The sequence below is a fragment of the Mandrillus leucophaeus genome, unplaced genomic scaffold (genome assembly GCF_000951045.1).
Source record: "Mandrillus leucophaeus isolate KB7577 unplaced genomic scaffold, Mleu.le_1.0 Scaffold855, whole genome shotgun sequence".
NCBI classification, from domain to species: Eukaryota; Metazoa; Chordata; class Mammalia; order Primates; family Cercopithecidae; genus Mandrillus; species Mandrillus leucophaeus.
Window position 1 is genome coordinate 1,313,165 of NW_012109308.1, and position 65,264 is coordinate 1,378,428.

The following is a 65,264-nucleotide window of genomic DNA, read 5'->3' on the forward strand; positions in this document are numbered from 1 at the left end:
GACTCCCTAACATCACAATTAAAAGAACTAGAGAAGCAAGAGCAAATAAATCCAAAAGCTAGCAAAAGACAAGAAATAACTAAGATCAGAGCAGAACTGAAGGAGAGAGAGACACAAAAACCCTTCAAAAACTCAATGAATCCAAGACCCGGTTTTTTGAAAAAAATTAACAAAATAGACCACTAGCTAGACTAACAAAGAAGAAAAAAGAATTAAATAGAGGCAATAAAATATTATAAAGGGGATATCACCACTGACCCCACAGAAATACAAACCACCATCAGAGAATAATATAAACACCTCGACACAAATAAACTAGAAAATTTAGAAGAAATGGATAAGTTCCTGGACATACACCCTCCCAAGACTAAACCAGGAAGACGTCAAATCCCTGAACAGACCAATAACAAGTTCTGAAACTGAGGCAGTAATTAATAGCCTGCCAATGAAAAAAAAGCCCAGGACCAGATGGATTCACAGCTGAATTCTACTGGAGGTACAAAGAGGAGCTGGTACCATTCCTTCTGAAACTATTCCAAACAACTGAAAAGGAGGGATTCCTTCCTAGCTCATTTTATGAGGTAAGCATAATCCTCACACCAAAACCTGGAACAGACACAATAAAAAAAGAAAACTTCAGGCGAATATGAACATCAATGCTAAAATCCTCAGTAAAACACTGGCAAACCAAATCCAGCAGCACATCAAAAAGCTTATCCACCATGATCACGTCGGCTTCATCTCTGGGATGCAAGGCTGGTTCAATATGTGCAAATCAATAAATGTGATCCATCACATAAGCAGAACCAATGACAAAAATCACATGATTTTCTCAATAGATGCTGAAAAGGCCTTTGATAAAATTCAACATCCCTTCCTGTTAAAAACTCTCAATAAACTAAATATTGATGGAACATATCTCAAAATAATAAGAGTTATTTATGAAAAATCCATGGCCAATATCATATTGAATGGGCAAAAGCTGGAAGCATTCCCTTTGAAAACTGGCACAAAACAAGGATGCCCTCTCTCACCACTCCTATTCAACATAGTATTGGAAGTTCTGGCCAGGGCAATCAGGCAAGAGAAAGAAATAAAGGTTTTCAAACAGGAAGAGAGGAAGTCAAATTGTCTCTGTTTGCAGACGACATGATTCTACATTTAGAAAACCCCATTATCTGAGCCCCAAAACTCCTTAACCTGATAAGCAACTACAGCAAAGTCTCTGGATACAAAATCAGTGTGCAAAAATCACAAGCACTTCTAGACACCAACAACAGACAAGCAGAGAGCCAAATCATGAATGAACTCCCATTCACAATTGCTACAAAGAGAATAAAATACCTAGGATTACAGTTAACAAGGGATGTGAAGGACCTCTTCAAGGAGAAATACAAGCCACTGCTCAAGGAAATAAGAGAGGACACAAACAAATGAAAAAATATTCCATCCTCATAGACAGGAAGAATCAATATCATGAAAATGGCCATACTGCCCAAAGTAATTTATAGATTCAATGCTATTCCCATCAAACTACCATTGACATTCTTCACAGAATTAGAAAAAAAAAAAACTACTTTAAATTTCATATGGAACCAAAACAGAGCCCTTATAGCAAAGACAATTCTAAGCAAAAAGAACAAAGCTGGGGAGACATCATGCTACTTGACTCCAAACTATACTACAAGGCTACAGTAACCAAAACAGCATGGTACTGGTACCAAAACAGACATATAGATCAATGGAACAGAACACAGACCTCAGAAATAACACCACACATCTCCTACCAACTGATCTCCGACAAACCTGACAAAAACAAACAACGGGGAAAGGATTCCCTACTTAATAAATGTTGTTGGGAAAACTGGCTAGCCATATGTAGAAAACTGAAACTGGACTGCTTCCTTACACCTTATACAAAAATTAACTCAAGATGGATTAAAGATTAAAGACCTCAGACCATAAAAACCCTAGAAGAAAACCTAGGCAATACCTTTCAGGACATAGGTATGGGCAAAGACTTCATGACAAAAATGCCAAAAGCAATTGCAACAAAAGCTAACTAAGGAGCTTCTGCACTGCAAGAGAACCTGTCATCAGAGTGAAAAAGCAAGCTACATAATGGGAGATAATTTTTGCAATCTACCCATGAGAAAAATGTCTAATATCCAGAATCTACAAGAAAACAAATTTATAGGGAAAAAATAAAACAACCCCACCATAAAGTGGACAAAGGATATGAACAGACACTTATCAAAAGAAGACATTTATGTGACCAAGAAACATACACGGAAAAAAGCTCAACATCACTGATTATTAGAGAAATGCAAATCAAAATCATAATGAGATACCATCTCATGCAGTCAGAATAGCAATTATTAAAAAGCCAAGAAACAATAGAGGCTGGAGAGGCAGTGGAGAAACAGGAATGATTTTACACTGTTGGTGGGAATGTAAACTAGTTCAACTATTGTAGAAGACAGTGTGACAACTCCTCAAGAATCTTGAACCAGAAATACCATTTGACCCAGCAATCCCATTACTGGGTATATATCCAAAGGAATAGAAATCATTCTACTATAAAGACACATGCACACATTCAATGATAGACTGGATAAAGAAAATGTGGCACGTATACACCACGGAATACTATGCAGGCATAAAAAGGAATGAAATCATGTCCTTTGCAGGAACAGGGATGAAACTGGAAGCCATCATTCTCAGCAAACTAACACAGGAACAGAAAACCAAACACTGTATGTTCTCACTCATAAGTAGGAGTTGAACAACGAGAACACATGGACACAGGAAGGGGAACAACACACACTGGGGCCTGTCAGGTGGAAGAGGTAAGGGGAGGGAGAGCTTTAGGACAAATGGCTAATGCATACGGGGCTTAAAACCTAGATGATGGGTTGATAGGTGCAGGAAGCCACCAAAGGTCATGTATACCTATGTAATAAACCTGCACGTTATGCACGTGTATCCTGGAACTTAAAGTAAAATTAAAAAAAAAAAAATGGTGCTGAATCTTTTCCAGAAGGTTTTCAATTGGCTTTGCCCAGATCCATCAGAGGAATCTACAATCTACAGCAGCTATAGCCTTATGAAATATATTTCTTAAACAATAAGACTTGAAAGTCCTAATCACTCCTTGATCCATGGGCTGCAGAATGGATTTCCTGTTAGCAGACATGAAAACAACATCAATCTTCTTGTACATCTCCACCAGAGCTCTTGGGTGACAAGGTGCACTGTCAATGAGCAATAACATTTTGAAAAGAATCTTTTTTTTCTGAGCAGTAGACCTCAACAATGGGCTTAAAATAATGGAGAGGTGATTTTGCCTCCTCAGGCCCCTGAGTAGCTGGGATTACAAGTGCATGCCACCACATTCAGCTAATTTTTCTATTTTTTGTAGACACAAGGTCTTGCCATGTTTCTCAGGCTCATCTTGAACTCCTGGGCTCAAGCGATCCACATGCCTCAGCCTCCCGAAGTGCTGAGGTTACAGGTGTGAGTCTCCTTGCCTGCCCTGTGCTTTTGTTCTAAAAGGATGACTATGCTGGGAGTTCACTTACAGAGAACAGAATCTACTCTCACTAATTTAAGTAGGAAGCAGAGTACTAAGTGGATCACAGAATTGATGAGTGGGCTGAAACAACAGATACGGGATTTCCAGGAATAACTGCCAAAGCTATGCTATAGAACTGAAATGGGAGAGTTCCCTGATTCCCCTTGCAGGACATGCAACAGGAGTGTGGCTCGCCTGTCCAGTTGCCCCACAGCTCAGACCCCTGGGGGAGCATGCAGACAGGCAGGTGCAGAGGCCGGGGCTTGTGCTTTGGGCTTTCAACCCCACAGTAGTGTGTAGTGGTGAGTGCCGGCAACCCCAGTGTTACATAGCTCTTTCAGCTTTGCCACCTGCAGATGGCTTGAGTGTTAATCAGCTCAATGGACCCTCTGCCTTACTGCAAGGGCAGAGGGCCAGTATGACAGCTTTCTGTATCCCAAGCTCTTGCTCAGTGTCCAGGAAGAATCGAATCACATGTGGGCTCAAAGGTTGAGCGCAAGGTTTTATTGAGTGGTGGAGATGACTCTCAGTGAGATGGATGGGCAGCGGGAAGGTGGAGGGTTGGGAGAGATAATCTACCTCTGGAGTTCAGCCATCCACTGCTGAACTCCTCTTGATGTTCAGACACCTCTTCCCTCCTTCTCTGCTGTGCCGCCCCGCTGCTCTCTGCCACTCTTCACTGCTCTGTGCTGCTCTGTTCCTCTGCTCCTCTCAATATTCAGATGCTTGTGTACATGCCTGCCAAGGTCTCAGGTTTATACGGGCACAGGATGGAGGGGGACATGGTGGGCCAGAGTGGTCTTAGAAAATACAACATCCAGCCATGAAAACAGGAACGTCTGTTCTCAGTCAGGTCCATAGGCACAGGCCCAAGGGTGGGACCCACCCTTCTTTACGCAGTGCTTCCCTGCCCCACTGGCATATCAGAACTGGGCTTAACAATTTTTGTGACCTCCATTGTTTTGTCCTCCTTGGTAAATCAGCAAGACAGAGCAAAGAGAACCATCACGTAAGAGAGGTGCTAAACATGCACCAATGTAACCGTGTCATCTTATGTTTCTGATTAGGTGAGATAGAAAAGTGCTAATAAGTGTTAGACACTATGTTTTATTGTACAAGGTGTCCATAAAGTTGAGAAACATGGAACAAATTTAATTTTAAAGAGTTATTGGTTTCTGTGTCAAGTAATATTGCTCAATATACTATTCTTCATCATCCTGATGAAGAATTTTCAGGTCGAATACCTCTAAATTAAAGAAAATGGTTCAATTGTTAATCTAAAAACAGTTCAATAAATACTATTTTCCCAATTATACTCGCCCCCCTATTCCAGGTTAGCAATTAGACCTAATGCTGAAACTTTGTGGAACATATTTTTTTAATGTAAAATGTGACTAATATATTGTCTGAACAATTTATCCTATGTTTTCCAACTTTGTGGATAGTTTATATAGTAAAAACAGTTCAAAAATAGCTCAGGTAAACTCTCTTCTCTTTTGATGCACAAGCACCAATTGAAACTATTAGAGGGTGGTGGGGGGGTGGAGATATTCAGTAACGAAATCTAGAGGAAATGTGAATAATAGATTATTCATGGTAAAGAATTCATTGTAACCAGATAAGAAAAATATTGTTTCAAATGGCCATCTGCTCAGCTGAGGGAAATCACTCTTTTAGGTTTTAAATTACACTATCCTATTCTCTTTTTAATTATTCTTTATGTGTGCTTCTTTTATATTTCCTTTGCTGACTTTTCTTTGTCCTCTTTTTCCATATAAGGTATTCCTCAAGGCTTATAAGAAACACTATTATATATTAAAAAGAACACTCCATGAGGTCAGAGATTTTGGATTTAAAACTGAGCTCTGAAGGAAAGTTACTCTGCCTTACATTTATATCTGCAGTATATTTAGACTTGATAGTTGCATTCGGTTGAGATAGGGATCAAGAGTAACTTTTTTCTGCATACATTATACAAATTGACCCAGCATTATTTTCAAAAGACTATCCTTTCCCTCTTGCATTTGCAGTGTCATTTTTTGGTCAAAAATCAGATGAGCATACATGTTTGACTCTGTTTATGGATTGTCTGTTTTCTTCCTTTGGTCTATTTCTCTATGTTTGCTTTTATACCACACTGAATTAATTATCATTTCATAACAGAGCTTTAGTTCTGTTAGTGTAAGTGCCCCACCTGTGGTCTTCAAGATTTCATTGGATATTCCTGGCCTTTTGCATTTCCATGTACACTTTTTTTTTTTTTTTTGAGACAGTCTCACTCTGTCACCCAGGCTGGAGTACAGTGGCACGATCTCAGCTCACTGCAATCTCTGCCTCTCAGGTTCAAGCGATTCTCCTGCATCAGCCTCCCAAGTAGCTGGGATTACAGGTGCCTGCCACCACACCTGACTAATTTTTGTATTTCTACTGGAGATGGGGTTTTGCCATGCTGGCCAGGCTGGTCTCAAACTCCTGACCTCAGGTGATCTGCCCGCCTTGGCCTCCCAAAGTCCATATACACTTCAGAATCAACTTACATGATCCAGAAAAAAAAAAGTATCATAAATTTTATTGCAGTTGTTTCACATCTTTAGCTCAATCTAGAGACTAATGATATCTTTAATATGGTATTTTCTACTACTTATGTACATGTTCTTCATCTCTGTGATGTTTTGTAGTTTTCAGTGTAGAGATTTTATAGATCTATTTGTTGACTTTATCTCTAGGCATATGATGTATGTACAATAACTTAATTTTTTAAAAATCTTCTCTATTTGTTTGCAGCTGATATAATTGATTTCTAAAAATCGACCCTATCTGTGATAGGTGCCTTTAGTAAATTCAGTTATCAATTTTAATAGTTTACCAACAAAGTATTTTAGATTTTCTACACAGACATAGAACCTGCAAATAATGACATTAAAAACTTCTAATTTTAACATAATTCTGTTAGTGGTAGCAGAGAGCTGACTTACTGGAGGCAAATTCGTAGGCGTCCACAAGCAACTTTTCAGTCCTTACCTCCTCCTCAGAAGAAATTTGTCTGAGGGGCAAAAAGCAGAAAAAGAGACCCAGGCAACTTTCAGAGCAGGAGTGGAAGTTTATTAAAAAGGCTTTAGAACAGGAAGGAACCCTTGGGAGAGACAAGTGGGTACCTCCATGTCGAAGACAGAAAAGAAGCAAAAAAGAGCCCTTTAACCTTGATCCTGGGACTTTATAGGCTCGCCTCTTTCCCCGTGATTCTTTCCGCATGCGCAGTGCTTTCCTTACGCTTTGGAATTGAGCGCGCGCAGTGTGTTTAGAGAGTTACATACCTGTCTGAGGCTCTGTTCCTTTTTCTGGTGGTGTGTGTCCCCAGAATGTCATACTTCGCCATTTTCTTTCTTAACACACATGCCCAAGAAGCTGCTTCTCCCTGGGGTCTGCATTCAATTAGCACTTTTAATGTTATCATGTGTGGACCATCAGGAGATTTTTCTCTCCCCGGCTGCCAAATTATCATTTTTAGAGAGGCAACGCGAGAATTGCTGAAACACCATCATTTTTAGTGCATTGGGGGAGAGCCCTCTCCTGTGCTGCTCATGCATAACTACCTGTAACAATTTCAGGCTTAAAAAAGTCACATGAATAAAAAAAATAATTTATGTAGATTCTTCACCCAGATTCCTCAAATGTTAACATTTCACTACATTTGCTTAATTATGCCCTTTTCAATATATAAACTACCTTTTTCTGAACCATTTGAAATAAGGTGCAGAAATAATACACTTTTACTCCACAGTAAACTATTTACTTCATTGTGCATTTCTTTGAAAACAAGGACAGTCCAACAACCAAATTCAGAAAATTAACATTGGGACAATACTATCAGTTAAGGTCCTCCTTCAGATTAACAAAAGAAAATTCCATATCACAAGCTGCATTCACTTGTGATATGTCTCTTTCATCTCCTTTAGTCAGAATCGGTTCCTCCACCTTTATTTACCTTTCATGATCTTTGTTTCTTTGTTTTAGAGACAGGGTCTTGCTCTGTCACCCAGGCCAGAGCTCAGTGGCATGATCCTAGCTCGCCATAACCTTGAACTCCTGGGCTTAAGTGATCCTCTGACCTCAGTCTCCCAAGTAGCTAGAACTACAGGCATGTGGCACCACCATACCTGGCTAATTTTTAAAATATTATGTAGATATGAGGTCTTGCTATGTTGCCCAGGCTGATCTCAAACTCACAGTCTAAAGCAATTCTCCTACCCCAGCCTCCCAAAGCGCTGGGATTAAGTGTGAACCACTGCTCCTAGCAATCTTAGCATTTTGAAGAGTACAACCCAGATATTGAATAGAATGCAACTCAGGATTTTACAATGTTTCCTTATTGTTAGATTCAATCTGTGCAATTTAAGGCAGGAATACTCTGTAAGTAATGCTCTGTTTTTCCTCACGGTTTTATATTTGGAGATACATTATAACAATTATGTTAACTTTTATTATGAATTGAGGTGACATCTGTCAGATTTCTCCATGGGAGGATTACTAGTTTTCCCTTTGTGATTGATATATATTTGTGAAAAGATGCTATAAGACTATGTAAATATTCCATAACTTATCAAACATTACTCCACTCATTTTGTATCTACTGATGATTCTTGCCTGAATCATGTGTTAATATAATTACCAAATAGATTTTTAAATTCTATTTTTTTAATTCATTAACTGAGATTCTACTGTAAGAAAAAGTTTTTCCTTCCTTCCTTCCTTCCTTCCTTCCTTCCTTTGTAATAGTATGAACTTCTGGTTTTTTATTTTACTCAATAGGTTATAGCCCATTACCATCTGTGATGTAAATGCTCAAATTATCCCCGATTTGGCCAGTGGAAGAGACTTTAAGCTGGTTCTCAAGTCATTTTGACATGCTCCCATCATTCTTTGGGCACTTTCTTACATTCTGGCACAAGGTGTTCAAGGCTCATCTCATACATCCCCAGGCATAGTCCTGGAATGAGCCATTTCCTAGAGTCCTGGCTCATTATGGTGGAGAATGGTGTTATGAAACCAAGACCTGGGTGCTATGTGTTCTCATGGCTGCTGGGATGCTATTGCTCCTGGGGCCATTCAGTAGATAGAGCTAGGAGTTCATACTCCGATTCCAATCCAACACCACAAGGTTCATTTTAGCGTTCCTCCTTTTCATATTTTAAGTCCCCTCTCCAACAGTGAGAAACCTTGTTCCAGTTATGCACAATGTATTTAGCTATTTGTTCATTCTTTAAATCCCTTTGCAAGAGTTTCCCTAGTCATCTTGTGTTGAAATGATTCCTCTCCAGGAGATTCTTCAAGGAGGATCTGTGGGTACAAAATTTCCTAAGTTCTCAAGTGTTTAAAACTGTTTTATTGTAGCCTTGATGAGTAAAGAATAGCTTTGATGCATATAAAATCCTTGGTTACATGGAGGAAGCTTAATTGCAGTTTCTTTATTTTTAAAAAGTTGTCTCATTAATATCTTCCTCTGCATGTTGTTTTGGGAAAGTTTGATATCAGATTATTTCTCTTGTCTTTGCAAGTGACTTGATCTTTTCGCTTAAGTTATTGAGGAATTTTTGTGGTTGTTGTTTTTTCAGACAAAGTCTGGCTCTATTGCCCAGGCCGCAGTGCAGTGACCCCATCACAGCTCATTGCAACCTCCGCTTCCCAGGCTCAAGTGATCCTCTTGCCTCAGCCTCCTGAGTCGCTGGGACTACAGATGCCCACCACCACACGCAGCCAATTTTTGTATTTTTAGTAGAGACAGGGTTTGCCCGCATTGCCCAGGCCTGATCTCAAACTCCTGGACTCAAGTGATCTGCCTGTGTCAGCCTCTCAAAGTTCTGGGATTACAGGTGTAAGCTACTGTGCCCACCCAAATTATTCATGGGTTTAAACATCTAATAAGGTGTTCCCATTCAATTTTCTCTATTTACAGTGTTGTGCCATGGTCTACTTCTTCTTCATTTTGGCTTTTGTGGGGGTGATGGGAGGAGGAGCTCATCAGCTGAGTTAGTCTTGTTTTCTGTTTCTTTCATATAATAGTTTTGTATAGCTTTGGTTTGGTTTTGCCTATTTATGTCATAGAAATTTGGCCTACAGCAATCCCCCCAGTAGTCTGTAGTGGACACATTCCAAAACCCCCAAAGCCATAGATAGTATCGAACAGGGTTGCTGTCAATCAAAACACGATTCTGTTCATGTCTTCCACCCACAGATTTAATGCCTTTTCCATGTTAACTAAGCACTTATCCCGTGCTATGGCTCTAACGTTTGCAGTTTGACGTGTGACAGCAAAACTAGTATGAATTTCTTTTTCCTTCATGACAAATAATTTCACAAATAGAAGATTTGTTCCTAATGTAGATCTAGAAACTTCAGCATGTGACTTTTTTTCCCCTTGAGAACTTTCACCTTTTCACTTAAAGGAAGCACTTTATGGCTTCTCTTTGACATATCTGAATTGCCATCATCACTACTCTTGTACTTTGGGACCATTATTAAGTAAAATAAGGGTTACTTGAATAAAAACGCCAAGATACTGCAACAATTAATCTGGTAACCTAGATGGCTACTAAGTCACCAGTGGCCAGATAGCGCCTACAGCGTGGATATCAGGGACAAAGGGGCCCAGGGCAGGACAAAACAGGATGACAAGAGATTTTATCATGCTACTTTGAGCAATGTGCAACTTAAAATTTACGAATTGTTTATTTCTGGAATGTTCCAGTTAATATTTTCAGACCATTGTTAAACCTGGGTGAATGAAACCACGGAAAGCAAAACCCAGATAAGGGAGACGGGGCTACTGTATTTTACAAGGTTCCAGGTTAAAGTGCTCCCCCTTCTGTCAGTACAGCAAAGCACAGTCTTTAATAAATAATTTTTGTTGTCTGTGGGTGGGGACATGGGAGAGGAGTTGTGAGTCCTCTGATATTTTGGTTCTGTTTCGTCTTACAAGATCCTAACATAATACACTATAGGAGACATTTTATGTCTATAAGATTAACGATGGCCATCAGTCCACTATAGTATCTTCTAGAAATTTTATAGCTGTGCGTTTGATATTTAGGTCTAAGATCCAGTTTATTTTTCCATGAAACATATGAGGTCTATGTCTAGATTCATTTTGTTTTGTTTTGTTTTATTTCACATGTGGATATGCAGTTGATCCAGCACCACTTGTTGAAAAGACTATCTTACCACCGCTGAATTGCCTTTGCTCCTTCATCAAAGATCAGTTGACTTTGTGTGGGTCTACTTCTGGGCTTTCTAATCTGTTCATTCATCGACTTGTCTATTCTTTCACCAACACCACACTGTACTGATTACTGCAGCTTTATGTTAAACCTTGAAGTTGGGTAGTATCAATCCTCTGACTTTGTCCTCCTTCTCCCATATCGTGTTGGCTATTCTTTGTCGTCTACATTGCCGTATAAACCTTAAAACCAGTTTATTGACATCCATCAAACAGCCTGCTAGAATCTTGATTTGGATTGCATTGAATCTAAAGCTCAAGTTGGGAAGAACTGATATCTTAACAATATTGAGTCTTCCTAACCATAATTATGGAATGTTTCTTCATTTATTTAGATCTTCTTTGATTTCCTTCTTCAGAGTTTTGTAGTTTGTCTCACATAGATATTGTACATATTTTGTTATAACAATTTCATTTTGGGGAGTTAATAGTGTAAATGGTATCATGTTTTAAATTTTAATGTACACTTTTTTATTGTTATAATCGTAGATAGGAAAGCAGTGGACTTTTGCACATTAACCTTGTATCCTACAAACTTGTTATAATTGCTTATTAGTTCTAGCAGGGTGCTTTTTGTTGTTGATTATTGAAAAAAAGAGTTTTATTTACTTCTTTCAAGACTGCAAGGCTCTTTATCTTTATTTCCCTTTTTGTCTTATTGCATGAGCTAGAACTTCCAGTGCAATGTTCAATAGGAGTAGTGAGAGGGGGTATCTTGCCAAGTTTCTAATCATGAGGAATTCACTAAGTTTCTTACCATTAAGCATGGTGTTAGCAATAGGTATTTTGTTGATGTCCTTTTGCAAGTTCAGAAAGTCCCTCTCTATTCCTGGTTTGCATGAGAGTTTTTGTCATAAATTGGTGTTAGATTTTGTCAAATGCTTTTTCTGCATCTATTGATATTATTATGTAATTGTTTTGTCTTTAGTCTGTTGATGCGATGGATTAACTGATCTTTTGAATGTTGGACCAGCCTTGCATACCTAGAGTAAATCACATTTGGTTATGACATATTGTTCTTTTTGTACATTATTGGGTTCATTTTGCTCATACTTTGTTGAGAAGTTTTGCATCTTTGTTCATGAGAGAGATTGGTCTGTAGTTTTTTTTTGTTTGTTTTTGTTTTTTTGGTTTTTTTTTTGGATAAGATTTTTGTCTGGTTTTGGTACTGAGGTAATGCTGACCATGTAGAATGAGTTAGGAAGTATTCTGTCTGCTTCTATTCTCTGTTCAACTGTTTGTTCAACTGAATTCAACCGTTTGAATTCTACCAAAAGTTTGGTGCTTTCTGTTTTGGAAGGTGATTAATTACTGATCATTTTATTTAACAGGTATAGGCCTTCTCAGATCATACATTTTTCCTCATGTGAATTTTGGTAGGTTGTGTCTTTCAAGGAATTGGTCATTTTATCTAAGTTTTCAGATTTGTAGGCATAGAGTTGTTTGCAATATTCCTTTATTATCCTTTCAATGGCCATGGGATCAGTGGTGATAACCCTTCTTTTATTTCTAGTACTAATAATTTTTATCTTCTCTCTTTTCTTTTCTCAGTTAGCCTGGCTAGAAGTTTCTTAATTTATTGATCCTGTCAAATAACCTGCTTTTTGTTTCATTGGTTTTCTCTACTTATTTCCTGTTCTTAACTTCACTGATTTCTGCTCTATTTATTATTGATTTTCCTCTGCTTAGTTTGGATATAATTTGCTATTTTTTTTCTAGTTTCCTAAGGTGGAAACTTAGAGCATTGACTTTTAGATCTCCTGAATGTTCTAATATATGCTTTTAATGTGAGAAATTTCCCTTGAAGCACTTCTTGCATTGCATCCCTCGATTTAAATCAACTGTGTTTTCATTTCCTTTTAGCTTAAACAATTTTTAAATGTATCTTAAGACTTCTTAAACTCATGTTATTTAAAAGTATGTTGTTTAATTTTGAGAAATTTCCAGCTGTCTTTCTGTTATTGATTTCTAGCTTAATTTCATCATGATCTGAGGGCATACTTTATATGATTTTTATTCATTTAGATTTGTTACTGTGTGTTTATGACTTCAAAAATGGTCTATTAAGGTGACAGTTCCATGTGAACTTGAAAAGATTGTTGTATTAGTCCATTTTCACACTCCTATGCAGCTATTACCCAAGGCTTGGTAATTTATAAAGGAAAGAGATTTAATTGACGCACAGTTCCGCATGGCTGGGGAGACCTCAGGAAACTTGTAATCACGGTAGAAAGGGAAGCAGGCACCTTCTTTACAAGGCAGCAGGAGAGGGAGAAGAGTGAAGGAGGAACTTCCAAACACTTGTAAAACCATAGCATCTCATGAGGACTCATTCATTATCATGAGAACAGCATATGAGAAATCACCCCCATGATCCAGTCACCACCCACCTTGTCCCTCCCTTGATACATGGGGATTACAGATCAAGATGAGATTTGGGTGTGGACACAGGGACAAGCCATATCAAATGTGTATTCTGCTGTTGTTCTATAAATGTCAGTTAGATCCAGTTGATTGATGATGCTGTTCAGTTCAACCATATCCTTACTGATTTTTTTCACTACTGGAGCATCTATCAATTAATGGTGGAGGGGTGTTGAAGTCTCCATCTATAAAAATGGATTTGTGTATTTCTCCTTGACATTCACTTAGTTTTTACCTCACATATTTCGACAATTTTAATTTATCTGGGTCTTTAAACTGGGATTCTTGCAGACAACAAATAATTGGGTTTCAGCTTTTTATCTACTCCAATAGGCTGTCTTTGAATTGTATTTTAACCATTCAGATTTAAAGTTATTTTGATATTGTTGGATGAATAGTTACCATATTTGTAGTTGTTTTTTATTCATCACCCTTGTTCTTTGTTTCCTTTTTGTCTTCCATTCTTTTTCTGCCTTCTTTTGTTTTAACTGAACATTTTGTATGATTTTAATTTCTCTCCTGTCATCTTAGATTATCAAATTAAACTTTAAAAAATACTAGTGGTTACCCTAGAGTTTGCAATATATATTTACAACTAATCTAAGTCCACTTTCAAATAACACTATAGCACTTAACAGGTAAGGCAGGTACTTTATAACAGAATATTGTCAGTTCCTCTCTCTCATCCTTTATTACATCGCTTTCATTAATTTTACTTATCCATAGGCTATAATCACCCAATACATTTTGTTGCTCTTATTATTATGAGCAAACTGTTATCTGTTAGATCAATTAAAATAAGAAAAAAGGTTTTATTTTATCTTCATTCCTTCCTTGTCTAAAGTTCTTTCTTTCTTTATGTAAATTCAAGTTTCTGACCTATATCATTTTTCTTCTCTCTGAAGAATTTCTATGAATATTTCTTGTAAAGCATTTGTACTGTGATACATTCCTTCATTTTTTGTTTTTCTGAGAAAGTATTTCTCCTTCACTTTTAAAGGATAATTTCACAGGGTGCAGAATTCTAGATTTTTTTTCAAGACTTTATTTTATGCCACTCTTCTTTTTCTTTGCATAGTTTTTTTTTTTTTTAATTTTATTTCCATAGGTTATTGGGGAACAGGTGGTTTTTGGTTACATGAGTAGGTTCTTTAGTGGTGATTTGTGAGATTTTGGTGCACCCATCACCTGAGCACTATACACTGCACTCTATTTATAGTCTTTTAGCCCTCACTCCCTTCCCACCCCTTTCCCCTGGTCCCCAAAGTCCATTGTGTCATTCTTATGTCTTTGTATGCTCATAGTTTAGCTCCCACTTATGAGTGGGAACATGTGATGCTTGGTTTTCCATTCCTGAGTTACTTCACTTGGAATAATAGTCTCCAATCTTGTCAAGGTCGCTGCAAATGCCATTAATTCATTCCTTTTTATAGATTACTAGTGTTCTATCATATGTGTGTGTGTGTGTGTGTGTGTATAGTGTATATATATATATGTATTATGGGAGAGATAAGGATCCAGTTTCATTCTCCTCCATGTGGCTAGCCAATTATCCCAGCACCATTTGTTGAAAAGGGTGTCTTTCCTCTCTTTATGTTTTTATTTGCTTTGTCAAAGATCAGTTGGTTGTAAGTATTTGGGTTTATTTCTGGGTTCTCTATTCTGTTCCATTGGTCTACATGCCTATTTGTATACCAGTATCATGCTGTTTTGGTGATTATGGCATTATAGTGTAGTTTGAAATCAGGTAATGTGATGCCTCCAGGGGAAACTGAAATTATATTAAGCACTCCCTCAGACCACAGTGGAATAAAACTGGAAATCAACTCCAAAAGGAACCTTCAAAACCATGCAAATACATAGAAATTAAATAACCTGATCCTGAATGATCATTGGGTCAAAAATAAAATCAAGATGGAAATTTAAAAATTCTTCAAACTGAACGACAATAATAACACAACCTATCAAAACCTCTGGGATACAGCAAATGCAGTGCCAAGAGGAATGTTCATAGCCCTAAACACCTACATCTCTTTCTCTTGTCTGATTGCTTTAGCTAGGATTTCCAGTACTATGTTGAATAACAGTGGTAACAGTGGACATCCTTGTCATGTTCCAGATCTTAGAGGAAAGACTTTCAGTGTTTACCCATTCAGTACCATACCAGCTGTGGAGTCTGCCATATATGGCTATCATTATGTTGAGGTATATTCCCTCTATGCCCAGTTTTTTGAGGGTTTTTATCATGAAGATATGTTGACTTTTATCAAATGTTTTTACAGCATTAATTGAAATTGAATTTTTGTTATTTATTCTGCTGCTAAGATGTATCACATTGATTGATTTGTGTATGTTGAACCATCCTTGCATCCCAGGGATAAATGCACTTGGTCATGATGAATGATCTTTTTAATGTGTTGTCGAGTTTGTTTTGCTAGTGTTTCCTTGAGAATTTTTGCATCAATATGCACCAGTGATTTTGGCCTGTAGTTTTCTTTTTGTGATGTGTCTTTGTCTGGTTTTGGTATCAGGGTAATACTGGCCTCACAGAATGAGTTTGGAAGTCTTTCCTCCTCCTCTATTTTTCCAAATGGTTTGAGTAGAATTGGTATTGGTTCTTTAAATGTTTGGTGGAATTCAGCAGTGAAGTCATCAGGCTGTTCTTTGGTGGAAGACTATTTTTTTTACAGCTTCAATCTTGTTTCTTGTTATTGGTCTGTTCAGGCTTTGGATTTCCTCATTGTTCATTCTTGGCAGGTTTTACATATCTAGAAATTTACCAATTTCTTCTAGATTTCCCAATTTATCGGCATATAGTTACTCATAGCCCCATCAGTGATCTTTTTAATTTCTGTAATATGGATTGTGATATCTGTCTTTTCATCTCTAATTTTATTTATTTGGGTGTTCTCTCTTTTGTTCTTAGTCTAGTTAAAGGTTTCTTAATTTTATTCAGCTTTTCAAAAACTTTTTGTTTCATTGATCATTTCTATTGTTTTCTTCATTTCAAGGTCATTCATTTCTGCTCTGATCCTTATTATTTCCTTTCTTCTACTGATTTTGGGATTGGTTTACTCTTGCTTTTCTAGTTATTTAAGATGAATCATTAGGTTATTTGAAATTTTTTCTTCTTTTCTGATGTAGGTTCTCATAGTTATAAAGTTTTCTATTAGTACTGCTTTTGTTGTATCCCATAGGTTTTGGTATGTTGTGTTTCTGCTATCATTTGTTTCCAGAATTTTTTTTTTTTTTTTTTTTTTTTTTTTTGGACACGGAGTCTCACTCTGTCACCCAGGCTGGAGAGTGGTGGCATGATCTTGGCTCCTGCAACCTCCACCTCCTGGGTTCAAGCAATTCTCCTGCCTCAGCCTCCCGAATAGCTGGGACTACAGGCATGTGCTGCCATGCCTGGCTAATTTTTGCATTTTTAATAGGGACAGGGTTTCCCCATATTGGCCAGGCTTCTATCAAACTCCTGACCTCATGATCCACCTGCCTCAGCCTCCCAAAGTGCTGGGATTATAGGTGTGAGCCACTGGCGCCCAGCCCAGAAATTTCTTAATTTCCTTCTTAATTTATTCAGTGACCCACCGGTCGTTTAGGAGCATATTATTTGATTTCCATATGTTTGTATAGTTTCCAAAATATCTCTTGTTATTGCTTTCTAGGTTTTTTTTGTTTTGTTTTTTGTTTTTGTTTTTTTGCATTGTGGTCAGAGAAGATGCTTGATATTTCAATTTTTGCAACATTTTAAGACTTCTTTTATGACCTAACATATGGTCTATCTTTTAGAATAATCCACGTGCTGAGGGAAAAAATGTTTATTCTGCAAATCCCAAAGTGCTGGGATTACAGGAGTGAGCCAAATAAGCTGTCTTCATGCTCACTCATTGTTTTCTTTGGCTTGATCAATTCTGCTATTAAAAGACTCAGATGCATTGTTCAGTATGTCAATTGCATTGTTCAAGCCCAAGATTTCTGCTTGATTTTTTAAAGTTATTTTGATCTCTTTGTTAAAATTATCTGATAGAATTCTGAATTCCTTCTCTGTGTTACCTTGAATTTCTTTGTGTTTTCTCAAAACAGCTATTTTGAATTCTATGTCTGAAAGATCACATATCTCTGTTTCTCCAGGATTGGTCCCTGGTGCCTCATTTAGATTATTTGGTGAGGTTTTCCTGAATGATGTTGATGCTTGTAGATGTTTGTCAGTGTCTGGGCATTAAGGAATTAGGTATTTATTGTAGTCTTCACGGTCTTGACTTATTTGTACCTGTTCTTCTTGGGAAGGCTTCCCAGGCATTCAAAAGGACATGGGTGTTGTGATCTAAGCCATGTCTTCATTAGGAGGCACTCCATGTCCAGTAATGCTGTGGTTCTTGCAAACTCATAGAGGTGTCATCTTGGTGCTCTTGGGTAAGATCTGGAAGAATTATCTGGATTACCAGGCAGAAACTCTTGTCCTCTTCCTGTACTTTCTCCCAAACATAAAGAGTTTCTTTGTGCTGAGCTACTTGGAGCTGGGGATGGGGGTGACAAAAGCACCCCTGTGGCTACCACTACTGGGACTGCACTGGGTCAGACCTCAAGCCAGCACATCACTGATTCTTACCCAAGGCCTGCTATAACCACTACCTGACTACCACCTACATTCACTCAAGGTCCTAGGGCTTGATAATCAGCAGAGCTTTACAATCAGCAAGTGGCAAAGCCAGACAGGCGTATGTCCTTCTCTTCAGGGTGGTAAGTTTTCTTAGGCCCTGGGTAGGTCCAGAGATGCCATCCAGGAGCCAGGAACTGAAATCAAAAACCTTAGACATCTATCCGGTGTTCTATTATACTGCTGCCGAGTTGACACTCAAAGCATAAGGTGCAGTTCTTCCCACTCCTCCCTCCCCTTTTCATAGGCAGTGGAGCTGGGTGGTCACCCCATGGGCATCACCTCCACAGGCCCACAGGCAGTACTGCCAGGCTACTTCCAGTGTTCACTTAAGGCTGAAGGGCTCTTCAGTCAGTTTGTGGTGAATGCTGGCAGGCCTGGGGCTTACCCTTCAGGGCAGTGGGCTTCCCTCCAGACCCAGGACAGGTCCAGAAATGTCATTTAAGAGTTAAGGCCTAGAATTGGGGATTGCAAAAGCCTGCTTGGTGCTCTATCCCCCTGTGGCTGAGCTGGTACCTAAGGTGCAAGACAAAGTCCCTTTTAATTTTCTCTCTTCTTTTCTCAAGCAGAAGGAGTCTGTCACTGTAGCTACTACAGCTGAGAATGTGCTGAGTCTTGTCTGAAGGCAGAGTCTCACCCAAGGCCCACAGTATACTATCTGGGTATCACTAGCAGTTAGTCAGGGCCCAAGGGCTCTTTAGTGAGCAGATGATGGGTCCTGCCATAACTGGGTCCTTCCCTTCAAGGCAGTGGGTTCCCTCTGGCTCAGGATGTGTCTAGAAATGTTGTCCAAGAGCTAGGGCCTGGAATGGTGGCCTCATGACTCTGCCTGATGCCCTATCTTACTTTGTAGTTGACCCAGTATCCAAGATGTACAATGAAGACCTCTTTGCTCTTCCCTCCTCTCTCCTCAGGTACAAAGAATCTGTTTTGGAGCCATGAGTTCTATAGCCTGTGGCTGGGGGAGGGGTCATGCAAGCACTCCCTTAACTGCTTTGGCTGGTATCCCAGTAGGTCATGTGCCCCTCAGTCCACTGGCTCTGAGTCCTGGTTAGCAGTAGGACTCACCTAGGAGTTGCAGTCCTTGTGACTTAGTCTGAGTTTCAAGTTGACTTAGGATGCCAGAATACTTTAGCCTGGTGGTAAGGCTTGTCGGAACTCAAGTTCTGGCTGCTTGGATATGTAATTCCCCTCTGGCTAGAGCTGGTCTATGTGCTCCCTCTGTGGGTGGGCATCAGCTGAGTTAAGCCAGTTTTGCTTTCTACTGTGACAGAGCAGCACTGAGTTTAATGCAAAGCCTAATAATTGCTGTGCTTTTCTTCCCCAAGCACACAGATTCTTTCTCTGTGCCATGCTGCCACTGTGGAGGATGGCAGAGAGGAGGCATCAGCAATTCAAGATTGTCTTTCCTACCCTCTTCAGTGCCTCTTTCAGTAATATGAAGTTAAAATCAGGTCCTCTGAGTGCTCACCTGATTTTTAGTTGTTATGAAGGTTCTTTTTTTGTGTGTAGATAGTTGTTAAATTTGGTGTTCCAGTGGAAACTTCTATTTGCCATCTTGCTCCCCACCCTTCTGTGGGATATGTTTTTACCCACTTAATTGTGTCATTTGATGCACAAAAGTTTTTAATTTTGATGAAGACCATTTTACCTATTTTTTCCTTTGTTGCTTATGCTTTTCATGTTATATCTAAGAAATCACTGTGAAATCCAAGGTAATAAAGATTTAGCCCTATGTTTTCTATTAAGGGTGTTATAGTTTACTTCTTACATTTGGGTCTTTGATTCATTTTTGAACTTATACTTCCATATGAGGTGATGTAAGGGTCTAACTTCATTCTTTTGCATGTGGCTATCAAGTAGTTCCAGCATCATTTGTTGGAGAAACCATTTCCTCCCCATTAAATGGTCTTGCTACCATTGTTAAAAATCAATTGATCATACATGTACAGGTTTATTTCTGATTTACTTATAGTCTCATTTATTTCTCAATTATATTCCATTATCTATGTCTATCTTTATGCCAGTTCCACAATACTTTGTTTCCTGTCTCTTTAGTAAGTTTTAAAATAGGACTGTGTAAGTCCCCTAACTCTGTTTTTGTGTGTTTGTTTGTTTGTTTGTTTCAAGATTGTTTTAGCTATTGGGGTCTCTGGCAATTTTGTATAAATTGTAGAATCACGTTTTCATTGGGGTTTTGATAGGAATTGTATTGAAGCTGTAGGTCACTTTGGTTAGTGATGTGGACTGAATGTATCCCCCTGCCAAAATTCATATTTCAAAATACCAACTCCCAATGTGATGGCATTAGGAAGTGTAGCCTTTAGGAGGTAATTAGGTCATGAGGGCTCCACCCTCATGAATGGGGTTAGTGTCCTTATAAAAAGAGACACAAACTTATTCTCTGTCTCTGCTCTTCACCATGTGGAAGATACAAGAATATTGCCATTTGCAGACCATAAAGTGAGCCCTCAGCAGGTACTGGATCTGCTGGCATCTTGATCTTGAACTGTCTAGCATTCAGAACTGTGAGAAGAAATGTTAGTTGTTTAAGCTACCTGGTCTAGAATAATTTGTTATGGCAGCCCAAACTGACTAAGACAGAAAGTATGGCCATCTTAACAATATTAAGTCTTTCAATTCATGTACATGAGATATCTTTCCATTTATTTAAATCTTTAACTTCTTTCAATAATACTTGGTAGTTTTCAGTGTGTAATAGTTTCACTTCTTTGGTTAATTTATTCCTAAGAGCTTTTTCTTTCTGGTGCTGCTTAAATAAAGTTATTTTCTTAATTTCATTTTCCAATTGTTCATTGCTAGTGTATAAGAATACTACTGATTTTTATATGTTGATTTTGTATACTGCAACTACTGAAATCATTTATTAGCTCTAGTAGATTTTTGGGGAATTCTTTAATATTTTCTGTGTGAAAGATGATCTCATCTGTGAATATAGGTATTTTTACTCCTTCTTTCTTGATTTGGATGCCTTTTGTTTCTTTTTCTTGTCTAACTGACCTGGCTATTAATTTCAGTACAATGTTGAATATAAGTGTCAAGATCAGACATCCTTTTCTTGTTCCTAGTATTAGGGGAAGAACTTTCAGTCTTTTACCAGTAAGTATGATTTTTTTCATACTTTCATTAATTTTTTTCATTAATGCCCTTTAATTAGTTTAGAAGTTCTCTTCTATTTCTAGTTTGTCGAGTGTTTTAAAAATCATAAACAAATACTGGATTTTTTCAAATGCTTCTTCTGCATCAACTGAGATAATCATGTCAGGGGTTTCCCCGTCTTTGTTCTGTTACTACGGTGTATTAGTTCAAATAGTATACCCCCAAAATTTATCCATTTAGAACCTTAGAATGTGGCCTTATTTTGAGTATGGTCTTTGCAGATATAATTAGTTAAGGATCAAGATGAGATCATACTTAGTTAAGGTGTTTTTATAAGAAGAGGAGAGGACACACAGGGATGGAGATGTGGGCTGTGTGAAGACAGCCAGACATTGGAGTGATGGCTAAGAAGAATGCCAAAGATTGCTGGGAGCCAACAAAAGCTAGGAAAAGATTTCTTCCCTAGAGCCTTCAGTGGGAGCAAGACCCTGCCGACAACTTGATTTCAGACTTCTAGCCTCCAGAACTATAAAACAGTACATTTCTATTGTTTTAAGCCACTCAATGTGTGATAATTCATTTCACCAGAAACTAATACAGTATATTACATTGGTTTTCCTATTTTTAATTCACCCTTGCATTCGCGGGACAAATCTCACTTGGTTATGGTATATAATTCAGTATGCTGCTGGATTGAATTTGCTAGTATTTTGTTATGGATTTATGTCCATAAGGGATATTGGTTTGTAGTTTTCTTCTGATGTCTTTGTCTGGCTTTGGAATCAGGGCAATACTTTCCTCATAGAATTAGTTAGGAAATAATCTCTTCAATTTTTGGGGAGAGATTGAGACATACTAGTTTTAGAAAGATCAGCTCTTTTTTAAGTATTTGGTAAAGTTCACTAGTGCAACCATCTGGTCATGAGCGTTTCTTTTTGAAAGTTTTTTTGACTACTGATTTGATTCCCTCTTTTATAGCTCTATTGAGATTTTTTATTTCTTCTTGAGTAAGTTTTGATAGTTTGATTCTAGGAACTTGACAATGTCATCTAGTATATGTAATTTGTAATTGTTTATAGCATTCTCTCATAACCCTTTTTACTTCTAATAACCCTTTTTACTTCTATAAGATTGACAGTACTGTCCCCACTTCCTTATTTTAGTAATTTGAGTCTTTTCTCCTTTTCCCTTGATCAGTCTAGCTAAAAGTTCATTAATTTTGATTTTTTCAAAGAACAAACTTTTGGTTCCGTAGATGCTATTGTTTTCATGCTCTCAATTTCATTTCTTTTTGTTCTCATCTGTTATTTTCTTCCGTCTGCTGGCTGTGGATTTAGTTTTTTAGTTTTCTCTTTTGGTTTTAGTTCCTCAAAGTATAAAGTTAGGTTATTAGTTTGAGAGCTTTCTTTCTTTAAATGCAGGCATCTGCAGATATAAATTCCCCACTGAGGGCTTTTGCTTTCATTACACTTAACAAGTTTTGTTATTGTTGTGTTTTGATTTTCATTCATTTAAAAATATTTAAAAATTCATCTTCAAAATATTTCCCTAGTGACTTCTTCTTTGATTCATCTGTTGTTTAAAGAGTGCATTGCTTTATTTCTACATAGTATTTGTGAATTCTCCAGATTTTCTTCTTGTTGATTTCTCATTTCATTCCACTGTAGTCAGAGAAGATACTTTTTCAACTTTTAAAATTTATTGAGGCTAGATTTGTGGCATAACATTGGTCTGTTTTGCACAATGTTCTATGTACACTTAAGAAGGCGTATTCTCCTCTTGGGTGGAGTATGCTACATATTTCTATTAGGTCTAATTGCTTTGTAGTGTTATTCAAGTCTTCTATTTCTTTGTTTATATTTAGTTTATATTTATTATTGAAGAAAGTCTCCAATTTTTCTGATGAGTGCTGGTCTCTATTAAACTATTATTAAACTGTCTATTTTCACTTCCATTCTTGCAGTTTTTGCTCCAGATATTTAGGGCTCTTGTTAGGCACGTATGTTTATAATTGTTTCTTCTTGATAGATTGACACTTTACTGTTCTATGTCCTTGTTAGATGTATAGGCTCATGTTTGTGAGAGTTCCAGGATTTGGGGGCTGATCAAGGACAAAGATATGGCCATGAGAAGCAGTTCCACAAAAGCCATATTGAGTGGTGCATAGACAGAGTTGCACGAGAAGTAAGTCTCTCATAGCATGAGATTGCCCAGAGCCCACAGCAGGGCTGGGGCCATCTTCCAGAGAGGAAGAAGGCAAGGAAACTCCTGGGAGAGAAAGGGGCCAGAGAGTGGGTTCACATGTCCAGGTGAAGCAGCACAATGGGAAGTTTCTGGGTTAGGGAAGTCTAAACAGTAACGGTAGTTTAGGACCTCATAACTGCAAGATTCTCTCTTATCAATAAGCAAGAGCTGATGTGGGTGAGGTTTTGCTGGTTATGCAAAGCAGGTAGGCACTAAATGTCTAAGAATACCCTTGTTTGGGCTATTTTAAAAATAATAGATTGTGTAAAAACTTGGGTTTGCTGCTGACAGCCTTTTGAACTTCTGGGTCTCAACCTGCAGTGAAGAAATAAGCTGGAGCCCAATACACAGAGGCCATCTTTTATATACGAATACAAACAAGTGCATTTTATATACTAATGTTTTTGTCTTTTGTTTGCTTGTTTTTGTTTTTGAGATGGAGTCTCACTCTGTCGCCAGGCTGAAGTGTAGTGACGCAATCTTGGCTCCCTGCAACATCTGCCTCCCTGGTTCAAGCAATTCTCCTGCCTCAGCCTCCCAAGTAGCTGTGATTACAGGCATGCACCACCACGCCCAGCTAGTTTTCATAGTTTTAGTAGAGATGGGGTTTCACCATGTTGGCCAGGATGGCCTCGATCTCCTGAGCTCGTGCACCTGCCTCAGCCTCCCAAAGTGCTTCATACACTGCGCCTGGCCTATATATTAATGTGTTTTATCAAATACATACTAATGTCTTTATATACTGATGTAGTATATACTACATTATACCACTATACTACTCAGTATATACTACTGAGTGTCAACTGGATTGGATTGAATGATGCAAAGTATTAATCCTGGGTGTGTCTGTGATGGTGTTGCCAAAGGAGATTAACATTTGAGTCAGTGGGCTCGGAAAGGCAGACCCACCCTTAATCTAGGGGTACCATCTAATCAACTGCCAGGGCAGGTAGAATATAAAGCAGGCAGAAAAACGTGAAAAGACTAGACTGGCCGAGCATCCCAGCCTACATCTTTCTCCCATCTGGACCTTTTCTGCCCTCGAACATCGGACTCCAAGTTCTTCAGTTTTGGGACTTGGACTGGCTCTCTATGCTCCTCAGCTTGCAGACAGCCTATTGTGGGACCTTGTGATCACGTGAGCTGGTACTTAATAAACTCCCCTTTTTATCTCTCCTATTAGCTCTGTCCCTCTAGAGAACGCTGACTGATACAGATGGGGTTTCACCATGTTGGCCAGGCTGAGCTTCTGGCTCTGGATGGAGATGCATTTAATGGGCTTCCACTGGTTCTGCTTAGAAGAGAAGAGGCTCAAGGCCTTAGATATGAGATAGGCCAAGTTAGGTGGCTATATTTCTTTAAATACACTTTGTTTTGTAGATTTAACTTTGGATCCACATATGTATGTAATTATAAAAAAATTAAAATATTAGAAAAGTAGTATCTATACAAACTATTTCCGTCATAAACTTGCCTAGGTCTAACATTTATATGGAAGAGGTGAGATTTGGGTTCAGATAATCTAACTACAATCTTGACCATTATGCTAAACTATGTAACATTAAGAGGCATAACAGGTAAAGCACCTAACAAATCAGTAAACATTGGCTCCCTTCCACCAATGCCTTACTTGGGGAGACAACACACAAATGGTTTGCTACCTTCCTTCTAGGCCCATACTAAGGGTTCACTATGTTTAATAGTGGAAACTGAACAAATCAAGGCTATGATTTTAAACTTTCGACCAACAAGGTCACTTTTTGAGTAATAATGGGGAAAAAATGTGCCTACTGGAACAGGGTAATAAGTTAGTCTTACATTTTCCTTACAAAAACAAAGATTTGCTAAACAGACCTATTTTTGTATACCCCTTGGGTACTTGAATAAAAGTGCTCATCAAAATGGAAATACCTCTACTTCTTCTGTTTTCTGTTCAGATCACTATGTATCCACTAACATCAGAGTCCCACATCTTATTTGTCAACAACTCCTGACAACTTTGCTTTGCTTAAACCATATCTTGAATCCAACTACCATTCTATATTCCCACTACGACTGTTTCAGTTTGTGCTTACATTTCCTATTTGGACTATCAAATGGTCAAACTAGTCTTTTTTTTTTCTGCCTCCATTTAAATCTTTTTCTATATTTATTTTCTATTATGTCCTTGGACTTTTACTAAAAATAAATTGAATGATGGCACTATTTTGCTAATATCAATTAACAGTTGCTTCCCATCACTTACAGGGATGATTTTTCAAAATACATTCCTAGAAGACTCAAGACTCAATAGAATACCTGTCTCTAAGGGAGGGAAGGCAGAAGCTAGATGGATAAGGTTCCCTTGTCATCCCTGTTCAACCTTCAATCACAATTGCTTAGTTTGTTTATGTCTGTGTTTTTGTTTGTAAAAGGATTTCCCAAATTTGAGCTCTTCACAATGTTGCTTGTAATTTATTCAGATTTAATTTACTATTGATTGCTATTCACAAGTCCTAAACTTCCAGTCATTTCTAAGTCTTCAGTTTGCTGAATTAGAAATGTCGTTTCATGCCTTTATGTTTTGAGGAGCCATTTCTTCTACTTGTAGTGCTATTCTCTATTTGGCTCAGGAAACTTCTTAAACAACCTCTTCTTGGAGACGACAAAAATCTCTAATGTTCCTAGGCAGTTTCATTTCCCTCTCTCTGTTCCTATAGCACTTTGTACACAATGTCATTATAACCTCTATTTTTTTCATCTAATTTTTTCATCATTTATGAGCACCTGTGACTTTGGATGAGTAACTTAACCTCTCTGGTTTCATCGTCTTTAAAATGGCAGTAACTGTAATATCTAACTCAGAGATGTTGGGAGGGTTTAACATGGTAATACATGAAAGGGCTTGGAAGAGTGCCTAGCACATTAGGTTGATTCAAATTTCAGATAAAACAATTACTAGTAACACCACCACTACCACTTCTCATCTACGTGGGTGTTTTAAACTGTGAGTTTTAAGGGCTTGGTTTTGTATCCCTAGCACACAGCTCATGTTGGAAGGAATTGATCTACATTCTCTAATATGCTGTGTGAATATGATCACTCATTTGATATCCTCAGCTTGAAAATACTTGTTCCTGATATGGTTTGGATTTGTGTTCCTACCCAAATCTCATCTCAAATTGTAATCTCCAGTGTTGGAGGGTGGGCCTGGTGGGAGGTGATTGAATCATGGGGGCAGATGTCCCCCTTTCCTTTCTTGTAATAGTGAGTTCTCCTGAAACCTGGTTTTAAAGTGTGTAGCACCAGGCCCTTCTGTTCTGTTCCAGCCATGTGAAGATGTGTCTGCGTCCCCTTCGCCTTCCACCTGATTGGAAGTTTCCTGAGGCCTCCCTAGCCATGCTACCAGCCTGCAGAACCAAGAACCAATTAACCCTCTTTTCTTTATAAATGATCCAGTCTCAGGTATTTCTTTATAGCAGTACGAGAAGGGACTAATGCAGTTCCCTAGTGCCTTCAGCTTCTTTTTGCAAGACATATTATTTAATATTTAATATGAATATTCTACTTAGAGTATGTTTTTTGCAGAAAACTCAAACAAGTTTATTAGTTTATGTAGATTTATGTAGTAATTTATGTTAACTTATAAACAAGCTTATGTAATTTAATTTCTTTTTATCTATGTTTCAATAGACTCTTTTTTTTTTTTTGAAGACAGAGTCTCACGCTGTCACCCAGGCTGGAGTGCGGTGGTGCCATCTCGGCTCGCTGCAACCTACGCCTCCGAGGTTCAAGTGATTCTCCTGCCTCACCTTCCAAGTATCTGGGATTACGGGCATGAGCCACCATGCCTAGCTAATTTTTTTTTTGTATTTTTAGTACAGACAGGGTTTCACCATGTTGGCCGGGCTGGTCTCACTCCCAACTTCAGGTGATCCACCCGCCTCAGCCTCCCGAAGTGCTGGGACTACAGGCATGAGCAGCAGCTTCAATAGACTAATTGGAAGAGATGCCCATTTTGAATGTCAACTTAGCTGGCCCACAGTGCCCAGATACGTGGTTGAACATTATTCTGAACGTTTCTGTGCAGATGTTTTCGGATGAGATCAGCATTTAAATCAGTGACTTAAAGCAGTTGCCTTCTCTAATGTGAATGGGTTTCATCCAAAGAATTGAAGTCCTAGATGGAAAGACTCAACTCCCCCAACAAAGGGAAATTCTGATGCAGACAGCCTTTGAACTTGAACTGCAGTGATCTCCCTGGGTCTCTAGTGTGATGGCTTTCGGACTGGAACTCAACATCAGCTCTTCCCTTCCCTGGTCTCCAGTCTGCTGGCCCACCCTACAAGTTTGGACTTGCCCCCACAACCATGTGAACCAATTCTTGAAAATAAATCTTTCTCTATACACACATACACACCCTACTGATTCTATTTCTCTGGAAAGCCCGAATTCTCCTACCTATAGAATATATGAAATTAAGTTGTAAAACTATAATCATTTAAATGAAAGAGTATTTGGAAAGTTTACAATTAAATATATCTTCATATATATATGTGTGTATATATATATAATATGTGTGTATATATATATATATGTAGATGCTCCTTGACCTACAACGGGGTTACATAATTCGATATACCCATCATAAGTTGAAAATATTAAGCCAAAAATGCATTTAATACACCTAACCTAATGAACATTAAAGCTTAGCCTAGCCTGCCTTAAACGTGCTCAGAACACTTACATTGGTTTACTACTGGGCAAAATCATCTAACACAAAGTCTATTTTATCATAAAGTGTTGAATATCTTATGTGATTTATTGAGTACGGTACTGAAAGTGAGAAACAGAATGGTCATATGGGTACCTGAAGTAGTTTCTACTGAATGCATACTGTTTTTGTATCACTGAAAAGTTGAAAAATCATTAAGTCAAACCATTATTATGTCAGGGACCATCTGTATATGTACACATAATTAACCATAAAATTATACATAAAACTATACATAAGGGAATTAAGAATTCCTGACATTTATTTTTTCTCCTTATTTATTTTCCCCGCTTTTTTTTTGAGACAGGGTCTTGCTGTGTTGCCCAGGCTGGAGTGCAGTAGTGTGATCACAGCTCAACTACAGCCTCGGCCTCCTTACTGGGCTCAGAGGATCCTACCACCTCAGCCTCCGGAGTAGCTGGGACGACAGGTGTGCACCATCATGCCCAGCTAATTCTTTGTATTTTTTTTATAGATACGGGATTTTGCCACGTAGCCCAGGCTAGTCTCGAATTCCTGCGCTCAAGCGATCCACCCGCCTCAGCCTCCCAAAGTGCTTTTTATTCCCTTTTGATAACATCCTGTTACCTATACAGAGTAAGAAATTTAAGGATAAATAATTGCAGTTTTATTTAAAATTTTAGACACAATTTAAATCATGTATATAAATACAAAGATGAACATCGGTTCTTTAAACACTGACAAAATCCTGAAACAATATAATGTATATTTTTTAGCCACGTTTCCTATTGTTACAACATAGTTTACAACTTTCCTATTTTTACAACACAGTTTAAGGCTTAGTTTATAAAAAAAGTACATAGGAAAATATAATGATTTGAGTGTTCTCAAATATATGGCTCTGAAGGTAGATTACTTAAGTGTTTTTATTATTTAATCCATATACCATGCAGCAAATAGATACATTAATTATAACATTTTCCTTCAGTTAACAGTTTATTCACTGCCACAGAAGCTCCATGAAGGGTCATCACTTAAGAAGCTCTTCAGGTTAGAGTCAAGCAAATTCTGAACACTTGGTCAAAGGAACATGAAAATGCCAGGTCCTGGCACAATGAATAAATAACCCAGAAGGTGATATATGTCAGATAAAGACAATCTTAAGCACCACAGTAACTTTTGAGGCAAGTGGTACCATACTCTTATTAAAGAAAAGTCTTTACTGTTGAGGGCACTGGGTCTCTGGAGTAGATTTAGAGGACACATATAGAATAGGGTGTGATTTCTTACAAGTTTCTTTTTCCAATTTGCTTGCAGTTTCTTTTCCTTCTTTAACTTCTGTTTGAAGCTTTGATTCAGCAGCTAACCTACAGGCATTAAAGTATCCACTCTGAATTCAAATGTGGTTATGAAGGATGGAAGAAACAAACCCCCAGTATAATGGGCCTCCAATGAGGCATGGTATTCAAGGAAAAAAAATATAGTTGATTCTAATACTGTTAAGAATATTAAGTTACTGGCTCTCTAAAAGAGTCTTTTTAGATCAATAGGTTCAATTATTATTATTATTATTTTTTGTGATAGAGTCTCACTCTGTCGCCAGGCTGGAGTGCAGTGGCATAATCTCGGCTCACTGCAACCTCCACCTCCCGGGTTCAAGCGATTCTCCTGCCTCAGCCTCCCGAGTAGCTGGGACTACAGGTGTGCACTCCCACATACAGCTAATTTTTGTATTTTTAGTAGAGACAGGGTTCTACCACGTCGGTCAGGATGGTCTCGATCTCTTGACCTCGTGATCCACCTGCCTCAGCCTCCCAAAGTGCTGGGATTACAGGCGAGCCACTGCGCTGGGCCGATTATTTTTTAAGTCTAAAGAGTATCTTTAAAAAGTCATGGCAAGGCCTAAATTAAAGAATTAACATATGACAGGGCCCCTATCAAGATAAGCACACCTAACACAAAAACTGAAATGTTACAGCAATATTTTAACGTTAACATGACATACAAAAGGCAAGACAAAAATAACATGGAATCTTGAGCTGCGTGAATAGATGTCTATTTCTTATTAAAAAATTGAGTTTCAACTAGTAGAATAATAAAGAAAAGATAAATAGTAGAGAGATATTCTTAAAGGCATGTAAAGATTCTTAGCAACAAGACCACTCATTAGTTTTGTAAAGCATACAATAGTAAAGTTCCCAATAAAAGCCGTATTTATTGTACCAAAATTATCTTAGGATTGTGTATCTAAGTTAAACATGCAGAAAACAAAGAGTTGGAAACATCTTGAAGTTAGCAGATGGACTCACACACACACACACAAACGTTTTGTGGTATTTTATTTTTTGTTTAACTAACAAGACAAAAAGTTTCCAACGTGCTACTTGAGTCAATTAGCCACATACATTTGCTTAAGTGATTTTTATCAAGCAAAAAAAGGCAGAAAAAGGAATGAAGACAATACAGATAGCAAGGCTGGCAGTTATCAATTCTGGAAATTCACCTCCAGAAATATACAGTGGTCAAGGATGTTTATACAATACATCACATACATATACACAGGCATAATCTGCTGGATTCATTTCAGAACTCTTTGAAACCATGTGTATGTGGCAGATACTCATTTGAAGTTACTTTTTCCTTAAGAATAGTAAGCTTTTATTTTATGTGACTCAGAGGTTATAACATTATATAAAACTCTAAGGAGGGAGTAATAAATTACTATCTCTTATAATAACAGCAGCTAACATTGTTAAAGTGCTTTTACTGTTGAGTATTACATTTAGTAGCACTGAAGACTTGGAAAGAAATCAGATAAAACATATAAGGAAGCCCTTTTACACTGGGCTGTGTCTTATTCTCTCTACTCAAATGCACATTAGTAAAATGTCTTATTAATCTGTCTCTACTCTCTAAGACTAATGTAGCCCTAGTAGCACCTTCAAGATCGCATTTCATACGAGATAATCCAGGCTAGCTATTGGCACATCTTTTTGAATGTCTAGATATTTGTTTTAAATGCCTCTAACAATTCCATTGCATGCATCCTCCATCTTTCACTTTCTCCAATTTCCTCATTCGCTGCTTCTGCTGTGCACATTCAGAACTCGAGCCTCAGCCACTTCTACTTACCTTTCCCTTCCATTCACTTTCTCTTACCTTCTGACCTCGATTATTTTTAAAGGACAAAGCCCTTGGGACATTAATTCCTTCAGACACACATATCTGACACTATTTCTTTCAGTCAAAAACTCAATTATGCAGAAACTAGAGGCTTTCAAGTTTTGGAAACAATGAAAAGCTTTGATATGTAAAAATGTCAAAATAAGTATTAAAGCCCATTTTTGAAAGCCTAGGATAAACAACTTCAAAAGACATAAAAAATTCACCTAAGTTTTCCAGAAGGCTGAAATGTCTCAGACTACTAGAAAGCCCTTTGAGAAAGTAAGTTGATTTTTCTTTCATGGCCATGCTTGAACCAGGAGAAAAATAACAGAACATTTATTCAAACTGATAAAACATTCAGAGATGTGTTAGACTGATATTTCCTTTCATGAAACAGAAACATGTAACTTTTTAATGTGATTCCCTTATTCAGGAGTCCTTTCCCTTTGCAATCAGTTTAGTCTTTCTTAAAGTTCTGGAAAAGTTGAAGGTAGGTAGATGAAATTGAGGAATTATACTGCATGCAATAGTAAGAAAGTAGATAAAGAAACAGACAGCACAGTTCATGCAGCGAGAGAGGAGAGATGGAGAGGTCTGCTGGCTGCCTGGAGGAAAAGAGGACACTGACCTGGGAGAGTTAAGGGTGTTTCCACTTCTTTCACTTAAGGCCTCAGCGTCAGCTGGAACTCCTACGAGTTTCACACATTTCTTTTCCTTCTTCAGCTGCATATCCACGGGCAGATTTTTGTGAGGAGAGAGACTGACTATTGGTGTGTGTATAGAAACTGATTTTTCCAATTGCAAGTTGTTATCTTCTAAACTGTTAGGACAGGACTGTGTCTCCTCTTTCTGAGGTGGTAATCGATAAACTTCTCTCCCGACAGCACTGTTGTTGCCACATGTATCTTTAGAGGTGGTAATATCCACAGGCAGCACCTCACGCCTCTTTTTCAGTACAGGCACTTCAACTGTCTCTGAGAATAAAAATGAGTGGGGACAAGAAAAAAATCTAAGAAAACAAAGACACAATCAACACAAGAAGCCAGAACTAGTTATACGTATACCTTTTTCACTCCTCTTAAAATCAAACCATCTCCTCACTGAAATGCATCGTTTGTTTCTACCTTTTATTCTTTATCATGGAATCTATATAAACTCTTTATTTCAAAGTTTATTTGGCTATATATTTTTCCTTGGGAATTCAACATTTTGACTCTAGGCATGAAGGCTTCAGTATTCTCTCCTGGTGTTTTGATAAAGGTGGTTCATAAGATCTCAGGGTGGAGATGAAGAGGCAGTGGCAGAGTCCAGGTTCAAATTCTAATACTCGTATTTGACAGCCATGTCTTTTTAACCTCTCTGAGCTTCATTTTATCTGTAAAATGGGGATTAAAAGCACCCACTTCACTTGGTATTGTGTGTTAGAAGGATGAAATGGTAAGAATAGGCCAAACTTTCTGAATATTGGTAATATATGCCTGCTAGCTCTACCTACAAAATATAAGCAGAATCGGACTACTTTTATGATGGATACTTCCCTAATCCAATCCTATCATGTCTCATCAAAGACTACTGCAATGCCTTCTATCCTCATGGCCTAATATCATTCTATCTAAGCAGGTCATACACACAGCCACTGAATTAACTGCTCTGATAGCTTTTCCCTATGCCCATTACCAATGTGTTTCATTTTCAAAATCAAAATGTTCGTGGAGTCTGAGGAACCCTGGTAGCACAGGGGTTGCTGGTTTTGCTCTACATTGTTGCTTTTAGACCACGATTTCCCCTTTTCTGGCACTGCTCCTTTGAAACCCACATTATCAGGATTCACTACCCTGCCTCTTGTCTATTTGCTGTGTTCAGTTCAACAGATGTTTGAAATTCATAATGGATAATTCTTAATCAGGGGAGCCTATCAGAATCATGGAAGAAAAACAAAGAGTAAGAGCAAGAGAAGCCTTTTAAAATTGTGTAAAAACCTTCCGATTTTTGGCAACCTCCCCACTATCGCTGAGAATCATAGCAGTTCACTGAGACAATATGAGAGACTGAGGCATGTGCAGAGTGCAGGGACAAAAACTTGTTGAGAATCCTTAACCTAAAACACGTAACACTCTTTCAGGGAAGGGGTGTTGTAGAACCATCACATTCTTACACTCCTTCACACTTGGCCTTTTGTTTTTGAATTTATGTACAGTAAACTTCACTCTCTGTAGTATATAAGATGCAGAGACTGTATGGTTAGGCTACTTTCTAGCTCAGTCATTAGACTTGCTAGATGTTTCCTAATATGTTTCACTGTTCTTTCCTTTTTCCCCCTACTTTTGGGGGAGAATGTGGTCTTGTTATATTGCTCAAGCAAATCTCAAATTCCTGGGCACAGTTATCCTCCCGCCTCTGCCTCCCCAAGAGCTGGGATTACAGGCACAAGCCACCAGACCTGGCTCACTGTTCTTCTTTAATAAAATAATTACCAATATTTAGTGAGGAACATGGCCCCTGAGAATCAAGACTGCATTTCTCAGCCTTTCCTGTCGGCAGGTGAGGCTGCATGACTAAATTCTGCTCAACGGGATGGCAGCAGACCAACAAACACAAGAAACCTGAAATCTGGATACCATGGAGTGCTTTCCCAGTCCTGGAAGGCCTCCTCCAGACTTCCATCAGAGGCAGAGATAAAGACCCACCTTCTTAAAGTCTCCATTACTTTAGATTTTCTAAAAACAGTCCTACCTCGTATAGCTTCCAAACATCAGCTGCTTCAACATAATTAAACTATGAGGTATGACATAAAATACTGTAATCTTAAAATGGGAAAGTCTCAAATCTCAAGTTTCTACTATACAGTATGATGAATTTTGATATCCAAAAAGGATACATGTTATATTCATGCACACCCAGTATCCAGTTCTCTCTGAATTTTCCTACACATTTTACATAATAAATTTGCTTTATTAACTATAGGTATATAACTACAAATGAGTTTGTAAATAGGATTTGCATAAAACTACAGTAAAAAAAAATTTGGTATAATTTCTCAGGATTACTCATGATTTAAAAGACAAAAATATATGAGACATATATACCTTCAGGTTCATATTTTAGTTTTAATTCATCTAGTTTAGCTCTCAGTTTCATATTTTCACTTTCTGAAAGCTGGAGGCATCTTTCATTTGCAAAAAGTTTTCGCTCAATATCCAGAGCCCGTTGGCTCTCAAATAATGCTTTCATTCGCTGTATGGACAATTCACCTTTAGTGCTTTCAATTTCTTTGCTATGATAATAAAAAAAGGAGAACCAACGAGTATTAAAACAGCATATAATAAGTGTAGGGGTATAAATATTTCACTGCATATTTGAACTCTTAGTTAAAAATACATTTTTCTGGGGTTTTTAGTAACGAAGAAAAAATAAACAATTTAATCCTTAACAATAGTAGTGTTAAATTTAAAAAATACTCATGCAATCTTGAAAGGAAACAGACAAGGAGGAAATACTCTTTCAAATGTATTCATGCATAAATATCTGCACAAAGATATTTTTGTTACCTTTCTTTTTGGAAAATTTCCTTTGGCAATTTCAAAAAAAACTTGTAGTCACTGACACCACTATTATAAGCAAGTGACAGGTCCATCTTCCCATCTACCAACCCAGACACTTACTTTAAGTTATCTAGCTTCATCTGAAGTAAATCTGTATAATAGGTGTTATCTTCCAGAGCACCAGAGTCGACTGAAGGCTTAGATTCCATACTTTCATATAAATTCTTAAAAAAGCAAAAAAAATTGTATTACTTAAAATAAACAACAAATAAAGTTCGTTATGTTTATTAGTAACGGCACCATCACTTCCTTGGCGTGTACTATGCTAAGAACTACCCATTTAACTTATCTGCCTTCTGAACGAGGTAAAATAATTACCATTCCTCTCTTATAGATAAGGAAACAGGCTCCAAATGCAGAGGAAAGTAAACCAAGAAGAGATGATCTGAACCCAAATCTGACTCCAAGGCCTAGGCTTCTAGCCTTACCTATATGCTCTGGCTTCCTTCCCTCTCCTGGCTTTTAAAATAGAAAAATAAATGCCTGCTGGATTGAATTCTGGCCTTTGTAACAAAACCATAAACTGGAAAAATACGAAAGAAAGATGAGGGCCTTACATTTATATTTGGTGTCCCCCTCTTCTGAGGTTCTTCCCCCCACCCCAGGCAAGAATGTAGTGCAAACTCTTCTGAGACTGATGGAAACTATACATTTCTCTAGTGGGATAAAAAAGGTAAATGTGCTTAAAAACTTGAAACAATTTCAGAGGTTATAAATAAAATTCCCCTGATTTAAGGCCATAATTTTCAAAGTACAGTTCTGAGCCCACTGATGGAACACATAAGGCTGCCAATTTAACCAAATTTGTAGTTCTTTCAACAGTTTTTATAAGACACAGAAATAAAATTTTGTAAACTTAATTAAGATTTTATGACATACTAATGGCTGTAATTTAGAATCCCTAAGAGGTTATTAACATTTACAAAAATTTGTCATTTATAAACTTTAGTTCATTAGGAGGTTAATGAAGATATCGATGTTCCCTAAGTTAATTTATAAAATCTTAAATTGCATGCAATTTTAATAGAAAGCCAACAAGCTTTTTTTGGTGCTAGACAAGATGTTGTAAATGAAAACTAACATTCAAAAATAGGCAGGAAAACACTGAAAATTAAAAAGTATAGTGAGGAAATAGTCCTACGAGATAAACATACTTTAAAGCCTTTATAATTAATAAAACAGTGTGGTACTGACACACACAGAAGCAGACCAATGGCATACACAGAAAATTTAGAAACAGACTCAAGTATACATGGAAACCTGATGTATGATAAAGGTGTCAACTCAAATCACTGGGCTCAAGATCGATTTTTTAACAAATGACTCTGGGACAAGTGCCTACTTATTTATAGGAAGATAAAATTAGATTTATACCTCAAATTATACACAAAAATAAACTTCAGTGGTGATCAGATATTAAATGTAAAAAATGAAACCACACACGTATTAGTAGAAAACATGGGTGAATTCTTATATACACACACACACACACACACAAATGCTTACACAAATACCATTATCCACTAAAATAAACCAATGTTCCTTGAAGAAATGCTAATCCCAGGGCTGGGGCAGGTGAGCTAGGAAAACCTTGTTGTGCCATAGAGTAAGGAAGTATTCAAGTAAGAGCACTTCGACTACCAAATCTGGGACAATTTGAATATCAGAGCAAACAAAGCAAGCAATGGATTATAACTCATAGAATAAAGAACCCATAGCGCTATACTGATATAAATAAATGAATGAATAAGGGAAAAGATTTTTCTTTTCTGTCCCTTTATTAGAATTCCAACTAATAAATATAGAAGTGATGGAATTACCCATTTAGCAATCATCACAGAATTATATTTCAGGCAAGAATCACCAGTGGATGTTTAAGTATAAGGAGAAACAGGCATTTACTTAGTCTCAAAGTATCTCCCACAAGATACTTATTAATATTTTAAACTTAAAATACAAACCAAATTTTAAGGTATTCAAATCAAAATTTGGACGTGTGTTTTTTTAAGTGTTACACATACCTTAAATTTCTCCAGATTTCTAATTTCACCTAAAAGATGTTTTATTTCACCATTCTTCTGTTCCAACATGGCAAGCAACCGTTCCTGCTGCTCAAATTCAGTGTGAGACCCTTTCATCTGTAGCAACGTGGCGATTTGTAACTAGAAAAACAAAAGTACCCCCTCTAATAAAATTAAGTGAGAGAAAGATTCTGATAACTATTTTTTTGATATAATTCATAGTTTACACTACATTACTTTGAACTCATTTTGGAAATAAAACTAATTAGCTATTTCTAATCTAATAATAAACTTTGTTGTAGACATAACATTTGAATACTTATTCTGACTACTTATGAATGATAACTGAAGTCTGTAACATAATTATTTGTACCTTTGTGAAACATAAAACTGACCTGCATGATTGTGGTCTGAAAGGACACCACTGAACTGGTAAGTAAGCCCGGCCAAATGCTGCAGACTGCTTATCATAAGCACTCGCTCTCATTAAGGTTCTGATGGGTTTCTCAAAAATTTTAATTAACTTTAATTAAGTGAGGAAAACTAAGCTACTGACAGCCACAAATGTTAGATTCACAAATGACATGAAAAGCAAAGATAAAAGGCTATCTTGGGATAGTGGGGCAATCTTCAATACACCATGTTTTAATTTTTTAAGAGGAGCACTCAACTTACCTAATTATACCTACCCGCTCCCCCCAAATCTGGAGTTGCAAAGCTATCAAAGGGAAATTAAGTAGACTCTAAACCTAGCATTTCTTTCTGTTTTTGGAAATTTCTGGAGTTGAAAAGAGTGCCCATTAGTTTAAATATAGTTTTGAGTAAAGCAAGCAAAGATATGAGGTTGCAGATGACTTTTAACATTTTAAAGGATATCCTTTTTGTTCCTGTTTCAGATTGGAGGCTAGGCCCACTTAGCCTAAGATTCAGAATGCTTCTAGTCTCTAAAGATAGTTTGGGACATCATGCAACATTGGCAGATTAAAAGTATCCCTGACAAATACTGTAAGAAAACTAAAGTAAATATGAGAAAATTTATAAAGAAATACTTCCCAGACAGGAGAGAGTCTCAGGAAATGAGGCAGCACGGTTTGCCTTAGAAATAAAATTCACAGCTGTTGTTCATTAAACACTCATTTGCCAAGTAGCAGGTAAGTATTTTACTACACTTTCATTTAACTGTAGGACAATTCTAAGAGGGGGTTCTATCATCTCCACTTTATAGATGAGGTACTGATGCTTTGAAAGTTAAAATATTTGTCCAAGGTCACAGAGCTAGAAAGTGACAAAACTATGATTCAAACCCAAATCTATCTAACTCCTAAGTTTAATCATTAACCCATTTCTTTGGCAAAGCCCATCATCTGAATAAAAGGAAGGAAGCCTTTCCACATTCCAATTACTACCTCAGTACAGCAAGGCACAATGGATGAGGGATCAGTATTCTAAGGATGGTTAAAATACTGAAATCTTTCTAATTTCCACATTTTTCTGCTACCTCTTATTTGGCTAGAATGACAACCAACAAAATCCGTAAAATTAAAAAGGTCTGTGTGCTTGACTTGAGGGGCTACAAGGAAAGGGAACCCTGAATAATCCAAATTTCACTCCACAATAAGCCTTGGTGAAAGAGCGAGGAATGGAGAGGCAGCGAGTTTCAGCTGAAGTAGGAACCCAGGGCTATGCTTGGAAAGACATCAGGCCAAGAATAAGAAATAAATACTTTTCTTTCTTCTACTCCATAAAGAAAGATTTAAGTCAAAGCTAGTAAGTAACCAATAAAACAAACAAAAAAATCATTGCTAAATATACTATTACTAAATATTTATTCTAAGATTTTTAAAGTATAAATGAATCTTTTGATTAATTTCAAAACTGATTTTTTGAAATCATGCAGTTCTAGAAATAACTATATGTACACTCCTTGTAGGAAAAGATAGTTTCTTTGATGTATTCAGACATGTAAAGCTGACATAAAATTTGTTTAATAAACCTTTGACAGTGATAGTTCTATACCTTCATTCTCTGCATCTGTTCCCTGTTAAATACATTTTGCTTCTTTAGTGACTGATACTTCACTTTCATACTGATAAGCTGACGTTCCATTGCTGCCCTTCGATCTTCTACCTACAAAATATTAACATGCTTAATTGTTCTGGTAGTAAAGGAAAATGCCAATTTAGCAGTTAGAATACTTGTAAATACCTCTGCAAACAAAGAGTTGCCTTTACTATTGGGGTCCAAAGCTTGCTGGAGTGCCTGGTCCAACTGTACCTGAAGATCTTGATTTGCTACACGAGCTTTCTAAATTCAAAAGAAAACAATTTAGGCAATAGACATTAGATTAGCAAAAAAAATAAGTTATGATAAATTGGAAAAGATGATGTTACTATAATCATAGTACCTCTAGGGCATTATAGTAAGAAACTGCTTCTTTCTCTCGCTCCTCTTTTTCCTCTTTAAGCCGGTCTACCTGGCGCATTAGGTTAGTAATAAGAAGTTCTAGCTGTTCTTGTCTGTACTGTAGTTCATTCACTTCTTCTTTGAGGGTGGTCTATTTAATAGGAATTGAAAAGGAGGAAATTCTCTTGAATAATCTTTCATTTGGCAGCTGCTCAGTTTATCTCAGTTGTGGTTCACATCCAAAATTAAAACTAAAGAACCAGTCAAAAGTTGTCAGGTATATACTAAAATAACAGAAATTACTATTACTGTTAAATTTTTCACCAAGCAAACCAATGATTTTAGAGACTGTCCTTTTTCCTCTATGAATTGCAGGCTTTAATTTTTAATTAAACTTAGCTTTCAACAAAAAAACTAAGTTCACATGCATTTCAGCTTCCACTGAGCCAACATTTTACACTGGGTTCTTAATGATAAAAACCGGGATCAGAGTATATGCCTCTAAATTCTTCCAGAGGTTTCATTAATTTAAAAGAAAGGCTGCCCTACATAATCATACAATCTAAAGCTATATTATGATTGAAGTCATCCACCTAAAAAAAATCCACTTTTTAATTAGTTAGATGCAAATTAGGTCAAAAAATGTTTCAGCCTTCAAACTAGCTCTTAAGAATTACTACCAAAACATGTAAAAATATGCCAGAAAAAGAAAGAGAAAACCCTGAGAACCACATGCCATAAAAATTACCTTCATGCTCTCCATTTCTGTCAGCTCAATTTGAAGAGCCAGCATCTCTGAAGACATGCTTTCCTGCACACGTTCAGACATTACACGTAGTTCCTCTGATTTACAAGAGAGGAGTTCCTTCTGATGATCTACCTGGTGCTTCAGCTGCTTTTCACTAAGCCTAGCTTCATCTAATTCCACTTTCAGTTTTTCTATCTAAAGCCAAATAAAAAAAAAAGTCATAAATTGAAAGTTATTTTCTCTCTTAAAAAACATCACTGATTGAACTGATTGAACCAAACTTACTGAATGATGACATTATTGCAGTTTCCTATTTGCCCAAGGTTAGGCATCTTTTAACAGATAGTGACACACCTTGTTTAATAAACATAGAAACAATCCATGAGTAATCAGGGTGGGTCTGGATGCCTCAGAAGCAATCTGGAGGCACTGTGATGCTGACCAATTGGCTACTGTGTGAATAATGAGTGGCATGAAGAGAAACAATGGAAGCAAGCAACCTGGTCAGAAGGCTACAGCAGTAGTCTAGGGAAGAGATGATGAAGGTCTGGATTGGAGTGAAGAGAAACAATGGAAGCAAGCAACCTGGTCAGAAGGCTACAGCAGTAGTCTAGGGAAGAGATGATGAAGGTCTGGATTGGAGTGGCAGTAGCGTCATAGGTGTTTTGTAGGTCAAGTTCTTAGAACTTGAATTAATGTGAGAAATAAGAGAAGAAAAGGTATTGAAAAAAACTCCAAATTTTGGCACAAGTGATTTGAGAAAATCAGTAAAACAAAATATTTCACAAATTTACTCTTTGCTTCACCAAAAAAAAATAAAAGCCATCTCTATAATAATTAGCCTTACCTCAGTTGCTGAATACTCCCTATATTACTCTCTTGTTTAGGTAATGAAAGCTATTGCAAAAATAAAAATAACAATCAGAGGGGGGAAAAAGCACATCATTATCAGTCATTAGGGCCTCAAATCCGACTAGTTTCAGACAAGCTGGATGATATTACCTGTCAGAGTGGTATGCAAGATGATTATATATTACACAAAGGCATATTTAGATAGCCATGTTTGTTTTAGTGTATAGTAGGAAAAAATAACCAAGCTTAAATATGTAATTTCGGCCAAGCATGGTGGCTCAGGCCTGTAATGCCAGCACTTTGGGAGGCCGAAGGGGGCGGATCATGAGGTCAGGAGTTTGAGACCAGCCTGACCAACATGGTGAAATCTCGTCTCTACTAAAAATACAAAAGTTAGTCGGGCGTGGTGGCGCACACCTGTAACCTCAGCTACTTAGGAGCCTGAGGCAGGAGAATCGCTTGAACCCTGGAGACGGAGGTTGCAGCGAGCCGAGATCAGGCCACTGCACTCCAGCCTGGGCGACAGGGTGAGACTCCATCTCAAAAAAAAAAAAAAAAAAAGTAATTTCATTGATGTTTCTTAAAATCAGTAAACATTTAAAGAGAGTCAATGAGAAATTAAGTAATAGTATAGGTGGTATACAGAAAAAGAAAAATCTTAGAAGCTGCTATACAAAAAGCTGAAAATTGGATAACAGACTTCTGAGAAAGGAGGACAAAAGTCAGGCAAGTTTTGGTAGAGAGGTGTCTGGAAAAGTCAGAGTATAGACTATACACAAAGCAGATCCATGATAAAAAGTTCTGGATTCCTTAGAAGCAACCTGAAAGCACTGGGTAGCTGGAAAAAGGGAAAACCACTGACCAATCATTTATCTTGCTTTTATGTTTGAAATGGAGCCAGTGTTACATGTTGGTAGACTACATAGAGTGATTCAGTAATACAGCCTTTGGAGCCAGACAGCCTTAGTTCAAATGTAGATGGAGATTTCTAGCTCTTGAATTGTGTCCAATTTACTCAGTCTGTCTAAACACTGGCTCTCTCATCTGGTATATGGAGATAATAATGGTACCTTCCCACAGAATTATTTTAAGAACTGGATCGCATATATTAGTTTATCTTCAGTAAACAAACTACAAAGTGTCTTCTGTAATGCATATTAACTAGTAAGAAACTACTGGTCTGTGTTACGGAATTACAAAGCATACCACTGACTGCAGGGAAGGCTAGGAGACCAGGCTTTCTGCAAGGGGACTGCTGTACTCACTATCAGCAAGGAGGCCATGCTAGTCACTAAACTAAACCTTCACAAATATCCAGCAACCAAAATTAAATAATTGTATTTGATTAGTAGGATATAATTTATACAAGTCCCTTAGACAAACTCTTGCATCTCAGTGTTCCCACCCCCAATATTAAGATAATGAAGACTTAGATCTTGGCTATTTTGCAAAACTGACACTTAAGAAAATCTTTATCATCTAAAGTTTACAGATGGTTGCATAAATATGGAATATTTTGCACTGAAATACACAGATATCCCAACCTTCGATTTTAGTTCATTCACTTCCTGTCCATGGCTTCTGCTTAGTTGTTCTTCCAATTTCTCCAGGTGCATTTTTTGCTGTTGTTTAATAGCTTCACATTCACAGCTCAAACTTTCTAACATTCGACTCTTGAGTTCAACTTCTCTTTGAAGGGTATATTTTTCTTGTTCATAACTCTGAAAACAGATTCAATTACAATTCAATTACATAAAAATAGCCTAAAGCCATTACATATAATCAGTTTTCAACTTAAATTGTTTCATTCTTATTTCAAGCATTTGCTGCTTTCCAAATAACGAAGACATGTTAAACCTGGAATAACCTTGGAGTTAATCAGTCTTACTAAACCCCTGAGGTGTATTTCCAGACTATGTTAAACCCATGCAAGGGACAGCTTACTGCTTCTGTGCCCTGTCGAGGAAGTAAAATGTGCTCCATGGTATGTCAACATGTCAAGTAATCTCTGCTAACAACAAAAAAACATTTAACAGCACTTCAGCTTTCCTCATGAGAATTATTAGTTTGATAATGAGATGCTCTGCTTGTAGCTCTGAACACAATGTAGTAGTAGTAAAATAGTTGAAAAAAATACTCGATTAGCCTTTACTTTCAGAATGTAGTCATCTGAGAAATGTTCACAAAATGTCTATCAGAATGAATGCAGGCTGAGACAAAAGGAGTAATTAAAAGGGCTTTTGCTTACTCACAGGGAAGTTTAGACATTAAAAACATTACAAGTATGAACTCTTTCAACAAGTTTTAAAAAATGATAAAATATTCCCCTCCAAACCCTTTTTATTTTAAAGGAAGGCAAAGAGTATTAACTGCTAAACACTGAAATTTGACAAATTATGACTCAAAATGATTAAGTATAACAGTTTTATTTTCTACTACTAGTGATATTTGTAATCTTTACCTTGCCTTTAAGATTTGGCACTGAGTTCTTGGTTTACAACAGTACTATGTAGAAACACAAAGGTTGCCATCACTAGTTATTTTTACCTGTTACAGATATTTTTTACCTGCCATATTTACAATGTTGAGATTCAAGTTTAAATATGTTACTGAGCATTTGCTAAATTACCCAGATTTATTTATTCATTCTTTTAAGAAATAATTGTGTGGCAGGCATTGAGGATACAGTAGTGAACAAGGCATACAAAATTCCCTCTCTCATGGAGTTCATAATTTAGAGATAATTAGCAATGCAGATAATTAAGAGTGAATGAGGGCTAGGCACAGTGACTCATGCCTGTAATCCCAGCACTTCGGCAGGCCGAGGCGGGCAGATTAATTGAAGCCAGGAGTTCAAGATCAGCCTGGCCAACATGGTGAAACTCTGTCTCTACTAAAAATACAAAAATTAGCCGGGTGTGGTGGCACACACCTGTAATCCCAGCTACTTGGGAGACTGAGGCAGGAGAATCTCTTGAACCCAGGAGGAGAAGGATGCGGTGAGCCAAGATTGCACCACTGCATTCCAGCCTGGGCGACAGAGCAAGACCCTGTCTCAAAAAAGAAAAAAAAAAGAGTGAATCAGGGTAACTTTACATTACATAGTAAGGGTTGGCCTCTCTGCTGAGGTGACATTTAACTGAAAGCTGAAGTTTGAGGACTCAACCCAAGAGCACTGAGGGGTAAACAACTCAAAAAAAGGCAATAGCTGGCGTAAAGTCCGTAAGGGAGGACTAGTATAGTCAAAAATAAGGCAAAGCAGTTTGAGATGATGTCAGAAGGTTGGCAGGGGTCAAATCACATAGGGATCTACAAACCCAAGGAAAGAGCTCAGATTTTGTTGCAATCAGAAGCTGTTGTATGGTTTTTAGCAGGGCTGTGGCATGACCTTTGGTGTATTTTCCACGACCACTTGGACACTAAGTGAAGAACGAATGGCATGAATGGCAACAATGGAAGCAGGCAACCTGGCCAGAAGGCTACAGTACTTGTCTAGGAGCAATGATGGTGATCTGGACTACAGTGCCAGTAGCAAAGATACCTGCTTTGTAGTCCAGTTCTTAGAACTTATTAGTGAATGAAATGTGAGAAATAAAGGGAAGATATTGACTAAAAGTTCTAGATTTTTGGTATATAAAGAAACCAAAACTATATATAAATCTTTATATACCAAAGATTTTTGGTGTTCAAGAAACTGAATGCTATTACATTTACTAAATAAGCTAAAGAAAATCATAAAAGAATATTTGGGTAATGGACAGGGAATCTAGTCTTCTGTGTTAAGTGTGAGAAGTCTGTTAGTGGGCAGTTGAACACACAAACCTAGACTTCAGAGGAGAACTAAGGGCTTGGTGTAGTGTCATGGGGCACTTAGATGTTTAGAGGTCTGAAACAAGCAAGGTCATCTAGGAAGTGTGCAGACAAAGCAAAATCGGGTAGCAAATGTGGCAAAGAGAGTAATGATAACTTTAATGATAACTTGATCTTTCAAACGCTGAATACACTAGGTTGGAAAGAATAATAGGAATTCATTTAGTTCATTCTTTTTTAACAGAGATGGGGCAGGGTGGGAACTAGATCTAAAATCTTCAGAAAAGAATAAACTACTACTACTATTAATTGCTAAACAGGACAAATCTTCAATAGCTAAGCACACTCTTGCAGACAGGAGTCCAGAGTCCTACCTCAGTCATGGTCATCATTTCATTACGACATTTATCCAATTGATTCTGTAATTCATTTTGACTCTCCACAAGTTGTAAACCATACTGTGCAGCTTTTAGTCGCTCTTCTTCAGCCTCTTTGAGCTTGCATCGAAGATTTATGACTATATCTGCCTCCATGTTCTTTTCCTTTTTTTAGCCACCTGTAAATAGAGGAAATAAAACTACTTAAGCTTATACAAAAAACTCCATGCAATAATATCAATCATAGAAGAAATATATCTACTCAATTCTACTGCCATATAAAAACATTACAATTTTCTTTCTGACTAGTAAGTAGTCAAATTTGCATTCTTGTTCCAACAGCAAGAACTGTTCTAACTATTCTGTTACTGATTTGGGATCAAAAATTAAAGAGTGGAATAGAATACATTTAATTTTGCTTCTAAGCAGTTCACCATCAGAAAACTGTTCAGTTGTTGTACGCTAAACTTCTTTAAATGTTAAGGTAAAGTTGGTCTCATAATTGGACCGCTATCCATATAATCAAAATTAAGGGAATAACAAAAAAAGTAATCAAGAAACCTCATAGTAGCAAGTATGGTGGCTCATGCTTGTAATCCCAGCAGCTGGGGGGGACTGCTTGAGGCCAGGAATTTGAGACCAGCCTAAGCAACACAGCAAGACTCCATCTCAATCAATCAATCAATAGAAATAAGGTGGGGATAGTGCATGCCCCTGTGGTCTCAGCTACTTGGGAGGTTAAGGAGGGAAAACTGATGGAGTTACAGGCTTCAGTGAGTTATGATCATGCCAATGACAGAGCAAGACACTGTCTTGAAAAATAATAACAACAATAATACCGCCAGAAAAGGAAGGTCTGGGTACTATAAATAAATAAAATATAAAAAGGCAGCTGTGAATAAGGCTCATAAGGTAAAGTAAGGAATATCATGTCTGTAATTTTTCACAACAGTGTTAACTTCCTGTATATATTAAATCTGCTTTCTTGGAAAGAGATTCACTAGTATTTTTCTAGTTATTCATAAAAGTATGCAAAAATAGAAACCATATCAACAAGAATTAGAGGATGTTGCTTTCATTCCAGATTTATGAACACTTAAACATTATATATAGAAACATTCTACTTTAATCAACCTTACTAATTATCCTTTACTATTTGGTCCCAGCCTCTTAAGCAAGACTCAAACTCACCTTTGCCTTCAAAGGGCACCAGGCCATTACAAATGTTCCCCCATGTTTCAAGTCAATTTAGTCATTTGCTGAACAAATATTTCTTGAATGCCTCATACACTAGGTTCCACTCTGGGCAGTTCAGATTCATTAGGGAACAAAATGGACCAAAAATAAGCTCCTCCTTCATGCAACTTACATTTCAGGAGGGGAAGATAAACAATAAGTCATAGAATATTAATAAATTAGAAAGGAGAGATGAGAAAAAAATAGAACAGAATAAGAATCTGGGAAGAAGAGACAGGTGATGTAACTAGGAGGCGGAAGATGAGAGAATCGGCCATGCAGCTATTTAGGAGAAGAATGTTCCAGCAAGAGGGGAATCTCTAAGGCAGGAAGAAGCCCAGGGAGTGAAATCTAAATTTGGGTAAGAGATAGTAGGGAGTGGGTAAATCAGGTCATCATAAGGACTTTGGCTCCTACTCTGGGTGACACGGGAAGTCATTCCAAAGTCTGGAGTAGAGGATCTGATATAATTTAAAAGGATCATTCTGGCTGCTATGTTGACTAGGTAGAAGGGGAACAAGGCTGGAAGCAGAGACCATGTGAAATGGCTCAGACTAGGGTGGTAGCATAGGAGGCTGTTAAGAAATGGCCAGATTGTGAAGGTTTTGAAGGTAGGGCCAGTAGGATTTTCTGAAAGATACAACGTGGAATGTGTGAAAAAGGGAAAAGTAAAAAATGCCTCCAAGCCTTCTGGCCTGAGCACCTTGTAAAACGGAACTGCCATCAGCTGAAGCACTGATGTAAATCATGTTTTGGAAAGAAAATCAGGAATTCAAGTTTTGAACATGAACTACATCAAGTAGGCAACTGGATATATGATAAGAGGAATCTTGGCTGGAGATGTAAATTTGAGAGTTATCAGTCTGCACAGGATAAAAATATTTAAAGAAAAATGGACCAAGGATTGAACCCCGTTATGAGGTAGGGAAGAAGACAGCAGAGAATCAGGAGTGACCAGTGAGGTAGAAGGAAAACCAAGAGTATGTGTTGTCCTAGAAGGCAATAAACAGTGTATTAAGGAGGTGGGAGTAATCAATCATGTCAGATGCTGCTGCTAAGGCAATTAAGGTGAGAACAGAGAACTGGCCATTGAATTTGAATTCCTGGAGGTCTCTGGTGACAAGAACAGTTTTGATATACAGGTGGGGGTGAAAGCCTAACTAGAATGTCTTTGAGAGAAAATGGTAGGAGATAAATAAAGATAGCAAGCACAGGTTTGCTGCAAAGGACAACGGATAAATGGAGCAGCAGTTGGAGAGGAAGTAGGGACGAGTTTTTTGTTTATTTTTAAGATGGAAAAAAATAACAGTGTTTGTAGGCCATGGGATAAATCCAGGAGAGAAGAAAAACTGATGATCCAGAAGACACTGGAGAATTGCTAGTGATGTCCCTGAATAAACAGGATGAGGTTTAATGTAGAGAGACTGGTTTTAATAGAAGCATGGATATTTCATTTAAAGAAAGCAAAGTATATGAGTTCAGATGCTGATATGCAGGTATAGTGGTGGAAGTGTGTCTAAGTAACCTTTTAACTGCTTCAATTTATCAATGAATTAGGAAGCAAGGTCTTTAACTGAGAATGAAGACAAGGGAAGAGATACAGGGTTTTAAGAGAGAAAAAAAGGTGTTCTAGGTAATCCCAGTGTGGCAGTCACTGCTCTAAAATGCAAGACCTTTTCAAAATCTGTACATAATAGGGCCAGCCAACTAAATGTTGTACTGTTTACAATAACTCACATTCGTTGAGGATTTACCATTTGCCATGCTAAGTGCTTCAAATATATTATCTCATCTAATTCTCTTGATGAGCCTGAGTTAAGTAAATACTGTCATCTCAACCACCAAAATAAAAATAGGGTTAACCTCAAGACATTCCAGCCAGGCATTATCTAGAGAAGCAAAAAAAATTTGCTTTCATTTATTCAAAAGATTTGCTGGGATTCTTACTGCGTCAGACATTGTGCTAGTGCTGACAACACAACGGTAACACAAAACAATATTCCTGTCTTCTTGAATCCTGCAGTCTATTAGTAAAAGACATTAAATCAAGTAATTGAACTATCAAGTTACAAGTATGATAAGCGGAAGAGAGAGAGATGTATGCTACCTGGGCGTGTAACAAGGGGGAGCTGTCCTAATCTGGGGGGCAGCGTGTAGAAATGAACATGGACAAAAAAAAAAAAATTCCTGAGGAGGTAACTTTTCAGCAGAGATCTAAGTGGACGAGAAAGAGTTAACCTATCAATCTACAAAGAGAGAGAGAGCCGTGGTTGATTAAAAGCTACAGCTAATGTGTGGCAGACATTGTGCTTGGTGCTTTATACACATTCTTATTCAATCTTCTCAACAAATTCAAGAGGTTGAAGGTATTTCCCTCATTTTATAAATGCAAGCTGAGGCACAGAAAGTTTAGGTAACTTGCTTAGGGTTACCCGCAAGTTAAGAGGCGAAGTGAGATGGGAACTAGAATCTACCTACAAACCCCGGTGCTGCAATCATTTTTCTGTCCTGCTTCTCAAAAATACAGCACACACTAAGTATTTAGGAGATAGGAAACTCTGGGAATCAAACTGCCTGAGTTCCAACCCCGCCTCCACTACTCACTGGTTGCATGAACTTTGACAAGTTATTTAATGTCTTGTTTAATTATCTATAAAAACAAGCAAAATAACACCCACCTAATCGGTTATTGAAAGGATTACATGAGATAACGAAGGAAAAGCAATTAGGGTAGAATCTGACACACGGCTGGGGCAGTGCTGTCCAGCAGAAATATAACACGAGCCATGTACGTGATTTTAAATGTTCTAGGAGCCATCAGGTTTTAAAAAGTAAACACAGATGAAAAATTAATTTACATATTTAACCAAATACACTCAAAACACTACCATTTCAACATGTAATCATTATAAAAATTATTAGTGAGATATTACTCTTTGTGCGCTCTCTCTGAAATCCAGTGTGTATCTCCCATCTGCACATTCTCAGTTCGGACTAGAGGCTACCGTATCGCACAGCGCAGATCCAGTGGCGGTTATCGTTTTGAGTACCCGGCAACCGACCCGGCCTTCCATATTTGAGCAGAATCCTTGAAGGCGGCGAGGCGGTCCAACGGAAGATTAGACCGGCTCGGAACCCAGTGTGTAGGACCCCAGGGTTCCGGGGAAGGAGGTGTTTCAGCTAAAGGCCTCGGCCAAGACCCCGGGCCCCTAGCTTTCTTCAGGGCCTATTCGACTCTCCCCACTACCGCTCTCCACACCCACCATCCACCAGGCCCCTTGCCCCTACCTCTCACGCCTGTCCCCTGCTGCCGCAGCCAGCGGCTCCTAATGGGAGCTCAGGGCGTCCACATTCATTCAGGACACTAACTCCTCAGTCGCCATCCCATTCACTCAGCTAGTTCTCGGGTAAGCGCCAGGGCTTTTTGAATGCAGTTCCCGCGAGAAGTCCCACGTCTCACGAGATGTCCGCCCAAGCCGCGCGTAAAGGAAAAACTAAGAGAAACGCCCAATGCAGCGTCCCGCCCCCTCCTAGAACTACCGGCGCGCCGTGGGCTTGGCGCAGGCGCAGACGTGGCTCCTTAACTTACAAATTGTATCTTGGGCTGGTTTCATGTATGTCTTCTAAGTATCCGCTTTTAGTTTCCGTGTTTTGGTATTTTGTTTGTTGGTTTTTTTTGTTTTTTTTGTTTTTTTTTTTTTTTTTAACGACAGTGCCTTCTAGGGGAACAGTGTCGCTGGGCTGGACGGTAGAGAATCACCTTTGGCACCATCGTGCGATCTCATGCACCCTACCAGTGGTAATACTGGCGTTAACATTTGAGTTCCCACCATGTGCTAAAGTTTTCAGATTATCTCAGTTAAGCCTGCAGCCTTATGAGGTAGATATTACTCCTCATTTTTTGCAGAGAAAAACAAAGGCTGAAGAGAAAAAGTGCCTTGTCCGAGTGGTAGAACTAGAATTGAATGCAGTCCAAGCTGTTTGCATGTGTTTTTAATAATAATGTTTTGTAAACTTGATGCCTATTATTCAAAAATTGAAGCAATCAGAAATAATAATAGCTAACATTTAGTGAGCACTGATGAGTCCTAGTAACTGTTATAGGAATCATGTCGTTCTTTTGAGCCCATCTTTTCTTGCCTATTTGAGGACTTGGCTCTAACTGCTCTTTTTGGCAGCTTCAGTTTTTTCTTCTCTATTGGATCTTCCCTATCAGCTCATAAACTTCCTGCAATGATTGCCATAAAATCATTTCATGATTTCATTTTTTAAAATAATCCTTCTTGACCCCAATCAGCAACCACCCGATTTGTTTTCTTCCCTTTATAACAAAATTTCTGGGCGAAAAAAAAATCTTTACATCCATTATCTCCGTTTTCTTACCTTTTGTTCTTTTGTTTGTTTTTCCCACTTTAACCAGGATTTGGTCCCAACCAATACTGTGAAGTAGCTCTTGTTAGGTTTACTAGTGATTCCTACCTTGCAAAATTCGGCAGTCAATATTTAGTCCTCACTTCTGGTGAAATTTGACAGAGTTGCTTGCTCTCGTTGATGTGAGTCTTTATGTATTGGGATGCCACACTCTCCTTGCCCTCCTCTTCTCAGTTTCCTTTGCAGACTACAATTTCTGCCTGAGCTAAGCCAGACTGAAAGGGTTGATCTGAGCTTTAAGATTGGCAACAAATTGCTCAGAGTGTAGTCTCACAGATGGATCTGGGGCTCTAATGAACCAGACGCTCATTCATTTGTAATCACGCCTATGTTCTTGGATAAATGAAACAAATTCCATTTTCCCTGTCGTTTAACAAAGATTCCTTAACTCGGGAGCCAGGAAAAGATTGTTCTAGCTTAGGCCAGTCATGACTGGCTGCAATTAGGTAATCTAAAATCGATCTGAACTTATTTTTTCTCCTTTGTAACAAGAGAAGGTACACCCCATATTATTAATGTTTCTTCCTATCCTATTTTAAAAATATATATTTTAAACTATTAATAAGTGACCACAATGTGTTAGGCATAGTGGAGGAATTCAGAGATGTGGTAAACTCGACTATTGCCTAAAAGATGCTCGCAATATAGTAGGAGATTTTAAAAAACAAATAGAACTTACAGGGCTGTAAATGCTATACAAGTGGTATGTGCCCCACACTAAAAGAGTTGTGTGAAGGTAGAGGTATATTTTGTCTGAATGTTCCTTTAAAACTTCCCAGTGCATGTGACACTTCAAGCAGGGCCTTGAAGGATGGCAGAGCTAAGGAGGGGTGCATTCTAGGAGAGGGGACAGCATTAGCAAAGGCACAGAGGCTACCCATGTCATAATTAAGGTCATTCTTTAGGGATGGCCTGAATACAAGGCTGCCAATACCACCACTGGACGCTAGATGTCACAAGTGAAATGAATTCTAGATGGGGTCTCCTTATAAGATAACTTACATGGAACTTCTGATTCACAGTACCAGATGCAGATCTCTGTACTCAGGCAAGGTCTGCATACTATGGCCTAAATACCAAAGGTCAGGAAAAAGCAAAAAACAGCAACCTTGTATCCGTTATTTTCCATTGACAAAAGGAGAGATGGGACTTGGCCTCTTCACACGGTAGTGGATTCACCAAGCATAGGATGGGAGTTTCGATTCTGGGAAACAACACCCCCCTTCCAATTTTGTGCCCCTCAGTTACAATTCCTAATACTATAGCTGTCCAGAACTGGGATAGACTCCTGTAGTGAACTTGTCATCATTTCCTTGTGACTGTTCCAGAAGAAACAAGAGGATTAGACTGTTACATGGTATTGAAATCTACATATATTTTGACAGGAACTTATTGAATGATCATTTGTTTTGGGCACTACAGATGAATAGTCTCTGTATTAAACGAACTTAGAGTTTAGTGGAAGAGACATTTACCAAACAGTAAACAGTAAATCCTTACTTAGAGGATGACTTAGGCTTTCTTGTTCCTTCACGTTATTAAGTAGAGCTGCAAGCTAGTCTTCGCTGGGATCAAGCAAAAACAAGCTCAGGACTCTGAGACACAGAGTCTGCAAATAAGAATGAGATTAAGCTGTAGAGCTCTGTGATTTATAATATGGTCTGGAATATGAAGTTATGAAAGTTACACTAAAGGTTGTGGTCACTGAAACTTGGGGGATGGCTGAGTTGAAGAAAAAAAGCTTCGAGAGAGAACAGAGGGGTGTGTGCAGGACTTTTGAGATTGTCCTAATCCATGGCACAGGAGGAGAATAAGGATCCACAAGAAAAACAGGAGCCATATGAGATCAGGAAATTGAATTGTCACAACTTCTACTGTGATAATTAGATATCGAATGAATCATTGTACCAGGCAGGTGGATTTGACTGTTTAATAGTAATAATGATAATGAAACCCAGTCTGTGATCTCTCCTGTACTAACAATGTCTAGCACCAGCTTGAACTCTGAGTGAGCCTTATTGCTGTACTATTTTTTCTTTAAATAGGGGAAATCTTCTCTCAGAGAAAGGGTGCGCCATCCCAATATAGTAGACATTTATCAGCTAACATCCTAGCATGAATGCCTTCCTCCTATTCCCACCAAGAGAATTCTGATGATTCTTTCGTGTAATTCCTATTTTCTCAATTTTCAGCCATATGAATTCTTTAAAATTGATGCTACCTGTCATCTCTAGGATAGCCCATCACCCTGGTTACAGTAATTGGTTCGAAGATGTGCATGTGATGGAATCTAAGCCAAAGAGATTTTCCACTGGGACGGCTAGATAAATGGATTTTATTAACTGCCTCTGTTACAGTCTGAATTGTGTCCTTACCCCCATCGCCACCTTCCCCCCATATTCATATGTTGAAACCCTAATTCCCAATGTGAACTGTATTTGGAGACAGGGCCCTTTAGGTTAAATGAGGTCACGAGGGTGAGGCCTTAATTGATAGGGCTACAGTCCTTATAACAAGAGGAAGAGACATCAGAGATAGATCCCCTTCCTCTTTATTTCTCCCTCTCTTTCCCCCACTACTCCCAAGTGCACACAGCGAGAAGGAGGCTGTCTGCAACCCAGGGAGAGAGACCTCATCAGAAACCAACCTTAGTCTTGGACTCCCAGCCTCCAGAACTGTGAGAAAATGTCTGTTATTTAAGCCACCCAGTCTGTGGTATTTTGTTACAGTTGCCTGAGCAGATTAATACACCCTCTGTACTTAAACTTTATAACCCAGAGCTTCCAGCTGCCAGCTTAGGGCTCATGAAAGACAAATCTGCTTGAAAGAGAGGGAACAGAGAGTTCTGGTCATGCCATTTGAGCCCTGTATCAAGCTGTCATGAAGCTAGAGCTATCCCTGGACTGTTCAGTTTTTGCTCCAACCCCAGAGCTTCACTTTGAGTTTTCTGTTTTCTGTTGTTTGCAACATAAAGATTTTTTGTTGTTGTTGTTTGATTGTTTGTTTGTTTTTGAGATGGTGTCTTACTCTGTCACCCAAGCTAGAATGCAGTAGTGCGATTTTGGCTCACTACAACCTCTGCCTCCTGGGTTCAAGTGATTCTCCTGCCTCAGCCTCCCAAGTAGCTGGGATTACAAGCATCCACCACCATGCCTGGATAATTTTTGTATTTTTAGTAGAGATGGGGTTTTGCCATTTTGGCTAGTCTGGTCTCGAACTCCTGACCTCAACTGATCCGCCTGCCTTGGCCTCCCAAAGTGCTGGAATTACAGGCGTGAGCCACTATGGCCAGCCAACAACGTAAAGGGTTTTAACCAATACACATAGTAATACTTATGTCTCATCTTGAGTATACTAACCCGTGACATTGAACCTGTCAAGTTCCCATTCTACATTTAGGCTAAAATGGAAAGTTGCTAATTTCCAGAGACTGGATCTGGCTTCTTTGAGAAAAAATGCCTTAGTTGAATGAAAATAAAGTCCTATCCTAAATAAAGGGGCTTAATGGAGGAAAATAAAGATTCAAACAGCTTACATGGAATCCCTTTCTTCGTTCCACTTCAGGCTACCACCACACCACCTCTACACTAACTTCTTCAGGTGATTTTAGCACCTAAGCCAGTTAGAATTAAGACTGCATGTTTGTATTAGTTACAGTTTTTACTTGCTAAGAAGTGTACTCACTCTGGTTGGTTTAAGATATATATGTATATTAAAAACGACAGTCCTAACTTTCACAACCATTTAAAAGACTGTAGCTGTTATGTATTCCTCCTCTCTAGCACCCATTACATATCCCGTATATATTTTGACAGTCCCTCAACTACTTGGAGGCTCTTTATCCAGTAAAGCAACCCCAAGCTTCACTCTCCAATAAAACATATTCGTAGCCATGATTTAGATTACTCACTATTCTGTTGGCCCAAATTTATTTGGGCCAAATCAGAGGGATAGGATAAAACTTGGGGTCTTTTTCTGTCTCTGAGGGCTTGAAACTGTGACACCGTACTCTTCTGTTTGTATCTCAATTCAGTTGAAGGAAATGGTTGCTGATCTCATAATGTTTAGGTTAATGTATTTTATTTCTAGGAAAATCCACTTGGGATTGCCCAGTGCACACGATAGACATGGAAATTGATCATCAGCATCCCCAGGTAAGCAACTGGATACCCCTATTCTGAACTACCAGCCCAAAACCCACCTCCTGCCTGTTGCCACTAGGTGACAGTCTTTGCAAATATTTTGTTTGAAGAAACCCTCTTTCTGTAACAGAAATTAGATTCTGTTGGGAAATGTTTCTTTGCTAGTTTCAGTTAGATTTGCCAAATGCCCATATTTGTTATAATCTACACTCTTAGTCATTTGAGATCATAGTTATTTCTCATCTGGAACACTCTTTTCCTCCCTTTATTTAGTTCACTCTTCTCATCCTGTTCGCTGGAAAGGTCCTATAACTAATGGTTAAGCACACAATACATGTTCTGGAGTCAGCATCTGGGTTTAACTGCAGGCTCTGTTACTTCCTAGATGTGTCTACCTTTGACAAGCCACTTGCTCTTTTTAAGTCTCAGTTTCCCCATGCACAAAGTGGCAAAATCAAAGTGTCTAATTCAATAGATAATCACTAACACTTCTAAAGTTCCTTTAGCATAATGTCGGTAAATGGGAGCTGTTATTATTAAGAGCGCTGTCTTAGCTTAAATGTCACTCCCTCCAGGACTCTTTTGCTGAGTCCCTAGTCTAGGGCACGTCCCCTGTGCTTCTCCTTCAGGCCACTTATAATAGCTTTTAGTAATTTGTGTAATTTATGTCTGCCTCCCTCGCTAAGCTGTATCTCCCAGCAAGTACCATAGTGCCTGAAACATGCCAAGGGCTAAAGTTAAGTTTGATGAATGAATGAAAAAATGCATACTCAAATCACTAGTATCAAATGAAATTCATTGATTTAAGTGGGAAATCTGTGAACTTTTTATATCTGTTAGAGATCAAAGTAACTTGTAGAGGAATTGTTACTCTTAATTCTGAGTAAAAAGTGCTGAGCATTTATTAATCAGTTTACATGAAATCCATGAAATGTTCCTGAGTATACCAGTATACCAAATAACTAGTTTGGGGTATTGCTTCATTCACTTATGACAATGTAAGTGTCCCTCACTTGAACCAATTTTTTTTCAGCAAGAATTTATTTATTGATGTACTGTCTGTAATTCAAGCATTTTTAAATGTACTTGGGAATGTAGTATGTAAAATAATTGAAGAGGCCTCGAAAGTAAAGAATCCTTGGCTGAAGTAAATGTTCACTTTTGTGTAAATACTCAATTTCATGTATTAAGTTATCTTAAAGCAAGAGCTACCCTTCATGAACTTAAAGCTTTAAAACATATATTTCCTAATATTTTATCATGTCATAGACAGATTTTATGCATATCCTTCAAAACAAATCTGGCCCATGTTGTCCTATGAATATTTCAAACTAGAAAATATTGAAAACATTGCATAATTTCAGAAATCTTTAAAGTCATTTAGTTATGAAATGATCAACTGAGCAAGTAAAAAGGCCAAAAGTAGTCACAAGAAATGTTAGATGTTTGTTTTTAAAAAATAGTTTTATGTTTCCAAAGTTTTCTCAAAATATGAAGAATGAGAAGGTTTTGTGGCCTTGAAATACCCCAAAGAGACAGCAAAATCTCCTTTTCTTCCTACCATGGTGATAAATAAAACTTGAGGTGGCCCTGACAGTAGATATGTTCCTTTCTTTGTATTAATCATTGCTTTTCTGGCCTGTTTACTTCTCCACTGCCTGGCAAGATGCTGGGACTCTGGCTTCATCACAAATGAAGCCCATCAACTCACCCATGACATGCTACACACTACTAGCAGTATTTGGCCACTTTTGATAAATTGTTTAGTTGTGTGAAATACTTCCCTAAACTGAAGTTCTGGAACTCATCAGGTGTCTTCTCTGACACTCATATCTTTCTTTGGCTCTCAGATTACCCAAGCAGCTGGGGTAAAGCCCATATCCTCCCACAAAGCATGCTGCTTTGGAAATTTGTGTCTATTGGCTTTGGCACTCAAGTAATGTTCTTGCATTCTCCGTCAAGTCAGGGATGAATAATCTCTTGAGGGTGAGTAACCTTTTAAATGTTGGAGGACTCACAGTTCCAGGGATCAGTGAGCATTTAGCAATTTGTAAGAAAGGTCAGCATCCCTTATGACCACATTTGTGTTAGCAAGGCACAGATTCTTCTTCTCCTTCTTTGTCTTAGTCTGGAGGTTGACATCACACTCTTCTCATGTCAATCCATCAGTTTGTGCAATCTTGATATACAAATGAAGTATGACTTCTGAGTTTCATGGGTGTGTAATCATTATCATTATATATGATTGAAAGCAGGCAGTTATAGAAGGGTCTTGGGTGACTGTCATTCTCCCGTCTATAAAACTCCTGGCAAAGGGATTAATACACATCCTATAAACAGAGCCAGAGTTAAGTTCCTGAAAACAACATCCCATTAATAAGGTTTAAATCTTGAAGTCAACATGGGAAAAATACGTTTAAAAAGTAACATCTAATTTGTTTTTCAATGCAGTTGGAAGGTCAGATTTCATTCCTACTCCCATGAAAGTAATTAGAGCTGCTCTCATCTTAAGAAACAGAGGTATATTAGGGTCACACAGTGTTTTCCACACTTTGTTCTGTATTAGAAACACCTGAGGAACTTTTACAACTCCTGATGCCCAGGCTGTGCCTAGCACTAATGAAACCAGAATGGCTGTGGTGGGTGCCAGGTGTCAGTGATTTTCAAAACTCCTTGGGTGAACCCAATGTGCAGCAAAGTTTAGGAATCTTGAGTTGAAGCAATCATACATTCTCTACCACACTTCAGCTTTTCTTCATTGCCTCTTTAGCTCAGTGCATCTTAACCTGACTGCTCTTTAGAATCAAGGAGCATCTTTAAAAAATTCCATTCTGATTCATTAGGTCTAGGGCAGGGTGTACGCATCAGAAACATTCAGCTTTCCCATGTGACTCTAGCATGCAGCCAGGGTGTAGAGTCTCGGGATCAGCAGATCACAGAAAGAGGCACATAAGGTGGATCTTTCGGCATTTTTCTGGCAGTTAAGAGCTTCATACATTTTAAAAATTCCTCTTCACTAGCTTTGTTGAATGAATTTTCTTCTTCAAAGCACTAGGCTGTAAAGTCCAACCATCTTTCTGAATCTGTTCATAGCAGGGTTACCTGATAAAATACAGGATACCCAGTTAAATTTGATTTCAGCTAAATGAATATTTTTAGTATAAGTATGCCTATGTGATATTTGGTATTATAATAAAAATTATTTACTATTATTTGAAATTCAAATTTAACTTGTACCCTGTAATTTTATTTGCTACATCTGGCAACACTAATGGTGGGAGAGCATGGCTTATTCTTGGGAAAGTCAGCAGCTGAATTCGGGTGGAGCAGAGCACCATCCCTTGAAACTTCAGGGTTTGTGGCCTTGTAGCACTTACTTTTTGCTGCGAAGGTGGTAAATAAAGAGCCACCAGCAGTTTTGGAATTAAAAACTCCTAAAATCCCCCAGTGAGCCAAGAAGATGAGGAGGTTTACTGTGCAAGAACTAGAATGTGGAAAAAGGTGAAGACCTGAATCTTGAGTATAGGTTTTGGTTCCAGGAATCCCAGCTCTGTACTCTCTAAGGAATCACTATTTTGCCACTTTGAACTTTTTTGATGATTTCAAGTGCCTCAGACTTGCTTCCATACTTCCCAACCCCTTTCACATTTTTTTACACGTTATTATTTCTTCTTAATCTCTCTGAATATCAGATGCTTGTGGCCTTGGCTGAAATTAAGATAGTTTCCAGGTGGAACTGCTTTCATAACTCAGTGAGTCTGAACTAATGGAAACTTTGGAAGTTCTTTGCAGTGTTATAAGCACCCCCTAATCTCAGGAGGCTTCCCAAGCAGTCTGGATACTTTTCTGCCTCAGTCTCTAAGGACTGTTCACTACTAGCTGATTCCTGAAATTTCCTTCCTTCCCTGCATCCCAAATAGACCTTGAACTGTAAATAAAAGTCGTGGGTGGGTGGGTGGATTTCTTAGCCAACAGCAGGTTCTCTACAAAGGGAAAAGGAGTGAGATTTCACGATGATTCCCAGAAAGCAGGTGTTATAATGATTTTACCAAATTGGAGCCTGACATTTTGATGAATAACTCTTGAGAACCCCTTATAATTTCCTCCATGGAGGAGATAGGCAAACAGGTAATACGTCAAATCCCCCTTTGCTGGTCCAAGTTTACTAATGGACGGAGGTGAAACAGGTGAAGCACATTAACTTTTAACCTGTTAACATTGATTGTTTTCACTAAGCATTAGGTACTCAAGAGAGAAATGCACACTGGCAGAAAGGAGACAAGACAAAGGGTGATAGGAAGGGGCTGGAAACTGGCCTGCATCTCGGAACATATTTGCAAGCCAGCTGGGCCCACTTTGCACAGATGTTTTTATAGGAGCAAGAAGGAGGGAAAAGTGTGCTAGTGTTGGATGCATTAGCACAGCAGTGGAATATCTTTGTTAGCATTTTTCCTTCTTTCTCACTGTGGCTGGATGAGGGTGGGGGCTTGGTCAGAGGCTTTGGGATAATTTTATTGCTCAACCTAAATTCAAGGAAATTATATACACTGACAATAAGACTTTTTACCAAGTTCATTTAAAAATGGTTAGTTTGTATTATTTGGATGTCAACTCTGAAATGCAAAGAGTTGCATGTTTATTTGCCTGTGGATAAAACAATCCAATCATCATTAGCTATTTGGAGAAAATATACTCAGAATTTATCTCCCTAGGCATAAATGTTGTGGTGGTTTTATTACAATATAGGTTTACTCTTCCCCTCCACAGATGATTGGTTTGGTCTTCCACTGTTTGGTGCTTCAGTTGCATGTCTATGTGATTAAGTGATTAAGGAGCTTGTCTGTAAGAAGGTTGCTTCTCTGTCTCTCTTCTTCCAGAAAATGGAAGAAGTCGGTTTTTTCTGTATAATTTGTAGGTTTGCAAATTAGTGGCCCACCATTGTACTGTTTGGGCCACACACAGTGCAGAAGAAAAGAAATATTTGATTCAAAGTTAGAAACTTGGGAATTTACACACACGCACACACACACACACGCACAATGTGGATTTCCGGCATATTTTGAAAAATCAGATTTGGCTATTTTGTGCCCATACTTCTCATGTCAACAATCCACCAGTTCCTTGGATCTCATACTGGGTATGCTTTTTACAGTTCACCAAGGCCTGTCACTTTATCATTGGGTTTTCTCAAAAGGGCCAGACACAAGGAGACATTTATATAGCCTGTGTGTATGATTCCTGTATGCCTTTGAATTTGCCATCCATGCCGTGAGGCAAGATTCAATTATGTTATCACTCCAGTGTCCTCCAACCTGATTCTGGGATTCTTCTCCTTTATACAAATGAAGTTCTTAATATTGCAATAGACTATCTGATACTCTACTTGAGGAAAAATTTGACTGTGTGGTAGCTCTAAAAGTCATTTTTGTTGTATTTCAATTTAGTCTGCTTAGCGTATGAATAAATTTATGACTAACGTAGTAACTCTTAAGTTGGTTTACTTCTTTGTGTTCTCAGTGATGAAGAATTAAAGTATCATCTGGATAAGCTCATCTATAAATGAAAAATAGAATTAGTAATTTGAATATTTAGAAGTGATTGCCTATACAGGTAAAATATAGCAAAGAGGTGCTTAACTTTGACTCTGCTTCAGCTGATGTCAGACAACTTTAACGCTAGAAGGGACCTTAGGAATAAAATCTGGCCCCTTCATTCTGCAGATAAAACTGAACTTAAGAGAGGTAAAGTGATTTATTCTTTTTTTGTTTTTGAGACAGAGTCTTGCTCTGTCACCCAGGCTGGAGTACAGTGGTGTGATCTTGGGTCACTGCAACTTCCGCCTCTTGGGTTCAAGAGATTCTCCTGCTTCAGCCTCCTGAGTAGTTGGGATTGCAGGTGCCTGCCACCACGCCTGGCTAATTTTTGTATTTTAAGTAGAGAAGGGGTTTCACAATGTTGGCCAGGCTGGTCTTGAACTTCTGACCTCAAGTGATCCACCCGCCTCGGCCTCCCAAAGTGCTGGGATTACCGTGCCCAGCTAAGTAATTTATTCTTGGTCACACTATGGGTTAGTGTCAGAGCTGGGGCCCAAATGATATCTCTTTTGACTTTAACCAAGGCTCATTGTATTTTAATTACCCTTAATTGCCTGTAATTACATAGATACTGGTTTAGGTTTATTTCTTAGTTTTCAGTGTTGTTTATTGTTTATTACAATAAGCATTATTTACAATGAAAATTATATTGTCATAATTCTATATTTATAAGTATCGGAATTGTGATGAAATTCTAAATTATTTCAAAGGCACTTTTCTTGAAAATATGAAGATGGCCCTTAATAATGAAAAATTTTTAATTTATATTTTGAGAAAGGCTTCCAGACAACAGGCAATGCTAACAGTAGTCGTCTTTGCATGTCTTTAGATGGCTTCCTCTGCTTCTTTGCTTTTATTATCTGTATGTACATGTTTCCCATAATGAATCTGCATCACTTGTAGAATTACTGGAATTTTTAAGCAGCTATGCAAAGGAAACAAAAGCAAATCCAGCCTGATAAAGACATGAAGCATTTGTATGAAATTAAAATGTTCTCACACCTCATTCATTCCTATGAGTGGGATATAAAGACCATTTCCTGTGACTCAAATATGCACACGCAAAGAGAAAAGATTTGACACTTTCCCACAGTGAGAGAAAAATGTCTGGTGGCCGTGATTGCAAGGAGGCATGTGCTGAGAGCTGTGACCTAGAGTGCATTCCAGGCTGAGTAGCACCAACTTTTAAGATTAAAAACCCAGCAGTTCCAACTCTCTTAACTATGATCCCTTCATAGTATCTGGCTGACCGACCTTGCCTGAAATTCTGGTATAGACTTTTGGTTTCCTTGAAATTCTGAAAGCTAAGGAAAATTCAAATTCTGATTTACTTTAGCCTAGTTTCAGGGAACTTAAAGATAGGAAAGTTAGCACCCGCAGTCCAGCCTCCCTCCAAAGGTGACAGCTGTGTGATTTCCAGGGGAAGAGTTTACTTGGATGGGGAGAGAAAATGCTTCTTGATAAATCATGTGTTTTTATGACTCCTGTTTCTGGGAAACCTGATATGTACAATGCACCTACACAGTTGAAACTTGACCTCTATTACTGCTTTATGTGTGATTGTGATTGTGATTGAGTTTGAAACCTGAGTGATTAAGGAGCTTGTCTGTAAGAAGGTTGCTTCTCTGTCTGTCTTACTCTTTTTTTCTCTTCTTCCCCTCTATCTCTCCTTCTATATTTTTATATAATGTTAAATTTTGTAATCAGCTGATTCTACTTTCTCATGCGCCTTAATTTTGATTTCTAAGAAAGATGAAGCATTGGAAAGCACTGCATAACTCCATGTTATCAATCAGTTAATGTCTTCAGTCCTTTAATGTCCTCTCTGCACAGCTGGGATGCTTGAGAGAAGACTGTTGACAAGTCTTGTATGTGTGGAAGACACCATTTTACTTACTTTCCCTGTATCGTGGAAGGAACACAAGCCCATCTTACAAAAAGATACCTAGGACCCTGGAAGAACAATTTTTATTCTGAATCTCAATAAAATATTCTGTCACATTTCTTTGTATCAGTAACTCCTGGAGTGAACGTTCTCTTTTTAAGTTTTGGTATGTTTCTAAATAAGTCATAAATCCATTCACACATACACAAACACATACACCTCTACTCTGCATCTATAGACCTCTCCGTCGCAGTTGAGATGTGGTGTTGCTGCTGATGGGGTTGGACAAAGGATCCTTTCAGGCAATGCCTAGTGCTATTTCGTATGACATGGGAGTGAAATCCCTCCACTCCAATTTTCCTGCCAAGTATTTTGGTACATTGTCTCTCTTACTTCCTCAGAGTCTGGAGTGACAAGCTACAGCCTCAGGCTGGAGTGGCTGAGGCTCTAACACATAGACAGGAGAGCATTTAGGAGTAGCACAGAGTATCTTCACTCTGAAGGAAGAGTAATTGAAAAATCCCAAGCTGCTCCAGTTGGTTCTTAGGTCATTCCTGGAAACAAACTTTGATAGCCCCAACTCCCACTTCATGAGTCTTCTTGCTTTTCCTCCTACAATGATGATTCTCGCCCCACAATTCTCACCCTAACTAAAACGTGCTTACACTTGCTGATGTTGGTATGGACAGTTCCAAAGGAGAGCCTTACCACAAGATTTAGCTTCTTTGGAGAGTCTTAAAAATAATTTTTCAAATAGTTGTTCATTTAAAATGCTACTTATGTTGTAGAACAAGTGAACCTTTCAAATTACCTTACAGTTTATAAAGCACTTACAGATATATATTTAGTAGAAGAAAATAGAGGTGTTCCCCCTATGGGAAATGGGCTGTGCCATTAGTCAGATCCTTATTGAGTGTGGGGTATTAATGCACAATGTGCAGATTTGGGAAGGGAAATTCAGACAGACAGTATACCGAAGGAAAATGACCTGGGAAGCACTGGCTCTGAAAGTCCTGGCCTAGCACTGTGGAGTGGGAGGTCCTGCTGCTGAAACCACACAGAACTTGATTCTAATCTCAGCTTTGCTTCTTCATAGAGTGGAGGCTTTGAAGCCACATTTCTTGGATCCAAATCAGGCTTTCACTACTTATTTTGTAAACTTGGGCAGCTTTCTGGTGTTTCTTATCTTAGGAATGGAGACAATAATGCCACCTGATGCATAGTATTGTGAGGACTAAATGAGATATGATATACAATGTTGCAAAGGTGCTGGTGCATTATATGTCTTCAGTAAATATTAGCTATTATTCTATGAGTGATATTAGCAATAGCCAGTCACATGACTGCCTCCTATTCAATGTCCACATATGTAAAAGGGAAAAAGATAATTGTTATAAGGATTCATAGAGGGCATGTGTTTTGTTAATTTAATTTTAACCTTTTAATTTAAAAAATTACAAATATGTGCAAAAATAAAAAGACTAATGTAAATAACCCTCATGTGCCCATCATCAAGCTTCAACACTGATCACTTTTTGCCATTTTTCTTTCAATTATTTTCCTACCAGTTTTTGTTTCTGGGATGTTTTCAAGCAAATCACAGATAGTGTATTATTTCAACTGTAAATTCTTCAGCATGTAGGTGTGGAAGATTGTTTTCGAGATGGCCACAGTGATTCTTCCATGAGCAGCCCCTTTGCAGTGTGACTTTGCAGCTCATCCCATGAGGAAGTAGTCTGTTTCTCAGCACCCTGGAATCTGGGCTGGCCTTGTCATGCACCTTAACTAATGAATGTGGCAAAAATAATGTTATCGGATTCTAAACCCATGCCTTGTAATTCCTAGGCAAAAGAATCTGAACCTATTCCATGTTGCTGACATTACCAATTCATAAGTAAATAACACCACAAAGTTTTGAGTGGTTTATGCACTGACAGCTACCTAATATAGTAATGTGTTTTTAAAAATCCCTAACACAGATCTTCATATATAACGAACATGAAACTTTTAGCTTCCTGTCCAAAAGACAGAACTCACAAGGCATGAGACATTTTATAACCCTGAGAGTGAGTGTCAGTAGCTGGGGTTTGTGTGGAAGTAGTATTCCATGACATTCATTCTAACCAAGAACCTTCTGTGGCTGAATTGTATATTCCAGCTCAAGATCTAAAGGATACTGATCCTTGTTCTAAGATGATAGTTCGTAAGCTTTACTGGGTTACAGTCTCCTTTGAGAATCTGATGAAATCGGTAAGAATTCTTCACAGGAAAAAATAGTGTACTTGTACACAGCCTCCTTGCTACACACACACAGATCTCTATCTACCTATAGATAATGTGTGTGTGTGTGTGTGTGTGTGAGAGAGAGGGAGAGAGAGAGAGAGAGAGAGAAGCTTGCTTACATCATAGGGTTTGTGGACCAGCCAGTGCATGGATACCAGTTAAGAAACTATGCTGGGTGCTGTGGCTCAAGCCTATAATCCCAGCTACTTGAGAAGCTGAGGTGGGAGGATCACTTGAACCCAGGAGTTCAAGACCAGCCTGAGCAACATAGCAAGACCCCTTTTCTTAAAAGAAATTTTTTTAATTGGCTGGGTGTGGTGGTGCATGCCTGTAGTCCCAGCTACTTAGTAGGCTGAGGCAGGAGGATTGCTTGGGTCCAGGAGTTCAAGGCTGCAGTTAGCTATGATTGTGGCACTGCACTCCATGTACTCAAGCCTGGGCCACAGAGCAAGACCCTGTCTCTTAAAAAAAGAAGAAGGAGAAGAAGAGGAGGAGGAGGAGGAAGAAAGAAGCAGAAGAAGAAGAATAGGAAGAAGGAGAAAGAAGAGGAAGTACAAGGAGGAGGAGAAGAAAGAGGAAAGAAGAAGAAAGAAGGAAGAAGTAGGAGGAGGAGGAGGAGAAGAAAGAAGCAGAAGAAGAAGAATAGGAAGAAGGAGAAAGAAGAGGAAGTACAAGGAGGAGGAGAAGAAAGAGGAAAGAAGAAGAA

At 38.2% G+C, this 65,264-nt stretch overlaps 1 protein-coding gene across 2 annotated transcripts; it reads right to left on the minus strand.

Moving 5' to 3' along the window:
* Positions 1–28,653: 28,653 nt before the first annotated feature.
* Positions 28,654–49,763, minus strand: SPDL1 (spindle apparatus coiled-coil protein 1). 2 transcript variants are annotated; one of them, XM_011968672.1, is made up of 12 exons: positions 49,512–49,763; positions 44,985–45,166; positions 42,345–42,521; positions 39,949–40,143; positions 39,202–39,351; positions 39,003–39,101; positions 38,814–38,924; positions 36,798–36,938; positions 34,837–34,940; positions 34,261–34,448; positions 31,803–32,148; positions 28,654–29,376 (listed from the first exon to the last, which is right to left on the minus strand). In XM_011968672.1, exons 2-12 carry the CDS (start codon positions 45,141–45,143, stop codon positions 29,229–29,231), a joined length of 1,818 nt encoding a protein of 605 aa, XP_011824062.1. In that variant the 5' UTR covers positions 45,144–45,166; positions 49,512–49,763; the 3' UTR covers positions 28,654–29,228. The 2 variants fall into 2 exon arrangements, with proteins under 2 accessions (XP_011824062.1, XP_011824063.1); XM_011968673.1 differs by lacking the exon at positions 28,654–29,376 and having other exon boundaries at positions 30,202–32,148; positions 45,070–45,166; positions 49,512–49,655.
* Positions 49,764–65,264: the final 15,501 nt, after the last annotated feature.

Excerpts from the sequence above, each read along its gene's own strand:
- SPDL1 (XM_011968672.1), bottom strand. The coding sequence starts at position 45,143 with ATGGAGGCAGATATAGTCATAAATCTTCGATGCAAGCTCAAAGAGGCT. Across the intron at positions 40,144-42,344 it reads TGAATGAACTAAAATCGAAG|ATAGAAAAACTGAAAGTGGA; the intron begins GTTGGGATATCT and ends ATTTGGCTTTAG. Across the intron at positions 34,449-34,836 it reads ATGAAGCTAGATAACTTAAA|CAAAGAAATTGAAAGCACTA; the intron begins GTAAGTGTCTGG and ends TTATTATCATAG.